This window comes from Amborella trichopoda, chromosome 4 (genome assembly GCF_054954075.1).
Source record: "Amborella trichopoda isolate Santa Cruz 75 chromosome 4, AtrichopodaSantaCruz75HAP2 v2.0, whole genome shotgun sequence".
In the NCBI taxonomy this organism is placed as follows: Eukaryota; Viridiplantae; Streptophyta; class Magnoliopsida; order Amborellales; family Amborellaceae; genus Amborella; species Amborella trichopoda.
Genome location: NC_142339.1, coordinates 44,505,848 through 44,577,936, shown reverse-complemented (window position 1 = coordinate 44,577,936; position 72,089 = coordinate 44,505,848). Strand labels below are relative to the sequence as shown.

General features: G+C 36.1%; 3 protein-coding genes across 9 annotated transcripts; 2 read left to right on the top strand and 1 right to left on the bottom strand.

Moving 5' to 3' along the window:
• The first annotated feature begins 7,105 nt into the window (after positions 1–7,105).
• LOC18435841 (alpha carbonic anhydrase 7) lies at positions 7,106–12,605 on the top strand. The gene is made up of 7 exons (XM_088865330.1): positions 7,106–7,438; positions 7,600–7,817; positions 7,904–8,013; positions 8,377–8,479; positions 11,031–11,198; positions 11,528–11,581; positions 12,391–12,605. Exons 1-7 carry the CDS (start codon positions 7,309–7,311, stop codon positions 12,484–12,486), a joined length of 879 nt encoding a protein of 292 aa, XP_088721456.1. The 5' UTR covers positions 7,106–7,308; the 3' UTR covers positions 12,487–12,605.
• A 25,787-nt stretch (positions 12,606–38,392) lies between these two features.
• LOC18435838 (polyadenylate-binding protein RBP47) lies at positions 38,393–63,157 on the top strand. The gene is made up of 6 exons (XM_011625692.3): positions 38,393–38,985; positions 52,789–53,263; positions 61,772–61,830; positions 61,904–62,034; positions 62,134–62,230; positions 62,727–63,157. Exons 1-6 carry the CDS (start codon positions 38,674–38,676, stop codon positions 62,880–62,882), a joined length of 1,230 nt encoding a protein of 409 aa, XP_011623994.1. The 5' UTR covers positions 38,393–38,673; the 3' UTR covers positions 62,883–63,157.
• Positions 63,158–63,605: 448 nt separating this feature from the next.
• Positions 63,606–66,275, bottom strand: LOC105420765 (calcium-binding protein CBP-like). Of its 7 annotated transcripts, XR_016054551.1 has the most exons (6): positions 65,895–66,275; positions 65,773–65,819; positions 65,004–65,167; positions 64,786–64,872; positions 64,504–64,672; positions 63,606–63,808 (listed from the first exon to the last, which is right to left on the bottom strand). XR_016054551.1 is itself a non-coding variant. In XM_088865328.1 (5 exons), the coding sequence occupies exons 1-5, from the start codon at positions 66,217–66,219 to the stop codon at positions 63,704–63,706; spliced, it is 660 nt and encodes a 219-aa protein (XP_088721454.1). In that variant the 5' UTR covers positions 66,220–66,275; the 3' UTR covers positions 63,606–63,703. The 7 variants fall into 7 exon arrangements, 2 of the variants coding, with proteins under 2 accessions (XP_088721454.1, XP_088721455.1); XR_016054554.1 differs by lacking the exon at positions 65,773–65,819; XM_088865328.1 differs by lacking the exon at positions 64,504–64,672 and having other exon boundaries at positions 64,854–64,872.
• Between the last annotated feature and the right edge of the window lie 5,814 nt (positions 66,276–72,089).

Below are 72,089 nucleotides of genomic sequence, written 5' to 3'. Positions count from 1 at the left end.
GTTCACCCCACCTATTCTCAATGAATCACTCTATCTCATTTTTGCATAATCATTTTTTTTTATAAGTTTAAACAATGTGAATACTTTTACCACAAGGAGAGAAAAAAAAGGCTCTCCAAAATTTTGATTTTGGAAAACAAAATAATGGATGAAACCAACAACCATCTCCACTATGAAAAACAAGACTCGTGTTTTCATATTCAATTACCACATCGTATCAAACAAATTTATTTTATCATATATAATAGTAGCGTACTGCCCACTTTGGGTGCAAATAAATTCAAAAGTCCAATAATATACTGCTTGAAATAAAATAATTAGTTGAGTAGGACGCCCACCTCTCTCTACGTCAAATATCTGGAAAAAGGCATTCTAAATTGTATCTTGCTTTACTGTCAAAACGAAAAAAACAGGTACTTAAATATAGGGAGTCAAATTGTTTTAATAAACATTTGGTTCCTAATCTGAGCCGCCAGCTTGATATTTTAAGGGTGAGATTACCCGTCAGATTAGCTTTCCTTATTATTTTTAATTGACAACTCAAATACCTAAGTCATTAACAAAATGTTCATATAATGATTGTTAAATAAAATTAAATATAAGAATGTCCAAACAGTCCTTGTCATTTCGAGATTATTCATAATAACATTTTTTTAAAAAAACAAAAAACAAAAAAAGAAGAGCAAAGCATCGTCCACTCTTACGAAAGACGGGTTCCATAGACTCAAATTTTCAGACATCCATGTTCTAGGCTAGGGTGATCTTGAAAATGAAAATGAAAATAAGAAAATAAAATTTTAAACTTCCAAAATATATTATTAATTTTTTTTGCATTGTCTATTTGGGTTGCCGTTTTTTTAACGTCCATCTTAAAGATGGACGTTCGATAGTCCGGGGATGTATGATCTCCAACTCACAAAAGAATTTTCCTATCAAAACCACCAAAGCAGGCTTGAATAAGGGAGTGCGATCACCCTAGTCTTTTTTTTTTTTGAACGGTAGTGTGATCACCCTAGTCTTGCCCGGTTCCCACATATTCTCACTCGTTCCTTTTTGGGCTTTTTAGTATTTGTAATACAAAATAAGTCTTGGATACCGTACTTAGAACAGACGGGTGATCGGATGTATCCCACTAATCCAATTTCTAAAAAGTGCAGGTGGCATACGAATACATCTGTAGCTGTAGAGTTAATGTGCACCTTCAAATTTTATCATGGTATATAATTTGGATGTAAAATGTTTTTAAGATTGTCTCAAAATCTATTTTTATATCTAATTATAAAATTTTAAATTTCAAAAATAGTTAACATCAAGTAGATCTATAAACATATGAAATTCTTGAAAATAGACGGTGCAGATAATATGTTGTAAAATGCACTATTTCTGAGACTAAAAATATTTTTATTTTTCATGGTCATACATCTCGATATTGAGATGATCAATCAAAGGGTTTTTCAAACCTTTTTCGATGGATTTTTAAGGTGCATCTGTAGTTCTACATTATAAGTTTGCATCCTTATATAAAATTTTTCTAAGACACTTAATTATTGTCAAGGGCCCTTGAGTTAGAATTCGTAGGAGCATAGAATGGAGAGATAAGAAGAGAGAACACAACATTTACATGGTTCAGGTCGAAGCCTTACATCCATGGATCCAAAAGCACAACCGACTACATCTTCATTATTTTGGATGAATCTTTACATCAAATAGTACTTCTATATATGGAGGACAATCACATAATTACATGAGATAAATATGGTATGATAACTTGTTGACCAAGTAACTAGGTCTCTATCTTCTAGAGACCTAACTTTATAAAGACATATATACTTGATGTATATTGTTCAATATGAACCCGAAATATCCATATCCTAACACTCTTCTTCAAACTCAAGATGCTTTGACACAAAGCTGCTGGAGTTTGAACAATACTAAGTTGCCAAAGAAAATAGTAGTGATCAATTTCATGATAAATTTCACAGGTTACCATTGTCATCTAATAAAGAACATTTATTGGGCTCTCTACTTTCTTCTCAAGACTTTCTCTCTCTAGGGTTTTCTTCACTGAAGATCTTCTCTCTCAAAGGCTTCTTTTCTTTCTAGTTACTTTTTTTCTCTAAAAGAAAATCATATTTATTTCTCTCTTCTTCGGAACATCCGGGATCGAGTAACGAAAAACTCGATAATCATCAAACATGATGGAGCAATGGAGAACTCCATCATCCATCTGGATCAAGTAACGAAAAACTTGATCATCAACCAGAATCGAAAAATTTGATCATCTTCATCTCCTCATCTGGAGACGAAACTCTTGAGGATCGAGAAATTCGATCATCTTCATCTCCTCATCTGGAGACGGAACTCTTTATCATCAACCATAACTTCGGAACTCTTGATCATCAAACTGGAATTGGAGTCTTGAAACCAAAAATTTGCCAAAGAAACTTGCAATGCTTTCACTGTCGTGCTTGAATAGTATGTAAAAGCGAAAAGATGTAATCCAGGACACGTGATCACCAAACTTACTCTAAAGACCTCTAAAATTGCTACAAAGGAACAACAAAGACGGCTATGCGACAAATAAAGTGCCAACGAACACTGAAGATTTATGAAAAATTCTCCTTAAAAAATCAGCTAATCATGAATGTATGTGCTCCCCTTGACGATCTCATTACAACAATGGTATGACGAAATCCTCTGCTGCATGGCGAGGCGCTAGGAGTAAATAGGGAGCAAGACAACTGAAAAATGCGCGAATACCGGAACTGATGTTCTTGTCCACATAGTGTGTACATTATAGATGTTGATTCATTTCTACTCATCTCATCTCCATATCTCCTATTCTCCATATCTCGTACACTCTTCCCCTTAAGTTGCGTGTGGATGCGAAGAAACACCCAACTTGCAAAATACAATTTTTTTTTTCTTTTGAGTACAGTCATATCAAAAAAAATGCCAATGAAATTGGGTTTCTAGACAAAAGCTCACATCTTAAAAAATACCACCCATTTTTTTTTTTTTTTTTCTACCTTTTCAATTTTTTTTGTTTTTTTTTTTTTTTTTTTTCTTTTGAGTACAATCATATCAATAGCCCTCATCTTAAAAAAAAAACCACTCTTTTTTTTTTCTAATTTTTCAATTTTTTTTTTTTATTTTTTTTTTTCTTTTGAGTACAATCATATCAATAGCCCACATCTTAAAAAAAATACCACTCTTTTTTTTTTTTTTCCTTCTCTACTTCTTCAACTTGCAATTCTTGGGGAAGAAACTCTTTCTTCTTCAGAAACACTTGGAGAAGGGTAAAAGGATTAGGGAGTTGACTTCTGTGGTGCAAAAAAAAAGTTTAATTTTCGTGAGACCAGTGTGGAATTGTACGCTGAGAAGGTGAACAATAGAGGCCTTTGTGCTATTGCATAAGCCAAGTCTTTGTGCTATAAGCTCCTCGGAGGTCTAGCAGTTAAGTGAGCACTTGCTATATTCAATTACGAGGAGAAGGCGAAGAGAGACAAAGACAACATCAGAGAGGGTGTGGCTAAGATTGAGGATTTCACCCATCAAGAGAACTTGAACAACAAGCTCCAGACGAAATTTCAAATCGTGAACCTTGCTCTGATACCAAGTTATAATTTGTGGGAGCATAGAATGGAAAGAGAAAAACAGAGAACACGACATTTACGTGGTTCAGGCTGAAGCCTTACGTCCACGGATCCAAAGCTCAACCGGCTACATCTTCATTATTTTGGATGAACCTTTACATCAAATAGTACCTCTATATATAGAGGACAATTACACAATTACATGAGATAAATATGATATGATAACTTGATGACCAAGTAATTGGGTCTCAATCTTCTATAGACCTAACACTATCAAGAGATATATACATATACATACATAATGATGTATATCAATATGAACCTGAGATATCCATATCCTAACATCTTATACCTCGAAACAACACATTGTGAACTTTTTGATAACATATCATTTGAAAAATGTAAGACCATCACCCACCCCAACCCGTCGCGCCCCTCCTCCCCCCCCCACCCTTTCTTTTTTTTTTTCTAGCTTTGGGCCCTTGTCCAACACTTCCAAAGGACAATGTCGAAATCTTAAAACCATGGTGTGTTCGATGTTAGTGATGTTTGACATCTCCAAATCTTTTCCTTTAGGTTGCCCAATGTTGCGAACACTAGACACCTTGTTCCTCAGCAAGTGGCTTGCCCAGTGTTGAAAATATTGGACAGTCAAGGGGAATAAATTGGATATTTTAGGTTATCTGATGTTGCTAACAGCGAACACCTTGTTCCTTGGCAAGAGACCCTAACCAGTATTGAAAATATTGAACCACTTAAAGGCAAGGATTTAAAAATGTCCAACTGACTGATGTTACTAGCATTGGACACCTCATTCCTTAGTAAGAGAAATCTTCGAGCTGTTGAAAATATCAAACAACCCAAAAGCAAACATTTGGAGATGTCCGGTATCACTGATGTCTGATATCATTAAAGTCAAACACGTTGTGGGTTTTAGGGCTATCCAACATCATTTATATAAAAAAAGACAAAGAAATAAGAGTGTTTTGCTTTTTTGATTTCCAATGGACCTTGAAAATTAAAAGTAAAATAATAAAATAATTAAAATGAATTTCTCACCTGCCTAATTTTGGAAATACCATAGAGGAGACAAAACTAAAGAAAAGAGATGGGGTTGGGGGGATGGTGTCCATGTAAATTTCAAAAAATATGGAGCATACAATGATAAATTGGGAAAAACGATACATACATAAATTTTCCTTTTTGTTATAAGAGGCTTTGGGTCGGGTTTTATACTTCTGTACTTTACATTAAATGACTAAACAATGACTCCAATATGGATTAATTGTCAAATTACTGGCGATCGCCAAAATATAACGGCGTAATTGATCGAAATAATCGAACAATAAAAAGCGCATGGTAATAGGGCAGAGAATTTAGTGGGTCCGGATCCACCCAAATCCGGATTTGGATCCGAAAAGTAACATGGGATCTGGATATGATTGGATCAAAATGGTTGGATCCGATCAGATCCAAAAAGTATACATGGGATCTAGGATCGGATCCAAATATTATATATGGGATCCGGATTAGAAACAGAGAGAGTATATGCGTTCGGTGTTAGCAGTATCATACCACTCAAGTTTTTCTTCTTTCATAAGTGAAAACGGTCAATGTTTCGGATAATAGACGCCCCCATTCAAACTCATCATAAGGAATGATAGGGTAGTCTAATGTTTTCAATATCGGACCGTCCTAAAAATGGCTTGATCTGATATTTGGAGCATCGGCACTAACCCAAGAATCAAAAAATAATAATAATAATATAGTTCAATTGCAAAACTAGGAAAAATAAAAATACACAAAAAAGAATGATCTTAATGTAAAATTTAGAAAATTATAGACCAAAGTGTTTCCATAAAATTTGGGTAAATTCTATAAATTTAACCCGTTGCATATGTAAACTTCCCTATTTTTTATCTTATTATTTTCACAGCATTAAATTCGGGTAAAATCGGTGCAAGTAATACTTGCACAGTGACCGATTGTCATATTGGAAAGCAGTGGTTTAAAAACGGATCGGTACCTCAGGTCGGGCATCTCAGAAATCCATCCGAATCGATGAATCGGTGTTTCGAATAGGGAATCGGCCAAATCGGTCAAATTCAGTCTTAAAAAAATTCAAAAAATTATTAAAAACCATTATAAATGTTATTTTTTAAGAATCCAAAAAGAAATGAGGGTACTAACTACATTAATAACTTTTATTTTTTTGTATCAATACGTGAATACTGAGATGTTCTTTCTATGTACGAAGATTCTCATCAAATATTTATTAAAATCTAATTATATACAATATTAGATATTGAAATTAGAATTATTGGTTTGTATTTTATTATTTTATTATTTTATTATTTTATAATCATTTTACTATACAAATAAGAATAAATTTGAAATTTGTCTTATAATATCATCTTATTTAAAAATCTAATTTACAACTATAATAAAAAATAATTCATTGCATAACCTATAATGTAAAGAAATTAATAAATATAATATAATATTTGGTTTAATAAATTAATAAACAAAAATAATACATTACAACCTAACTAACTATAATATTATATATTGAAATTGAAATTGTTGGTTTATATTTAATAAAATATTTATAAATAAAAAAATCTAAAATTTCTCATAATATCATCTAATTTAAATATTTTTATTTACAACTATAAGAAAAATAATATATTATATAATTTATAACATAAAGAAATAAATAAATAAAATATAAGATTTGGTTATCAATATATAGTTATTAATTATAATATCATAATAAACATGGTAAAAAAATTATTAGAAAACACTTCCATATCATATGATTAAAATCAAAAATAAAACCTCCTATAAATTTTAATATTATGATATTAAAAAAAAAAATCAAAATACATTTTTACCCTAAAAAATGTTCCATTTAATATTAAATTATTCATGAACAAAAAGTGGCGGGTGTAAAAAAAGTTGGAAGGTTCGACAATTTCGCCTCTTCTCCTCTCTCTTCATTCACATCCAACGATTCATCATCTTCATCTTCCTATTTTATCCACACCAACCAAAACTACATTGTCATCTTCTCATTTTACCCAGAGCAAGCAATATTACAGTAGAAGAAAAAATATAAGGATTTGTCCCACAACGACATCGGAGGAAAGGCACAACTTGTATAAATTCCACCCTTTTCAGTCGAGTGTAAGAGGTTGTGCTTGAAGCAAGCTTTGATAGTTTCAATATGACCTTGGCAGCGCAGTTCCTCTCAATTTTAGTAATACACCACTTTTGTACCGTTAAAATGCCTAATCCCGATTTTTGGCCAGATTCGAGATAGGCTGGGTGATTTCGGATCTGGATCGCCCGATTTCGCGTTGGGTTCCGATTTTTGGCCAGATACGGGCGATTTGTTGGAAAGTTGATACCTTTTTTCCCCTAATTACCTTTCCAAATTACCATCCCTCAAAAGAAGAAATGACAAAAATAATAATAATAACAACGAACGACAACTAATTACCAAAAATATTACGCGATTTAGTGTAGCCATCACGATCGCACGGACTTTGAAAACCCTTTATCAATTCCTCCTCCCTGGTTTTTTTAATGTTTTGTGGATTTCAATTCATCTTCCTCGAAAGAAGAAACCCACAACCAAATCTTCGAGCCTACATATATTTGAAGCCCAAGGGGGACGCTACATCCATATTCGTTCGAGTTAGAGCGAGAGATGATGAGTATCACATTTTGTAGAGAGAGGATCGCCATGGATCTATGCAGGACTAGCCTTTGGTTCACGTCCTCTTTCATTATTTTTTTCATCATAACACAATCCGTTCCTTCGGCTTCTCAGGAAGTTGGTAATCTCTGCCACCGTCGTTGTATACTGCAATTTTTGTGTTTCCCCTCTCTCTCCTCTGTCCCCATAATATTTTCTGATCTCCTCTTCGCAACTTTATTTCTGGTTTTCGCTTTTTTGTCCTCTCTCTCTCATATGATGTTTTGGTTCGATGGGTGGTAGAGGATGAGAGAGAGTTTGATTATTTGGAAGGCAGTGAAAAGGGGCCGAAGCACTGGGGCGAGCTCCATCCCGAATGGGCGGCTTGTAGCAATGGGGATATGCAGTCTCCAATTGACCTGCTTCAAGAAAGGGTGGAGGTTCTGCCAAATCTGGGGCGCTTAAAGAGGGAATATAAGCCCGCTAAAGCAATCCTAGAGAACAGAGGCCATGATATAATGGTATCTGTCTCTGTCTCTCTCCCCGTTTAGATGAACCCAACTGAACATTCTTTCTGTCTTTACTCGTTCATAAATTGTTGTGGCAGCTTAAGTGGGAGGAAAGTGGAGCTGGAACACTTGAAATAAACCAAACGGAGTATGTTCTGAAACAATGTCATTGGCATTCACCCTCCGAGCACACTTTCAATGGTTCAAGGTATATTAATTCATCAATTATGCTGTGTATGTGTCTCTGTCTTTTTACACTTCTGATAAATGATAAACAATTGTTGCATTCGCGCTAGACTGAGTGAGGTATAAAACATCAATCCATTTTAAAGATGGATACAAATACATGGTTCATCTAGAAACAATTCAGACAAACAAACGGTTCAAATGTTTTTTAATAAAATTATTATTTTTATTTTTTTATATTCATTCTCAATATGTTGAAGATTATATATTCTCTAGAATTTTATTTTGAAAATAAATTTATTAAGGGACCCGTATTTTTACATGCGCGAACTTGGCCACCGCATCCTTTACTGACCAAATTGACGGTGGGATTTGTTTGATTCAGATACTCATTAGAAGTGCACTTGGTTCACGAGAGCAAAGTAGGGAAGGTAGCGGTTGTTGGGATTACCTACAAAATTGGCAGACCTGATTCTTTTCTTGTGGAGGTAACGGCCTCTCTCTCTAAAACCCTCTCTCTCTAGAGCGTAATAATCTTTCTCACTCTCTCTCTCTACTGGCCTTCCTCTCTAAAACCCTCTCTCTCTAGAGCAATGATGTATGTGCCGACCTCGTGCTGAGAGCCTCCACCGCTTTCTCAATCATGATTTCTTGGTTGATGTAACGTATAACACACTTCTCTCCCGCTTTTTTCTTCTTTCAAAATAGGGTCTTTCCATTTCTCTCCGCTTATACTTCTACAACAATGGACAAAATTCAATGGTCTCCTTTTACCCATTTTTTATTCTTCGGGAAGATAAAGCACATGGGGATACCCCTACTCTTTCTATCTTAAATTTTGGGGATTCATCTTTAATTTGAGAAAAAAAGATCTCCATATTAACTCATCCTTTATTAAATGAGTAATAATCCTATACGATGCCTTTCTACATTTATATTTATATGTATACCATCTTAAAAGATCGTCATTATATTTAGCATAAATTTTTTTAAAAATTGTCGTATAGGTATGGGACTTGTCTTTTTGTAGATATTATTATCAAATTTAATAATGATCTTTTGAAATCTTACACATATAGATACGGGAAGGTCTTACAATGCCATTTCTTTTATTAAATTTATAGGTGCCGTTTGTATAGAGCCTGAGCTTTAAACAATCAAATTAGAGCCTCCCTTCAAATAGTGACCAGAAATGTAGTTTTAATATTGAAAATCTTTGTGATAGCCTTAAAATATTTATTTATAAAGTTTAAAGCTTCAAAAATAGTGTAGATTTACAGATCTACGAAAACTTGAAAATCTTAAAAATTGACGGTCTAAAATTGTGTTACAAAATATATTATTTTCAAAACTTGAAATCCTTCAAAAATAGTGTAGATTGACAGATCTACGAAAACTTGAAAATCTTAAAAATTGACGGTCTAAAATTGTGTTACAAAATACATTATTTTCAAAACTTGAAATCCATTTTTTTCTCATCTCCATTTATATTTTGATGTTGAGATGGTCAATTTGAAGATATTTGGGCATCAAAACGAATTTTTTTAATGAAACTTTTGGGGTAGGCTCTGATTGTTTAGAGCCTCAGTTCTATTTAAATTTTTTTCTTTATTAAAACACTTAATAGCGATTGAATTTTTAAAGAGTTAAATCTTAAGTGTTATAAACGTTAAAAGCAAATTAAGTACGGAGGTCAATAATTATCATTTGGGGTCATTGGTTTAATATTAGGAGCACCATCCCCACCACCGCATCTTTTTATTTTTTTTCTTAAGTTGCTTTTGTCAGACAATGACAACACAGGTCATGATTTTTTTTGTCCTAAGTCACCGTTGTATCCGGGGCGTTTGCATTGCCCTCCAGGTCATGAGAATAGGATTTTAAAAGAGTGAGGATAGGATTTTAAAAGAGCGAGGAGAGAGAGAACTGTGACCAAAAACGAGTTAAGACAGATGAAAACTGAAGAAAGTATTGTCCGGAAATGGGACAACGTAAATACCGGACATCATTGATAATTTAGAAAAAAAAAATATATCCGATATTTTAATTTTCAAAAACTTTAAAAAAAAAAAAAAAAAAAAAACCAATATGTGGGGGTAGTGCTGGTAATATTGAGCAAATGACCCAAATAATAATTACCCCCCTAAATAAGATCGAAATGTAATTTGCTCCAAAACTTAAAATTCTTTTTTTTTTTTTTTTAAATAATTTTTGGCGAAAAAAAATCATCCTGTGCTCCCGTGGGAACATAGTATATGCCCTCTCTTCTTATCGTGGAGGCCTCTCTCTCTCTCTCCCTATAGCTTTTTTTTATGGAAAAGTAATTGATACGCACTTTAACAACAGCGTCCCCTCCATGGTAACAGCCCCTTACGCACAAAACATCCTCATTGCGTTAAGAGGTTAAAGAGCGATGACGGCCCCACCGAAACTTAAAACTAACGTTATTGAAATTATATTAAAAATCTTCATATTTTTGGAATTTATTTTCTTTGGATTCTTGGTCATCATATTTTTAGATTTTCACTCTTTAATATTTTATATCCAAAATTTATTGAAAGGACTCATTTAAATAGATGAGGCGGGGACTCATTAAAATCTTACGTTGTGATTTCTTACTTATGTTTAAAAATATTAATCCTCTTCGTTGAGCCCAAATGACTTGGACACAACCTGGGTACAGTCCAGCATGGACCCCTATTGGAATGGATCTGGTCGATGTCGACCCAACCAGACCGATGATAAAATATGTAAGAAATATAAAATATATCATAAATAATATACATAATAACTTTTTATATTTTTAAAATTTTTTGACCTGTGTCTGGCTCCAAGTGACTTGGACTGGTCAGGATGAGACCTAAGTCCGGTCGATACCTAAAGTTGAAGCAGGCCCGACCCGACCCGTTTACACGTGTACTTATAGAACGTTTTAGCTTTATAGCATCATCTATTTGTCGTTCTGTTTGTTGGGTTGGGGTTTTTCTGTTCAATGCTTTGCTGACGATTCCACTGAAGAAATAAAAAATGTGATTTCAGCTCATGGATAAGATATCATATATTGCGGATTCCAAAGACGCTGAAATAGAAGTAGGGGAGGTGGATCCAAGGCACATAAAGATGGGTAGTACAAAGTATTACAGATATACTGGATCTCTCACCACTCCACCATGCACACAAGGCGTTGCATGGACTATGGTCAAGAAGGTTTGCAACTATCTCTCTCTCTCTAAATCTACATACTAAACATGCTTTATTGCAACTTTCTCTCTCTAAATCTTCGTCCAACACTAACATTTCACCTACTCTTTGCTCTTTCACCAACCTTTGTTCAAAGTTCGCATACGTTTTCTCTCTCTTCCTCTCTCTCTCTCTCCTCTTTTGGTATTCCATATGGGAGCCAAGCACAAGCGCACTAGTACACCCTTTCAGAATAGATGAACTACTTTTTTGGGTAGGTAGTGTAGATCTCCTCCTAAACTCTCTTTTCTATCGCCCTCATTGTCTTTTTTCAATTTTGATAATGTTAATTGCAGGTGAGGACGGTCTCCAGAGAGCAGCTGAGCCTCTTGAGGGCTGCAGTTCATGATGTAAGCCTTTCAACTTTCATAATTATAAATAGAGCTGAGGCTCTAAACTATCAAAAACTTCAAAACTTTCACTTTGATGCCCAAATATCTTCAAATTGATCATCTCGATATCAAGATGCATATGAGAAGAAAATGGATTTCAAGTTGTGGAAATAGCTAATGCATTTTTCGACCATCAATTTTCAAGATTTTCATAGATATATCGATCTACACTATTTTTTGAAGCTTTAAACTTTATAAATAAATATGAAAATATATTTTAAGGCTATTACAAAGATTTTTCAGTATTGAAACTACATTTCTCGATACTATTTGAAGGTAGGCTCTAATTTGATTGTTTAGAGCCTAGGCTCTATACAAACCGCACCATATATATATATATATATATATATATCATTGCATCATTTATTTAGTTTAGTGCTCCATTTATTTTTCTATTAGTATCTAATAGTACATGTTTTGGTATGATGCCTTTTAAACAAAGAAAATTATTTCAGGCGGCTTGGACCGTATTTCTACATATGCCGTCAAAAAAGTGTAAAGCATCTATTTTAAAGATGGTTGTAAATAGGTCTAATGGTCCAAATGTTTTTTTACAAGAATTATTATTTTTAGTTTTAAATTTTTTTTTTTTTTTTTTTTTATATTCATGAGCTCCATGTCAAGATTACAGGTCCTTAAATTAAGCCTTACGATCCATATCAAAACTAGATTTATTAAGAAGCCCACATTTTTACATGCACCGGCTTGGCCACATACAAACCGGGTCCATTAAATAAATGGTAATAATTGTGTGGCATGTGACACAGGAAGCTGAGGCGAACGCGAGGCCAACGCAGCCCATCAACGAACGAGCTGTTCACCTCTACACTCCAAGGCGCCTTTCACCTGCTCTCCATTTTTGACTTCAACCAACATTGAAGAACTATCCTTCAATTTCTTTTGTTTATTCTTTTTTATTTGGTGTAACAATAGATAAGAAATCTTTTAATCTATTAATGGTGTTTAGTGATTCGCCTTGTTCCATGCGGAGTCGTCACAACCTCGTGGATTCGTGATCTTCTACCAAAAACAACTTATTATATGTAAGTTTTTTTTTGTTTTTTTGTCCTTATAGACACCTTTTATATGTTTTATTAAAAATGTTATTTTTTTCAAAAATTATGAGGAGCTTCCCTCTCCCAGATCATTTTTTTTGGTCGCCCTTCGATCGAACAATAACATTGGGCATGTAGTTAAATTAAAGTAGGGTTGATAGTCCCCAGGGAATATCATATAAATTTACTCCCTCAACAAAAAGACCTACTTGGAAGGATTTTTTAGATTATTTTTTTAAATGTGTAGAGGGTGCAATTAAGATTTTTTTTTTTTCATAAACGTTAATTTAATGGTTGAAGAGGTTATTTACCCAGGATGTTTTACATGAGGAGAAAATGAATAATATATTCCCGAAGGAGTATAAATTCATTTGGTCATTAAAACAACAAGCACCTTGAACAGCTTTGTGTCCCCCTTCTGGACGATTCCCCAAGGCTTCTTTTTTTTTAAACCCCAAGTGCAAAACAAAACCCATTTGCAGCCTTATCATAATATATTATACTCCGTTATGACTATACTATTTATTTACTCCCTGAAGTAAAACTGCACCTAAGATTAATTTAAACAACCCAAATTTTTGGCATGTAAAGGGAAAAGTTATATAGAGGCGGTAAACAATCAAATTTGAGCCTACCTCAAAAATTTCACTAGAAGGGATTTTTTTTATGCCCAAATATCTTCAAGTTGATCATCTTGACATCAAGATGCATGGAAATGAGAAAAAAAAATGAATATCAATCTTGGAAATAGTATATTTTGTAACACATATTTGTACCGTCAATTTTCAAGATTTTCAAGTTTTCATTGATCTGTCGATCTGACACTATTTTTGAAACTCTAAACTTTATAAATAAATATGAAAATATATTTAAACGCTATCACAAATATTTCCAATATTAAAACCACATTTCTCAAGACCCTATTTGAAGGTAGGATCTAATTTGATTATTTAGAGCCCAGGCTCTATACTAACCGCACCCATAAAAAAATATTTATAATTGTGTCCTCTACCCACTTGAAAAAAAAAAAACTATTATCTTAAGATTTAATTGAGACTCTACAAATTTTAGAAAGTGAGATCTAAGTATTACAAAACTCAAATTTCAAATTTGAACCGTTCTTATTACCGGACGCGGGAAAAGGGTGTTTCTCATATTTTTGTAAAAAAATAACATCAAGTGGAAATAAAATGACACAAAAGGTATCCTTATGTAAACTTATTGGTGCGTAATGGAAGAGTAGGGACGCATTTCCAAACCTTAGGCGAGTGTTTCAAAATGGGGATCACTGGCCATATTACCCACCTAAAAAATCTATGTTGGATCACTGGATTGGTATTTCGGATCGATTCAAATCGGTCAAAATTGGCAATCCACAAAAATAGAAAATAAATAAAAATTGAAAAACGGGTTTATGTAATGGTATATATATATATATATATATATATGGAAAAGATCCTATCAGCCTACAGGTTGATAGCTACAGTGTTAGCCAATGGCCCAGATTCAATCAAAGCCGATCTAACGGTCACATCCTCTTTTTGTGTTTGAATTTTCATTTGTTTTTCTACAAATCCAAATCAATTCAAATTTCAAATGTCTATTTTTCAAAAATAGAAAATTCTAATAAAAATATAAAAAAAATAATTCAAAAAATATAAATTGATCAAAATACGCCCAAAATATTTTGGGGGTATTTTGATCAATTTATATTTTACGGATTATTTACATTTTTATTAAGTTTGCCTTTATGAGAAGAATGAATGCCTAAAATTTCAAGTGATTTGGATTTGTAAAAAAACATTGAAAAATTCAAATACAAAATGAGATTGTAACCGTCAGATCAGCCCAGACTGAATCTGGGCCCATTAGCTGATATTGTGACAGTTAGCCTGTGGGCTGATAGAATCCACTCCCATATATATATATATATATATATATATATATATATATATATATATATATATATATAAAAGATACTACAAAGCACCTATAAGCGAAAATGAACAATAATTTCACCTGCCTTCATCACCGTCCAAAGTTCATCGCACGGTCACGATTGTTTGGTAGTGTCTTATTTTTCATTTTTTTTCTACAAATTGGAATTATCTGAAATTTGGAGCGTGTGTTCATAAAAAATAGATGAATCTAATCAATGTTTTTTTAGCAAATTATTTTTTTATATTTTATTAGGTGCACCTCACTAAGATGTACACACGGTCCAAATTTCATATCACTCCGATTTGTAGAAAAAAAATAAAAATAAAACACTACCGGAATATCGTGACTGTGCGATGAACTTTAGACAATGATAAGGGTATCTAAAGTTCATCGCACAGTCACAAGTGTCTGGTAGTATTTTATTTTTTATTTTTTTAAAAAAAATCGGAATGATTTAAAATTTGGAGCGTGTGTACATCTTAGTTAGGCGCGCCTAATAAAAATATAAAAAAAAGTAATTTTCACAACAAAAATTGATCAAAATACCCCCAAAATTTTTAGGGGTATCTTGGACAATTGTTTTCACTTAAAATAGTCTTTTAATATTTTTCATAGATTCGTCTATTTTTTATTAACACATGCTCCAAAATTTAGGTCATTCTAACTTTTAGAAATAAAATGAAAAATAAAATATTACCAAACAATTGTGATCGTGTGATGAACTTTAGACGGTGAAGAGGGTAGGCAAAATCACTGTTCATTTTCTCCTATAGGTGTTTTGTAATATCGTCCACATATATATATATATATATATATATATATATATATATATATATATATATATATATATATATATATATATATATATGAAAAAGCTGGGATTAGCCCACTAGCTCATATGAACATATGAGCCAGATTGAATCTGGGCCGATCTGGCGATCACAGATGTCTGGTAGTACTTGAATTTTTTTTTTTTTTTCTACAAATCCAAATTACTTAAAATTTTAGGTGTGTGTTATTCTCATAAAGGCGGACCTAATAAAAATATAAAAAAATTATTCGTAAAAAAAAAGACCAAAAGACCCCCTGAAGCTTTTCGAGGGTATTTTGGTCAATTTATTTCATGTAAAATATTTTTTTGATATTTTTCAAATATTCATCTATTTTTTATAAACACTTGCCTAAAATTTTAAGTGATTTGAATTTGTAAAAAAATAAATAAAATTCAAATATTACCAGACATCAGTGATCATCAGATCGGCCTAGATTCAATCTGAGCCGTTGGGCTCATATGTTCATATGAGCTAGTTGGCTAATCCCAGATTGTTACATATATATATATATATATATATACCAGAAATATTGGCGTACGTCCACTAGCTCATAATTACATATAAGCCCAATGGCCTAGTCAATCTGGGCCGATCTGATGGTCACGATCTCATTTCATATTTTAATTTTAATTTTTTTCTACAAATCTAAATACAAATCCAAGATGCACCTAATATATTCCAAAGGTATTTTAATCAATTTATTTTTTCAATTTATTTTTTTGATATTTTTATTAGATTCTCCTATTTTTAAAAAGGTGCAGTTGGCATACGGATGCATTCGTAGCTGTAGAGATAAGGTGCATCTTCAAATTTTATCATGGTATATAATTTTGATGTAAAATGTTATTAAGATTATCTTAAAATCTATTTTTATGTCTAATTATAAAATTTTAAATTTCAAAAATGGTTAAAATCAAGTAGATCTATAAACATATGAAAATCTTGAAAATGGACGGTGTAGATAATAGGTTGTAAAGTGCACTATTTCTGATACTTAAAATCTTTTTATTTTTCATGGTCATACATCTCAATATCAATATGATCAATCAAATGGTTTTTCAACATTAAAACTACCTTTCCGATGGATTTTTTAGTTGCATCTGTGGTTCTACATTACAAGGTTGCATCCTTATATAAACTTTTTCTTTTATAAAAAACGCATACCCGAAATTTCAAGTGACTTGGATATATGAAAAAAAACTAAAATTCAAATATGAAATGAAATTGTGATCATTGGATCAGCTTTAATTGAATATGGGCCGTTGAGCTCATATATAACTATGAGCCAGTGAGTCTATGCCAGCATTTCCATATATTAAAATTCATATGGTGATATGCATTATGAACCACATGATGAAGATCTAATAGCTAAGATTCCACCTATATTACTATTCATTATATCTGTCTAGCTATTCTAAGGTTTACTCATATATAGGAAAAAGTTAACAATAACTGGACAGCTATAATGAATAGTAATATAGATGGAATGGGGGCCATCATATTTTCATCATGTGGTTCATAATGCATATCACGAAATGAATTTTAATATTTTTTTGTAGAAATCGGATCATAATGTAATTTTAGACATGTGTACTAAAAAATAGGGGGCAAAATTAAAACATAAATAAAAAATATTTCTCAAAATATAAAATGACTGAAATACCTTTGAAAAATGATTAGGGTAATTTGGTCATTTTAAATTATTGAAAATACTTTTTTTATATATTTTTATATTGTGCACAATAGTGTTAGACATATACAACCAAATTTTCATTTTAATTAGATTTATACAAAAAATTCAAAATCATATGGTGATATGCATTATGAACCACATGATGAAGATCTGAAGGCTGGGATTCCACCTATATTACTATCCATTATAGCTGGCTACAGTTGGCCAGCTATTGTTAGCTCTATATATATATATATATATATATATATATATATATATACCATAGCAAACAAAGGCAAAAGGCCTATGGATATAGTTCCCGAAGTCCCCATTCCTATTATAAACCTTCCATCATCTCTAGAGCACCTTCCATATATCGAATATCCAACCCAAACCTCTCCATATAATACTCCTACTTTTAATACTCCTGTTTTTATGTCATCACCATCAGTACCACGAAAACCCTCTGCTTACAAGGCCCTGTATGAAGATACCAATTTTGTTGTGGACCATATAATAAAGAATAATGAATCAATGGAAGACCCACTCAAAATTGCAAAAATATACCTGTACAATAATCTTAATCCATCATGTGGATTAAAAACAAGAGAATGCTGTGAAAGCATCTTGTTGGAAACAAGATCAATATCTTTAATACATTATAATATAAAAAATTCAGCTGGAATTGCTTATTCAAAATTACAGATCAAGAAAATCCTGAAATATAGTGATTGGGGATCAGAACCCTTGAGGACTAAGAAATTGAAGGCCCCAAGCATCCCAAATAAAAGCTTTACGTATTCTGATTATATTGATGCTTGGCATCGTGTCTTATTAGTCTAAAATGAGTATTATTCACACACTTGGTTTCTCCAGTCTAAATTACCAATACGTGACCCATTCCCTAATTGGTTTATTAATTGGTTTGCTACATGGGGATTTATCCCCAAAATCCTGCCAAAACCACTGAGTAAATCCCAAGAGAAATTTATTATATGTAATGAAAATAAGCCAGAAATCGATTATCATCTATACTTCATAGCTTGTTATCAAATTCCTTGGATAGTTAAATGGAGATTTGCAATATCTGAACCTGTATTTCAAAATTATGAAGATATCCCTACCATAGGAAAACAGATTGCTGTCAAATGGTGGGATATATATGTTTATGATAATCTGAAGCCGAAAAAAATAAAGCTATATAAAATTTCGGAAGAAAGGATACCAGCCTCAATGGATGATCCTTCCCAATTAAGAGAATACATTAAACATATGAAAAAGAAAAACTTAACCGCTACCAGAAAGGAACTGGAAAAAGAATTATATAAGTTATTTGAAGAAGAAGCTGTTGAAGCCAATCAAAATGAAGAAATGGCAATGGTAAACAGAGAAGAAGATGAAGATGAAGACATGCCAGCACATGGGTTTTCTAAGAAACAAAGCCTATACTAAGACCCGAAACCCGAAATTCTGGCCCAAAGAATCTTGGCCAACACCAGTTGTCAACCCTAAATTATGGCTGACAAAACCTATCAGACATCTGTCCCACTTTTAGCTACTTTTCTACACCTATCAGACACCTGTTCTACTTTTAGCTACTTTTCTACACCTGACCTTTACTGTAGCAACCACTTATCTTACCTTTCCACTGTAGCAGACACATGTCTTTACTTTTATCCCCTAAAGTAGATAACTATCCTACTTTCCCTATGCCACCGACAATACGCTATCACCTCAACCACACACTCGTCCTCCTTTTAGAAAAGAAAGATGCTACCTATCCACGACCACCCACATGTCCCGGAATCCAAATAAAATTATAAAGCACTTCAACCTAATGCCTATAAGAAGGGAAGCCCTCTGCTTGAAGAAGCAAATGAAAACCGAGCTGATTTCTCTACTCTCTCACTCTCTGCTCTCTCTATCTCTCTCAATCTCCTTGTAAAATACCTTTTAAGATAATAGTGAGAGTGTTTGGTTGTAAAATGTTTATGAGTGGTTTGTAAGTACTATTCGACAGCTACATGTGTGACTGTAATTGGGGAAACCTCCCTGATTATTATCCAGCTGAGTGGAAACTCTTTTGTAGTTATTGCCAGTGTCGCTTGTACGTATCTTTTGGCTTTTATGTATTTAGTTTGCAATATATGTGGTTTTGCTTCATGAAATGCAAATGCGTATTGTTTTAAGTACAAAAGTGTATCAGGCTACATATTCTACATGGCTATTAATTGATGTTTCTCCTGTATCCATAGTACTGTTAGTAATATTGTTTATCTATCTCAGTTATGTACGATTAGTTTAATTAGTTTAAAGTTTAAAGTAAAGAAAGTTTAGATCTTGGTGAAATTGGTATCAGAGCCATATTAAGTCTAGAACTAGTCTTCTTAATTATTTAATCATTAGACCTCTCGCAAGATCAAGATAATCTTTTATTAGTTTAGAACCTATTTAAATTCTCCATTAAAGAAAGTTGGTCCGAGTGTTGAAGCTGTTGGTACCCAGTCATAGTGACCATTCAGGCCAAGAAGAGCCGTCCAGGTCCATAAGATGTAAGAGGTTGACCTAAAAGCATTCATCCGCAACCTAATAATGGAAAATTTAGTTAGGAACTTTTCTAATAAAACATTAGCTTCATCTAGTAAGAGTATTCTAAGGATTAAAAATAAAGAAGAGATAATAATGGATGATATCGAGAAACAAATACAAAACTGGAACATACCTAAAGTTCCAATTACAGATGTTTATAAAAAAAGAACTTTTGATTTAAAAATAGGATACGCAATAAAAACTGTCGAAGAAAGTTTATTAGTAACAAGTAATCAAGAAGATTTCCAATTATTCTCTAATAAAACTATTCAAAATCATAGAACTAAAGGATATAAATATCTGCATATCGGATTATCTAATAAACCAAGTGGGTAATTTTCTTTTGCTTAATTTACCTTTAGATTTATTTTTCGGCAAAAAGTTTTTGATAAACTTATCTTTCTTTTTAGACTTCCTTTCTCTAAAGGGTTTTGGGTTTTCATGTTTCTGATATTTCTTCTTTTTATGTGATTTTTCAGTTAGATTAACATGATAACCAAATTGTTCGCAAAAATCTCCTAATTCTTTTTTGCCTGTCATATTTTGTTTGTCTAATTGTTTCTTTAATTTCATATCTGTACATAGGGATAGGCCTTCTACACATATTTCAACAGATAATTCTCCTAAGGTATATGCAGAGTATGGAATAGTTCCTCCATGTTTATTTTTTAGTCTAGTTTTTATTTTTTCAGCAAATAAATGTGGTAATCCTGCTATAAATTTTTCTTTCTAAAAGTCTGATGCACTATCCTCTCTGGTTAATAATCTTGAAAGGAATACGTCTTTATACCATTTATAATGTGATAGGGTCAGACATCTAAGATTAGATAACAGATCTTTTGTTCTTGCTTCTAAGACAACAGTACTACCCACAAAATGTAGGGTAATAGTATATATTAAAGTATTATCAGTATCACTTTCACTATATACCACATCTTGATTTTGTTCATTTTTTACTACCCATTGTTTTGTTGTACTTAGGATTTGGTTTTTTGTTATATCACTTAGGTGGAAATCCCACCATCCTTTTAACCATCTAGAGAATCCATTAATAATGGCTTTTGCTATTTCTTGGTCATGGCTTCCAGCCATTTTGCATGCTGAAGTATACATAGTCATATGTCTCATAGTGTCTATTACTTGGTATTCTAACATTCCGTCAATATTTCAATTAACAATTGTCCGTCCTGAATATAAAGTAGTAGGTGATATAAGATCCTCTTCAAATTGTATATCTACAGGAGTTGGCCTAAAATGGTACATTCGTGCTTGGGCAACTGGTCTCCATTTTGAACCATAAGATATTTTATTTATTTTATCTTTATGATTTATAGGTAGGGCTTCTGAAAAGGCTAATTCCCTATTTTCTAAACTATCTATTATTTCTGGTAATTCCTGGCGAGTTTGGATGTTTGCTTCCTGTATTACAATTTTTCCTGAATTTTTAGGAGAGGGTACTTTTGGACTTTCAAATGTTTGGAATTCAGCTATCTTCTTTTTTCCCTTGTCTGTTGATGCTATTTGAACCCCTTGAGTTGTGATATCTAAAGCAGCTAATTTTGAAATCAATTGGTCAATTAGACTTTTATTATAATTATACTTTGTTCGGGAGGATGAATACTAGTAATATTATTACCATCGGGTAAATCATATTTTTGATATAAATCATTTTTAACCATATTGATTTCTAGGTGTAGTATTGTCAGTTTTTTATGATTTAACAATTCTTTTAACCAAATAAAGAAACTGATATTTTGTTTTTCTTGTTTGATAAATCCAATATATTTTACATGGATTAATTGTATTACTCTTTTGCTAAATCTTTGTAAATACCAATTTCTTATCTGTTCGTTTTCTTTGGCTCAATAGTCTCTTCTTATTGCTTTAATATCTATTTGTGGATTTTCTCTTATGGTTAATACCTGGAACTCAACTTCACTATCTGAAAATTACTAGATGCTGGTTTATATTGAGGTATTTGAATATTATCTTCAGTTCTTGTTACTCCACTTATTTCAGATTCTGATTTCTTAGAAGGTTCTCTGGAATATTTTTTTAGAGGTTTTATATATGTATCGTCTCTTATTGTCGTTTTAAATTTTATCTCGACTTCTCCATCTATATATTCGGTAATATGAGTTGGAGTTTGATTAGTAACTGGGGTTTCATCACTATTTTCAGTATTTTGTATAGTCCATGTTGTAGGTAATTTGATATGGGACCATTGTATCATCCTGGGTATTATAATATTTATTTTTTCCATATTTGTTTGGAATAAGGTTGTATGTCCTTTTGTATCTGTTTGGATAGCATTTGGACATAGTGTGGTCATAACTTTATAATATAACCTATATACTATTGCTATGTTTTGTGAACCTAAATCCATGTTGAATCCTTGTGTTTTTAGATTTAAAGTTAAAACTTTAAGTATATGAGGATCTGTTAGGGATATCGAATAATTTGGGAAACAATTGAAATAGATAGGTCCATTGCATAAACTAGATTCTATAATTCCTAATAGTGAATCATTAAATATGTTATGTCTAGCATCTCTGAGACATACCATGAGTGAATTATTTAATCCAAGCCTTGTTAAAGGTTTTATTGCTATCTGGATTAATCCTATATGCAGATATTTATATCTTTTAGTTCTATGATTTTGAATAGTTTTATTAGAAAATAATTGGAAATCTTCTTGATTACTTGTTACTAATAAACTTTCTTCGACAGTTTTTATTGCGTCTCCTATTTTTAAATCAAAAGTTCCTTTTTTATATACATCTGTAATTGGAACTTTAGGTATGTTTCAGTTTTGTATTTGTTTCTCGATATCATCTATTACTATCTCTTCTTTATTTTTAATCCTTAGAATACTCTTACTAGATGAAGCTAATGTTTTATTAGAAAAGTTCCTAACTAAATTTTCCATTATTAGGTTACTGATGAATGCTTTTAGGTTAACCTCTTACGTCTTACGGACCTGGACGGTTCTTCTTGGCCTGAATGGTCACTATAACTGAGTACCAACAGCTTCAACACTCGGACCAACTTTCTTTTATGGAGAATTTCAATAGGTTCTAAACTAATAAAAGATTATCTTGAACATGCTAGAGGTCTAATGATTAAATAATTAAGAAGACTAGTTCTAGACTTAATATGGCTCTGATACCAATTTCACCAAGATCTAAACTTTCTTTACTTTAAACTTTAAACTAATTAAACTAATCGTACATAACTGAGATAGATAAACAATATTACTAACAGTACTATGGATACAGGAGAAACATCAATTAATAGCCATGTAGAATATGTAGCCTGATACACTTTTGTACTTAAAACAATACGCATTTGCATTTCATGAAGCAAAACCACATATATTGCAAACTAAATACATAAAAGCCAAAAGATACTTACAAGCGACACTGGCAATAACTACAAAAGAGTTTCCACTCAGCTGGATAATAATCAGGGAGGTTTTCCCAATTACAGTCACACATGTAGCTGTCGAATAGTACTTACAAACCACTCATAAACATTTTACAACCAAACACTCTCACTATTATCTTAAAAGGTATTTTACAAGGAGATTGAGAGAGATAGAGAGAGCAGAGAATTCAGCTCGGTTTTCGCTTGCTTCTTCAGGCAGAGGGCTTCCTTTCTTATAGGCATTAGGTTGAAGTGCTTTATAATTTTATTTGGATTCCGGGACAGGTGGGTGGTGGTGGATAGATAGCATATTTCTTTTCTAAAAGGAGGACAGATGTGTGGTTGAGGTGATAGCGTACTGTTGGTGGCATAGGGAAAGTAGGATAGTTATCTGCTTTAGGGGATAAAAGTAAAGACATATGTCTGCTACAGTGGAAAGGTAAGATAAGTGTTGCTATAGTAAAGGACATGTGTAAAAAAGTAGCTAAAAGTGGGACAGGTGTCTGATAGGTGTAGAAAAGTAGCTAAAAGTGGGACAGGTGTCTGATAGGTTTTGTCGGCCATAATTTAGGGTTGACAACTGGTGTTGGCCAAGATTCTTTGAGCTAGGATTTCGGGTTTCGGGTCTTAGTATAGGCTTTGTTTATGAGAAAACCCATGTGCTGACATGTCTTCATTTTCATCTTCTTCTCTGTTTACCATTGCCATTTCTTCATTTTCTTCATTTTGAATGGCTTCAACAACTTCTTCTTCAAATAACTTATATAATTTTTTTTCTAGTTCCTTTCTGGTAGCTGTTGAGTTTTTCTTTTTCATCTGTTTAATGTATTTTATTAATTGGGAAGGATCATCCATTGAGGCTGATATCCTTTCTTCCGGAATTTTGTATAGCTTTGTTTTTTCCGGCTTCAGATTCTCTTAAACATATATATCCCACCATTTGACACCAATTTGTTTTCCTATGGTAGGGATATCTTCATAATTTTGAAATACAGGTTCAGATATTGCAAATCTCCATTTAACTATCCAAGGAATTTGATAACAAGCCATGAAGTATAGATGATAAACGATTTTTGGTTTATTTTCATTATATATAATAAATTTCTCTTGGGATTTACTCAGTGGTTCTGGCAGGATTTTGGGGATAAATCCCCATGTAGCAAACCAATTAATAAACCAATTAGGGAATGGGTCACGTATTGGTAATTTAGACTGGAGAAACCAAGTGTGTGAATAATACTCATTTTGGACTAATAAGACACGATGCCAAGCATCAATATAATCAGAATACGTAAAGCTTTTATTTGGGATGCTTGGGGCCTTCAATTTCTTAGTCTTTAAGGGTTCTGATCCCCAATCACTATATTTCAAAGTCCACATCTATTTCAAAAATAAATTTTTGAGATGCCGAGAAACCTTATCACTAAAAAAATATTACAAATCCCCTATTACTGCGAGGAGTAATTTGCACCTACTTTTATAAGTTATTTCCTCGTGAAAATCAGCCGCCGGCATTTCCACCCATATATTTGGGTGTAAATAGCGAAAACACTGCACCGTTTCTATGCGGCCAAGCTTGCATGTGTAGAAATGTGAACCTCTTAGTAAATCTATTTTTGAGATAGATTTGTTGACTTAATTTTTAAGGACATGTAATCTCTAACATGGAGATCATGAATATGAAAATATAAATAAAATTTAGAAACTAGAAATAATAATTCTAGTAAGAAAACATTTAGACTGTTAGTTTCCATTATTTTTAGATGGAACACCTAGTTACATCCATCATTAAAATGGGTGCTTTACACTTTTTGGACTGCATATGTGGTCATGTGGTCCAACCTGCATGAGACAATTTTCCCTCCAAAAATGATATTAATTATTTGGATGCAGTATTTCAAAACATAGTATCAGACCCAAAATCAAACAGGGGGCATTCCCGTACTTGTCCAACTAGGTTGTTTCAAATTGGTAAAAATAAATTAAAAATAAATAAAAACCAAAAAATCGGGATGATTCAATGTTTCCCTAGAACAGGATTGCCCTGGTTTGAACCATAGTTATCAGGAGTAGGAGCGGGAGCAGCTCCGGTTCCGGGAGCGAAAGGGTCAGATCAACGGCTAACCAAAGCTCCGAAGCTGGAGGAGCGAGTTCTGGTGAGGGTAGAAGTTACAGTTCGATATTCCGTTTGAACAGGGAGCGAGATCCTAATACATTAGGATCGAGATCCCGATATATTGGGATCGTGATCCTTATTTAACGAGAACATGTTCCATGTAGTTACGGACCAATATCTCGTTTGAATAGGGAGCGAGATCCCGATGCATTGGGATTGAAATCTCTATTTAAAAGGAACGTGTTCCATGTAAAATGGGATCGTGTTTCCATGTCTATTAGGATCGCACTCCCATTGACAACAACGAGATCCCATTTAATATTGAGTCTCCCCTATCTAAAAAATACCGCGATCCTATTTCGCTAGGATCAAGCTCCATTTCATTGTAGGATCGCGTTTCGAGCAATAGTGGTCCGTGCCCCCATCGCAGAACTCCACTTGTATGAGGAACCAATTCCATTAAGTACACATAGATCCGTGCACCCACCCATATAAATGAGATCTCGATTTGGTTAAATTTAAAAATATTGTTCTATCTAGAAATGGCCCAAGGCCCTAGTTCCTTGCACAATTAATCCTAGATGCCCATAGATTAATTAAATCCCATTAATCTAGGATGAAATAAAGTCTTCCAATGTTATCAATGATTAATGTTCGTATTGTTCAAAATCTCATATATGATACGAAAATGAGCTTTACGTTGGAATTTGTATACATGGAAATATATTGTCTAGGAATTAAATTATTAGAGTAATATGTTAATATGGAATGTTGTTGTGTGGGTACCATTTGGAAGCAACCTAAGCATATATGGCTACTATTAAGCTTAAATTCAGGAAATGCATTACAATTATTTTGGATTGTAATAACTATATAAAAATTTTACTTAAAATATAAATTTTTAAATTTAAATGTTATTTTTATTTAAGAAATTTATTTTAGAAAGTGATAAAATGGTAAAATAAATTTATTCAAATTTTAAAAAAAATTATTATCTTAGAAATAAAAGTTACTTTATTTCCAAGAATAGGTTGGGGCCTTGGTTGTAGTACCAACAAGCCCTATAATGAAGTCTCTGACTTCATGCTCATTAAAGGGTAGACGCCCAAACCCCCACTGACTTACCTTTTTATTTACCCAAAAAAATAGGTAATTTTCAATTTTATATATATATATATATATATATATATATATATATATATATATATATATATATATATATATATATATATATATATATATATATATATATATATATATATATATATATATATATATATATATATATATATATATATATATATATATATATAAGGAAAATATGGGATTAGCCCACTAGCTCATATGAACATATGAGCCCAACGGCTCAGATTGAATCTGGGCCGATCTGACGATCACCGATGTTCGGTAGTGCTTGAATTTTTTTTTTTTTTTAACATATTTTTGAAATTTTAGGTGTGTGTTCTTCTCATCAAGGCACACCTAATAAAAATATAAAAAAATTTATTCATGAAAAAGCCAATGAACAAAATACCCCTCAAAGCTTTTTAGGGGTATTTTGGTCAATTTATTTCATGCAAAATATTTTTTTGATATTTTTCGAAGGTTCACCTATTTTTTATAAACACACGCCTAAAATTTCAAGTTATTTGGATTTGTAGAAAAAAAACTAAACTTCAAATACTATCGAACATTTGTGATCGTCAGATCGGCCCAGAATCAATCTGAGACGTTGGGCTCATATGTTCATGAGCTAGTAGGCCAATCCCATATTTTTCACACACACACACACACACACACACACATATATATATATATATATATATATATATATATATATATATATATATATATATATATATATATATATATATATATATATATATATAAGTAGTAACTTAGAGCAACTACTATAAAGTTACGTTGTTAAAGGCAAGTCATGCCGAGAAAAGTCGTGAGGATATCGTGTGCATTACTATATTGTATATTTACTCTCTTAAAAAAATCTTATATTGAAGAAATTTAAATCCAAATTTGGGAACTCATTTGAGAATGTAAATAGTATTTTATAAAATCAAAGATATATGAAAAAGTTTTTATAAGGTTGCAACCATAAAAAATAGAATTAAGGATGCACTCCAAAAATCCATCGGAAAAGGTTCTTTTAATTTTGAGAAAGTCTCTAATTGATCATCTCGACATCAAGATGTATGAGTGTATGAAAAAATAAAAAATCTTGAGTGAAAGAAATTGTGCATCTTGCAACATATTATTGACACCGTCCATTTTAAGAATTTTCATATGTTTATATATCTACTTGATTTTAACCATTTTTGGAGTTTTAAAGATTTTAATTAGATATGAAAATAGATTTTCAGATAATCCTAAAAAAAATTTGTACCAAAATTGCATGTCATCATAAAATTTTGTGGTGCATCTTAATTGGATTGTTTAAGGTTGCAACCTTATAGAAACCACACCCAAGGATATATGAAACTGGAAATAACAAAATTCAAGATTGGTATGTTAGAATAGACCCTGATGGAACATAGGCGCACTCAACTATTCAACGTGCAATCTATTTTCCACTGCCAGGTAAGGGAATAGTTCAATGCTTGTTACATTTGCTATTACTTAATGACCATTTTGCTCCTATATGAGGTAAGTTTACTTGTCATATGGTGTAATTCATTTACCCACCCTCTCACCTCTCATCGCGAATTGAAATACAAGCATGTGGAGGAAATCCTGGATAATTTTTAGTGCTCTTATTTCATTCCTACTTACTCTGACGTACACACATGTTGTAAATAATAAATGTCATTGTAATATACAATGACGTTACAATAAAGAAATAACAATCATTAAAAAAACCATAGAGAGTGTGTGAGACAGAAAAGTGCTAATCTTATTCAGGCACGAATTCATTCAAATGTTATATAGACCGAAGATGAGGGGAGGGGGAAGAGAGAGATAGGTAGAGAAACACAACTAGACATTCATCTTATTGGGAGCCCTCTGAATGGTTTGCAGTCTATGTGTGACAATCGTCGAAGGCTTCACCTCGAGTGATTGGGGTCGCAATCGAATATTATACTAGAGTATGGGGTTGCAAAATATGGTCATGATGGAGATTTAAGGGGCTATCATGCTCCTCTAAAGTAGGTGGGGGAAGGGCATATCTAGTACATGGTGGAGGAGAAGCTAAATCATCATCCGATTCGAAATGCTCATCCATCACAGCTAAGGCATTTATGTCATCAACAAGATGGTCATATTCAGGATGAACATCCCAATTCTTGTAGTTGGTCATGTAATCAGTCCTTAATCTTCTCAGTAGCCTATCATTGTAATGAACGTATACCAACAACTCAGATCAATCAGCATTTAGTCAATTACACTTAACACTGTAGATGTAACTGTACGTGCTACAACATCTCTCAGTGCATGAAGAGTTAACACTTTGGGAGAACACCTTAACTGCAACTGAATATAGTTCTGGGGCCCCACCACCATACAAGTCCTACCATGACACTGATGACATTGTAGCTCTATCAGTTATGGACGTCAGCAGTGAGAGACTTCCCTTGCTACCAACAAAATCACTTACTTGTTATCATACTTTGCTCCGTTCAGCCTCATCCCTTACTTTCACATCAAGAGCGTCATGGTAGCACACAGACACCTCAATATCCTGATGAGGCTTCACCCTCATCTCCCCACCAGGTGTAGGTACTGATAACCATTCATGAGAATAATATTTAGGGCTAAGAAGAAAAGCAAGACAATGAAGCGAAATGTTATCCCTGTTTCATCCGGCTACCACTAAGTTCCTGACCTTTTGAAGCAACACTAGATCATCATGTAGAGCAATCGATATTTCTCCTAATATGGTATCCATACGCTCGTATGCATCTTCAATTATTGCCTTATCACTATCTGGAAACTTTATCATCTTCCATATTGACCTTGTGAACACTAATATTTTTTTGTTTATTGCCCAAAAATTATCATCCATCACTATTTTGTGAACTTCACCATGCTCCACATCTCTCGGGCCATGTCTGAATCCTTACCAATGGTCGCCCAAGACGAGGGACGTCAAGGTGAGCCTCGCTTCCTTAAGGCGCCTTAACATGATGTAGTGATAATCGAATATGGTCTTTTTGTCTTTTAGAAGGTCGAGTTTCGAAATGGTTTGAAATACACCTCGTATCGTTGAGTATATATCACTACCCTTTTACCCTCGTTGCAAGGATCACTAGCAAAAGTAAATGTTAGGTGCCTTTTCTTTTTGTCCACAATATCCTTCATGAGGAGGCTCAACGTGTGAGCTAAACAGCCTGACTAAAAAAATGTGGATGATCATGTTGAATTATTGAACCAGCTCCCTTGTAATTCGATGCATTGTCAGTCACGACTTGAACGATATTATAAGGTCTAATATTGTCAATGGCCTTCAAGAGTAAATCTGCAATATTCTTACTAGTATGCTCAATTTTGGAGCAATCATAGCCATTCACAAACATAGCCTTACCCTCTGATACAACCATTATGTTTATCAAGGATTGATTCTTCACATTAGTCTGTCCATCAGAAATACTAGAAACCCCGTAAGTTGGTCATTCACTTCTCAATGTACCTAGCTCACGGTCAATACGGCTTCTCTTTTTATCTAGCAAACTTGTCCTCAATCTTTCATATTTATGGGCACATAACCCTTGGGAGGATTGTTTATTGGATATATTATTTCTTGAAACTGATGACCCTTCAAGACATTAAAAAGGATTCCATGAACATAAAAACATCGAGCAATAGCAGCATCAACATCCTCCCTCACATGAGCATCAAACATATGAGCTATATAGCCCCTAACCCTTTTATTTGAACTTATAACATTTTGTGCCACCCCTGAACGCTGGGATAATGACGTGAATACAGTTTGATCAAGTGACCTCATGCTGTCTTTTCGACTCGAATCAAACAATCGTTGAGTCTCATACTCTTCTAGCCTCAACTCATCCCGTTCGTCTTTTGATATTTTTGAGCAAATAATTATCCCCTTAGACTTCTCCCCCAGTGAAAGGCTTAATAAATGAGTACGCACACATATGTAAGAACCTGTGAAAGAGACATCTCAACAGTTGAAATTATATTTCCATTTCCTCCCCCCCGCCTCCCAGTTTTGTATCATCACCAACTAAAGTGACATAATGCCACAAAGGCATTCGTGAAGATTCATTAATCTCTTCATCTTTTATAGTCATATTATCCCCTCCAAAATATTGAATGACAATTCTGGTACCATAGTATCACAAGAAGGGATACGTTGCACCTAAAAAAGAGAATATTACTATTTATCGACACAAGAATATAAACAATTCTCGTTATTTATTAATCACATCTCTCAATACCTCTTCTTAGCTCTCATCTTTACCTTGTCTCAATAGACCTCTCTCTCTCTCTCTCTCTCTCTCTCTCTCTCTCTCTCTCTCTCCCTCCCCCCCCCACACCATTCCACTCTCTTTGTAGGCCTTTCCTTCTCTCCCTAAACTTAGTTGAAGATGTACTTATATAATAAGGTCAAGAATGTTCATAACTCCATATTATAAAGGAATGCTTTCCATATCCATAACATCACCATCCTTAAAAACATAAAACCTAAACACTAAAGAGGTTTGGAATACAAAAAAAACAAATAAAAGAGATATAAGTGAAGATGAGATATCAAATGCTCAACAATTCAATATCAATGTAGTAGCCAATATAAAAAAAAACCCACATAAAAAGAGACAAGATAAGGAGAGAGATGAGATATCAAATGCACATCACAAAAGTGCAGTCAATAACTAATTTATGGACCGTGACGCTTTGAGGCTCTTAATTTGTGGTCATTGGTGGAGGGTGCCACCTTCATGCTGGATTCTTATGGCCCCCTTAGGCGAACCCTTCTACTTTATCTTTATGTTCTGACTTTAATTATTTACACTTTGTTGTGCATTTAATTTATCCTATCTCTTTCTCTCTATCTATTTTTGTCATTTAAGATCTTTATGGGTTAATGTACTTTGATAAGCACATTCATTTGTATCTATTCTATCTCTCTCACTATCAAAGTACATTAACCCATAAAGATACAAATGAATAGATACAAATGAATGTGCTTATCAAAGTACATTAACCCATAAAGATTTTAAATGACAAAAATAGATAGAGGGAAAGAGATAGGATAAATTAAATGCACAACAAAGTGTAAATAATTAAAGTCAGAACATAAAGATAAAGTAGAAGGGTTCGCCCAAGGGGCCCATAAGAATCCAGCATGAAGGTGGCACCCTCCACCAATGACCACAAATTAGGAGCCTCAAAGCGTCACGGTCCACGGCTCCACACAACACCCCCCCACCCTCTGTCAAGGGACTCCAAAAAAACCCTCCACCAAGGAACTCCATAAAATAGATGAACTAGAATACGTTGCCGCCATGATACCTAACAAAATCAAATATGGTAGACCCTATGGCGACCATAAGCCACTCAAAAAATAAGGTGGCACAAAAAGAAATAGGGACATAGCTATTGGCATCTAAAAGGATGGGAGATCATCTATATACAGATCAAGAGGTGGGAAAGGACCATGAGGTTTATTACGGTATGCCTCAAGTTCGGTACCAAGTTGGGCATTTGCATCCACAATCCGATCATACTCTCGAGATAAAGCCAGCATCGCATTACGAACCTCAAGTAGCTCTCTCTCAGCTCTTCCGGAAGTAGCATGTGCGGCATCAAGGGCCGTTAACAATTCAGTGTTCTGCAATTGGAGGGCCTCATTCTCCCTAATGGTATTAGATAAAGTATCAACCAAAGATGGGAGGACGTTAATGAAAATAAGGGTCTCTCGGGTTGTAGATTTCTCTGCATCCTTTTTGGTGCACGAGGCCTCACCTTGAAACGTATGGCCACGCGCAATTACGATGGCTTGGAATATCATCCCTCGAAGAGGACTGTAACTATGAACTACATACTAGGGGAGGGGTTCCTTATCCTAAAGCCTATTTTTAATAGAAAATAGGTGGGAAGTCCAAATTATGAGCGTCATAAAATATTTTCGATTCAGGAAGGGGGGGGGGGGGGGGGGGGGGGGGGAGGGGGGATGAGGTGGAGGTGGAGGAAGGGGTGTCATATATTCAAGCATGTTGCATAAGCATCGTGATTATAGTGCAATGAATTTGATAGTTAAAAAGAAGCATCATGTTTCAATTTTCCAATTTTTGAAATACCAAGGTACAATATATAATCGGGCAAATAAATTTTTAAAAATGTAATGAAACATACCACATTTGCAATTTAATATACCACAATTCCAAGCAAAAAATGTTGAAATTACGCAAAACTATTATACATCTAAGGAAAAGAAATTAAGCATAACATTAATAAAGCTTAACACCAAAGGTAGCAAAGAGTGGAAGAGAGAGGATAATATACGGTTCTGGCCTTAAATTGCAGAGAGTATGAGAGGGTTGTGAATACCCTGTTTATTGTTTTACGTAATTCTGAGTGGAGAATTACATGTCTATATACTCAGGAGCCCACCAAAAAAGAAACACTAAAAAAATGAAACCCAACAACAATAATTAATGCAAGACTATGGCTAATGACCATAGACCCAACTAGTACCTATAGACCGAGGAACGAAGCTCCTCATGGCCATCTTCAACCACTTCAAAGTCGTGAGCAATCTGCTAGATATTATCTTCAATTTTCGTAAGCCTAGTGCTTATAACTTCAAGAGTGGAGCAGACTAGGTCAAGACGAACCTTTAAGCACTCATAATCAACCCAAACCCACAATATATCTTTCATATGACGATCAAACCTCACACAGAAAAGCTCAGTCTTTGACAAAACTTCCTTGGCCTTGTAAACAAAAGGCATCTCCCCATGAGATGGGGGGACAATAGGGATAGAGGTTGAGCCATTAGGGTTTGAAGCCATCCTCTTATCATATCAGAGAAGTGTTAACAGTCAAGCCATATGTCAGAACTTGGAATATATATGGTAGTTTCTATTTTTTGTTTTTAACGTGGCACTTTAATCTACATTACAAAGAATAGATACTACAAACTAAAATACTCAATATTTCTCGCATTAACCTACATAACAAACGTTGCCATACTGGTCCCCAAAAGATATGTTGTGCATGGGGATTCGTAGTGGGGCCTCTAAATTTTGAAGTTGTCCTCTATGGTGATTATGCCATGTTTAGATTAATTGTTTCATGAATAGAACTCAAATAGAAAACCACCGTCTTCAACAAAACTTCCCCAGCTTTAGAAACGACAGGCATTATTCTTGTGGTTGCTCATTTGTCTATTGTTCATGAGGTAGCTATTATTGGAAATATTTTTATTTAGACATTTAGGTTTAATATGCCCTATCTCTCCACAGTTGTAATATTTGGGCGGGTTATTGTAGGTCTTTTCTCTTTGTGGTTTGAAAACCTTACTATTTCTTTTAAATCGATTTTTGTTAATTTGATTATTGTAGGGTCTAGGGTGATCACTTTTGGAGGAATTTTGGGCACAATGCAATTCTGCATTTCCCTTTTTATTTCTTCTTCTTCCTCTATACTCAGGTGCATGGGTAATTTCAACATGGCACTTCCTTGGGATGAGTGATTAAGAGCAGTGACTAGAGGTTCCCATGAATGTGAGAGACTGCTCAATACAGTTGATACTTGCATACGCACAGGAATGAGGTTTCCCATCGCAGCAAGGTCTTTAGCAAGAACAATCATTTTATTAACATGCTCTACCACAAATTCATTTTTTGAATTATATTTTTCAAACAAAAGTTGAATATGGGATTAAGATGTAGATCCACATTTTTCAATCAAACCTTCGATCATAAATTTGGATGTTTCATAATATTCAAAAACTCTAATCAAATCATCCTTCATAAAAGTAAACAATGTAGTTTTTGTTAATTTGTCATTCCTATTCCATTTCGCAAGTTCTCTTCTACTATGGGCAGAGGGGTTTAAACCCAATTTAGGTTTAGTTGAAGTCAAAATATAGTCCATATTATTTTGAATCAATAAGTAGTTCATTTTTCTTTTCCACATATTGAAGTTTGACCCATTAAGTTTTCGATTTTATATTGTTCACTCATCACCAATCTAGCATCCATGCTATCAAAAAACTATAGGAATATCAACAAAATTCAAGGCTTAGATCAATTGATCACTTTCTCGATGAATGATTTACCAACTTTTCGAACGATGATGACAATGCCCCTTTAATCAATGGAGAGTCACAGATCTACTTAAACTGAGTAGCAAGTAATAACCTCAACATATCACTAAGATGAAGGATAAATTTTAATTGAAGGCAACAAGCCTCATTGCAAATAATCGAAACCCAATAGAACTTTTAATCTAAGGGAGGCCTTTCGAGCATTTATAGAGGGTCGCAGTGGGTTAGTAAGAAACATGAATGTGTTGCCCGGTGCACAATGGAAGCAGAATACATTTCTTGTAGTATAGCTTTTACTTTGCCATATGGATAAGTCGCTTCATTAAGGATTTGAAACTGGAAATAGCCGACGAGCTAGTTCAGATATTTTGTGATAACCAGACTGCAATTTCGTTAATTAAAAATGGAGCAATAAGCTTTAAGGGTAGACACATAGAAGTTGATTATTACTATATCCTAGACAGAGTAGAAAAGAAAGAAATTATAATAAGTTATTTGTCTTCCAATGATATGATAGCAAACTCTTTAACAAATGGATTCACTGACCATGATGGGACTTAAGGAAATATAGTTTTTTCTTCCCAAGAGACATGTTTTGAATGCTACAAAAGATTAAATCCTGTAGGTGGACAAAATCTTGTAGTGAAGTATGTGACATTGGGTAAAACATTAAACATGCAAAATCTTGTGACTTACCAACATTGGTACATTCGGCCTTTTGGCCAAATGGGAATGTTGAAATATGGCCACTAAGGCCTCATGACCACCATAATGTTAATGGTCCATCTTTTACTTTCTATTTTTAAATGCATTAAATTCAATTTAATTATATTATATACTTATTATAATGGTCTTATTGCATTCAAATCCTTTGACTATTTCTATGGTATATTTCATTCTCTTTCTTTCTTTTTCTTAACCAACCATCAATGATATCCTAATGGTCACATTAAACCAAATGTTTTTCTTTGAGGTAAGAGAGAGAATGATTAAAAAAAGAAGGCTTAACTATTGATATGGGCATAGAGAAATCTGGAACGTTGGATGAAAAACCTGCCATATGTGGCAAGGGAATAAGCTTCAATGCTTATAAAAGGGGCACACTCACCCATTACAGGACGCAGAGAAAAATCTCAGAGTCGTTGGCCATCTCTCTAGTTATCCAGAAGCTTTACAACAAAAAATATTTTTTTCATATCTTTCTCTCTCTATCGTTTTTAACCAAATTGGTCTTTTTATTTATTATTTTTTCAACATTCTAAACTATAACATTTCTCTCTCTTTACGTGATATTCCTCACCTCGAACTTCTCTCTCCTCTCTGTATTTCCCCCCTCTCTCTCCTCATCTCTCATACAAAATCTGTAGGGTGCATTGGGGATATAATTTCCCAACTCCTTCTCGACATTACTTGATTTTGATGGACTGCGAGGAAGCTTTCCAAGTATCTGCTTAATCATAGATACTGAATTTTCTAGACCTCAGATGGTTAAAATTCAAAGATAATAAATCAATACCCATGATATTGTGAGGAACCCAAATGCCAATTTCACATTCAATGATGTCAAGTAGGACTGAGATGCCAAACACAAAATCAACACAATCCTTATCAAATTACATATGCCAATTATGCATAAGATTTAGAGAGAGAGATAAATAGAATGGGATTTGGTAGCCATTGTCAATAAGAGCTCTAAAAATGCATAACCCAAATTGGCTATCCACATCCCATCTAAAAAAAATACATGGTTATCAAATCCACCTTTTATACCCTCCATCTCTCATGTTTCAAACTAATGAAGGTATCATCTTTCCATGACCCAATTCTAACAATTGGGAGGCAAAAACATATTTTATCCCCATTGAACACTCTGGATTTTGCATGAGATATGGAGAGAGAGAGGGGGAAATATAGAGAGAGAAGGGGTTGTTGGAGAGCCATAGGGGAGAGAGAAGTTTGAGAAATATCATGTGAAGAGAGAAAGGATATGATTTAAAAAAGATATGTGTTTCTCATATTTGTTTGGGCTAAAAAAATTATGTTTAAAGTTGATAAAGTTAGTTTAGGGATTATAACTAAGGATTTTTTTTTCCCAAGATATATTGATATATGAAATCTAAAACTAGAGGGTACATAGATATTTTCCCCATAAATTTTTGGAAAAATTTCATAAATATTCATGTTAGTTTCCGTTATTACCAAAATATCAATTGCTTTTCGTTATTACCGATATGTCTATTTTTTAGACTTCATAACAATTTTTTTAAAAAAGACGAAGCTACCCATTCTCAGTATTTCAAAATCAAAATCAGGTCAATTTCGGTTTTTGAAAAACTGAAAAAAAATTTCTCTATCTTGTGGGTCCTCTGCGTATTCTCTCTCTCAACATTATAGGGGTAAAAATAGTTTTTTTTGGAACTCTGGGTAAGTTTCTCTCTATTTCCTTGGGGGGTTGGCCCAATGATGTGATACTCGACGATGTTCTAAACCCATTGTTGTCAATGGTTTCCTTGTCGACGCGAAGGGACGAGCAGCCCGCAAAGTTTGACGCTCTAAGGGCTCAAACAATTTCTTTGTTTGTAGTTCGAGTTTCGTCCTCAATAACAAATCATTAGGAGGGATTGGTGAAGACGGATTGAAGGGAGGTAGTTCCCGACATTGCTCTTTGTTAGGTGCCCGAGCATTGCTCTTTGTTATGTTATTCGCTCAGCCTTGCTTGGATTCTAGTTGTTCAGGCAGACAGTAAGGAAGATTGATTTGGAACTCCTGCTAGTTGTTGAACTTGGGAGACCCACAAGGAAAAAGGGGGTTAGGCTAGGGTTAAGTTTCTATGTAAGTTTTCTAGGTTTTCTTAGAAAGAGAAAGAGAGGTTGGGAGAGGGAGTATTGGAGTATTGCAAGTTTTCTAGAGAGAGAGGGAGAGGGAGGAAGAGAGAGTTTAGATTTTTTTTTAGAGAGAGAGAGGGGTTTTATTTTTTTTCTGAGAGAGAAGTTTTGTGGCTGCTATTTATGCAAATGTACAGATAGAAAAGATATGGAAGAGTTTAAAGAGAAAAGACAGGGTAAAACATGGGTGAAAGGAAGGGTATAGAGAGAGAGTATTTTAAAAACAAAAAAAAATTTGGTTGTTCAAAAACAGAATTTAAAAAAATTCAGTTGTTCAAAAATCGAATTTAAAAAAATTTGGTTTTTGAAATTGATTAGTCGATAAAGAGAGAGAGGTAGAGAGAGAATATGCAAAGGACCCACAAGAGAGAGAAATTTTTCTTAAAGTTTCTGAAGTGCTGAAAATTTAAAATTTTTTGTTTTTTAAAAACCAAAATTGGCATAATTTCGGTTTTTGAAAAACCAAAAATAAGTAGTTTCATTTTTTTTTTTACAAATTGTTATAAAGTTGAGAAAACATACATATCATTAATAACATAAAATATTCAGTATTTTGGTATTAACGTAAATTAAATAGATATTTATGTATTTTTTCCTAAAGTTTTCGTTAAAAATGATATTACTAATTTATATTATTCTTTGGTCTACCTCAGTTTAACGAGCTTAAAGAGTTCATAGTCCAAAATAAGCTATCGAGATCTTTAACTAGCTTAAAGAGTTCATAGTACAAAAAAAGCTCACGCGTGTTAATCCGTACGACGAGGATGATAGACACGCTTCGTCGCAGTGGCCTCATCTATATCCGAAGGAAAAGAAATTTAGGGTGACCTCTGGTCGCGGATCTAAACGCTTAACGACAGCCGTCGATCTGTTGTCCTCATGATCCGCACCCCAGACGAGAGGATCCATGTGCATCGGACGGCCACAGCTGGTCCTCAAATATCACAAGCCCCCATACGTATTATCGTTTTATATAAGCTCTACCGCTCTTTCGTGGCGACCCTTTTGAAACCTGGTTCTTCGAGGCCAGGCCCTGTAATGACCTCCACCCTGCCTTCGTTGCCCTAAAATCTCCATTTCAAATTCCCATCTTAGGTTTTTACAAGAGATTCAAAGTTTCTTTTAAGGTTTTCACGAGAGATCTTTAGGCCTTTTGCTCACTATTTTAGGGCTCTCTTACGGAGGATTTGTAAGGTTTCATCGACGATTTAGGGTCTTTTTTTCTAGGGTTTGGTCTCCTCTTTCGAGAGATTTGTAGGATTTTTTTGGGAATCAATCAAATAATGATGCAGTCCACACCAGGAGCTGGCCCTGTCGTTATGGATCCTCAGCAGCAACAACAACAACAATGGATGGCTATGCAAATGCAGCAGCCTTACCCTGCAGCAATGGTGGTTCCACACCAGATGATGCATCAACAACCTTACCAGCACTATCCTCAACACTTCCTGCCATATCCTCAACCTCAGCCACAGCCTCAACAACAACAGCAGCAAGCTCAGTCCTCGGAAGAAAATAAGAGTCTCTGGGTTGGGGATCTTCAGTATTGGATGGATGAGAATTACCTGAACTCCTGCTTTGGCCACACTGGAGAGGTACAAATCATGGCTTTGTTTGTTTTCTTTGATCTGTGTTTTTGTTGTGGATTTCTGATTTCCTTGGTCCTGATATTGAAGCTTCGATTTATGTCGTATTTTCTTGCTCTGTATTTGTTGATTTATATATATTTTTTAATACCACGGTTTCTTTTCTCCATAACTCCATTAATATTATTTGTATAATAGCTGTTATCTCAATTACTTGTCCAATAAAGCATCATGCATCAAAGTACTCTCTGCTTTGATGTCTATTATTAGGAATAAATGTACTCTATATCGTGATTGCCTAAGCTAAGTTGGATTGCTTTTTTGTTAGCTTCAGTGTCGTTTGCTAGGATTAGTATCCTTTTATTTTCTGTTGGCATATACAGTTATAGCCATATGGCCTGGTCATAATGTATTTTTCCAAAGCCAAAATATAAGTTAGCATATGCGGTTATGTGATACAGTTATATGCATATGGCCTGGTCATAAGGTATTTTTCCAAAGCAAAAATATAACAGCATGGTCATATGCTTTTATTATGGTGAATCTGAACACTTTATGCCATTGAAATCGTTTTTTGATTGTAATTGCGGTGTTCTTCTTGAGGGTACTTTCCTCTGATTTCCATTCGTATGTGATGCCTATTTCTTTAATTCAATAGCTACGTTAATTTATGGTTTTCTCTAAGATAGTATACATGTTCAGTTTGCTTTGAACAACAAGGCATGCATTCAGGATACCTAATTCACGCTAGGGAGTGGAATTTTTATTAATATGTTAGCAAACTGCCACACTGCTTTTATTCAACATCAGAGATATGAATGAGGTTTAGATTTTGAATCGATTCTGTCAACGTTTCAAAAAATACTAGGCGGCCCCTAGGAGGCTGGTCTGCTGCCTAGTGCCCAACACCTAGGAGGATGCCCAGAAATTCAGGTTCCTTGTAGTGAAAATTCTTCATATATATGCATACATGTGCTGTCCAAACGCACATATATGCAAATATTTGTGCTAATTTTGTAATGTTTTGTATTTATATGTACTGTAAATAACGTTTTTCATACAAACATTGCATGCTAAGAATAAACATGTTTAAAACTTCAAGTCATAGTAAATTTAGTGAACACACTTACAAAAATCCGTAGTGTATTACTGTGTTAGTCTCCAACTCACCATATTCGTATAGTGGTTTTATTTATTATTTATTATTATTATTTTAGGGGTTTTAAATACCCCTCCAATACTCTTTTAAAACAAATTCGAGGGCCCACACTACGCAAAATGCACTTAGGGGCTACTTGAAAGATGGAAAAGGGCCCACAGCCCTGTTTGCCTGCCTAAAATTAAGCGTCCACCTGGTAAGCACCAGGTGATGAGCACCAAATTATCTAGATTGTCCATTTTTCTTTAAATATAAGTGTTAACAATCCGCAAGATCTATACCCTTTTTTGAGTTTCAAATTTTATTGTCGGTGTTGAAAATTGATTTTAGAGCCATCATAGAGATTTCTATCGCTGAAAGTACTTTTCAGACAAGGATTTGAGGTGAGGCTTTATTTTGTTTTCATAAACCTAAGCCTTGTGGAAACCTCATCCTTTAAAATGCGGTTTCAATGCGGTTAGGGGGGCGATGCAATCAGGGGGCAATGCGGTGATGTGGCTCGATGCGGTCCAGATGCGGGTGCATAACCTGGATGCGGTGAATAAATCTAAAAAATTTCTAAAAAATCTCAAAGAATAGGTTATTGCACAGAAAAAAATAGGTTAATACTCGCCATATAAGTATTTCCACAATGGTACAAACAATACAATTTTGGTCTTTTGGATTTTTGAGGTTTGTATATTTCCTAGCTGGATCCTTGTTACTAGAAGATTGTGAAGAAGATATTGGCCCAAAAAATTATTAATATACTACGAAATAGAAACTTATTGATTAATTGAAGAAAATATTGATACCTTCTCGGCCCTTGAAACTCTCAAAATGTTGTCGAATCTTCGCTCAAAGTTCCTGGAATCCACCCAAACTAATCCCAATCAACAAGCAAAAATCCACCAAGACCAAATCAAAATATTTTTTCAAAAACACAAATCCTTCTTTTTTATTTTATTTTTCATTATCAAATGGATGCAAAAAGCCACGTTCGTAGCTGTTATTGATGTTTTCGGTGGGTTTAATACTCCCCAAACACTTCCCCTCCTCTTTTTGGGGGGGGAATTACTTAAAATACCCCTTTTCATGGGTGTATTTTCGCATCACCATGTGCCGCATATGCGCTATGCAGGCGCATCCCACCAAAGCTTATATGTGTTGTTTTGCGATGTGCCTCTTGGCACATACTGCATGATAACAATGCTTGGGAATCTCGAGTTGGCCATTGAAAGCAACATGGAATACTTGGTAATTTTTGTTGGAGGTAATTATGATAAATAACCTCCCACCCTCCCCCCCTCCTTTGTAAGGGCATTTCAGGATGACTGCACAAGTGTGTGTAATGATATTGCTATTTCTCACCCCTTGAGCAAGAAACCACAACATGATTGATTGTCTACAATATTTAGTAGTTTTCATCGAGATGTCTAAAATATCTAATGAGAGAACAACATATTACCTTTTGTCAGTCTGAAGGCTGATATTTGTATACTGCTAACAAGTAGGTACATTAGCATGGGTCCATTTTGCATGAACCTTACTTGTTCTCTTCTTATGGCATTCTACGTGACTAGTTACATGCTCATTAAATTCGGCTGAACAGCCTCGTTTATTTGTGTCCTGAAAAATGGGCATGTTCTTTCTTTTATTTATATTTATTTTTTATGTATTTGGTCTTGAGTCTAAACCAATTCTCCTCATGCTTGGATTTGATCCTAACAAGAAGATGCATAAGGTGGTCCAAGGCTTAGAGATGAGGATCACATTCAGGACATCGTGTAAAGGGGAATCTTGACAAAAACCCTTTGATGATCAGCATGTAAATGCATATGCATTCCACAAATCATGAAAATAATTATTGTGTTTTTGTAGCAAGAAGATTGAAAGGGTGCAACTAAACATGTGGAGTTTGGAATATGAGCTTGTTTTCTTTTGAGTAACCATAAATAAGTTAAGAAAAACCATAGATCCAGTTGTACCTTATAGACAAACTAGGTTGTAGGTAGTTGTTGAAGGGCAGAAGAGATAAAATGCATGAGAGACTTATAGTGGAGAGTTTTATTTTGAGAATGGTTAACTTTTGTATTGCTATATACAGTTGAAGTATAGTTGTGGGGTAATCCGAGAGTACCCACTTGACGGGTCTCCCGGTAAAACATAGGTCATCAGACCCCCTGTACAAAAATGGGCTTAGAGATCTACCCGATTACAATAGATTTACAGTGTGGTTACAAAAAATGGGCTTATCGGTATACCTGATTACAAAGAGATGTTCTACTAAGTGTACCCTTTGTGGTCCAGAGCAAAAAAAGAGATGGATTGGGTTTGGTTTTGTCCCTGGGTCCTAGTCTTGTCCTTAGCCAGGAGATCGGCGAACTCGTTTGACATCTTCGAGATATGCTTCCAAAAGACAACCATATCCCTGCAAATGTAAGCAATGTCATCAAAGATCGAAGCGAGGTACCCTGGAGGTGTTGACCTCCTACTTGCCCATGAAATGATATTACTTGCGTCTCCCTCTACTAGAAGGTGCCGTCCCCAAGACTGATTGAAGCCTTTGAGGCCCAACAGCAAGGCCATGGCTTCAACATACTGAGAGTCTTCGTGGCCTAGCTGCTCGGAGTAGGTGAACAAAATATTGCGATGATGTTCTCCGAAGGCACTTTCAGCTCCTGCAGGGCCGGGGTTCCCTAGAGAACTCCCATCAAAGTTAAGCTTGATGGTACCTTATGGAGGTGGCAGCCAGTTGTTTGTTCTTTACACCTTTCGTGGCTGGTGGTACAGGATATTTTCCCATTGGTTGAGGAAAGTGTTCACAGAGATACCCGAAAAGATCTTGTGGTTGGAGGCCGAAAAAGTTACTAAGGCTGTAACCTTGTGAAAAAGTGCTGAGCCTTGGGTATAATGGCCTTGGAATATCTTGGCGTTTCTTAAGTTAACCTTTTTAAAAAAAAAAAAATATCCTGGCGTTTCTTTCTACCCAGATACCCATACAGTGGCTGCCACGACAACCTTCCATAAGGTTCGACCAGCCTTCCGCCAATGTGATGCGTGGTCCGAGGATATAAGTTCCTTCACCATTGGGGGTGTAACCCATTGGAAGCCAAACAACTCCAATATTTGACCCCAAAGGTTGTGGGCTAGGTTACAGTGAACGAAGAGGTGAGGATTCGATTCCTCCTCAGTCAAACACATGGCACATTTGTTGGGGATTGGAACCCCTTTCTTTTGAAGCTGGTCTACTGTGAGTGCCCTTTGGGTGCACGCTATTCGATTGAAAGTCTGCACTTTAGGAGGGGCTATAGTGGACCAGACCTTGGATATGATACAGGATGGGTTAAGAGGGAAGGTGGGGGGTTGGGTGAGTTTTTTGTAAAAAGAGGTCACCGAGAAGGTACCAGAGGGGGCAGGAGACCATACCATCAAGTCCCTCCCTTGTGTTGAGGTGAAAATGCGATGCAAAGCTGCCAAGTGGTTGCTTTTCTCTTCTGAGAGGTATCTTCTTAACGAGGAGTTCCACACTCTTCGGCCTCTTGCCAGCACCATTTCCTCAGCGATGGTGGAGTCTTTGTTTGCGGCGATAGAGTAAAGGGATGGAAATAGGTCCCTTAGAGGCATATGTCCTAGCCAAAGATCTGACCAGAAGCGCACTCTTGTTCCTTCTCTTGGATGAAACCTGATGAATTTTTTGAGCAGTGAGAGGGAGGAGGTTATTGACTTCCACGTTTCTGAAGCCCTGCTCAAAGGTCTCTTCTCAGGCACCCAAGTTCCTTCAGAAATCCTATATTTGCTGCGTAGGACCTGAGCCCAGAGGGAATCAGTCTGAGTGGCTAGGCGCCACCACCATTTCCTGAACAGGGCCAGGTTATGTTTTCTATGGTCTTGGTCCCTAGCCCTCCTTGATGTTTGGGTAAGCAAACTTTATCCCAAGGAATTAAATGGTTCTCTCTGCCTGTCTCGACCAGAGAAAATTCCTCATTAGTTGTTCTAAGCGGTTGGCCACTGAGGTTGGCATGTGGTAGAGAGACATGAGATATATAGGAGCATTAGCCAAAGTTGCTTTGATCAAAGTGGTACGACCTGCCTAAGAAAGGTATCTCCCTTTCCATCTTGCCAGACGCTTATTAACCTTGTCTAATACGTGAGACCATTGTCTCTTTTTAGGTTTTTCCAATCCCAGAGGCAGACCAAGGTATGTTGTGGGTAGGTCCTCTACTTTGCATTCCCAATTTGGGATAAGCTCTCTCTGATATCAGCGTTGGTGACTGCCACCCCCATCATTTTTATTTTTCCATGTTGACTTTGAATCCTGTAGCCACTTGGAAACATTTGAGATAAAGCCTCAGATTATCAATTTCTTATGAAGAAGTGTCTAGGAACACCAAAGTGTCATTTGCGTATTGCAGATGAGACACTGTTGGACCTCGTTGATAGGTTTTGAAGCTCTTGAGGAGGCCTGCCTGGTGCAGACGGGAGATATATCGGCTGAAGACTTCTGCTGTAATAGGGAAAAGAAAAGGGGAGAGTGGGTCCCCTTGGCGTAGCCCCCTCAAGGAAGGGAAGAAGCCTTTTGGGGTTCCATTGATGAGGATTGAGAAATGAGAATGAGAGTAGCAACTTCGCATCCATTTTCGTCAGCGATCTCGGAACCCCATTCTTGCCATTGACTCATCCAGAATGGACCAGTCAACATGGTCATACACTTTCTCAGAGTCAATCTTAAAGATTAGACCAGGCTTCTTGGACAAATGCCTAGAGTGAATGCACTCATGTGCTACTAAAGCTCCGTCTAGGATTTGCATATCTTTGATGAATGCAGTCTGTGATGGAGAGATGATAGAAGGAAGGACTTGTTGCATTCTAGAAGCTAGAACCTTAGCTAGGATTTTGTATGAGGAGTTGAGCAGACTGAATGGGCGGAAGTCCTTTAGCTCCTCAACCCCTTCTACCTTGGGAATTAAGGCAATGAATGTAGCATTGATGGCTTTGTGAAGAATTCCTCGATAGACAAATTCCTCAAAGAAACTCATGAAGTCTGCACGGACGGTTTTCTAGAAGATTTTGAAAGGTGCTATGGGGAACCCATCTGGATCGGGGGCTTTGTCTTTGGCTAAGTCATCTAAAGCTTTTAGGATTTCCTCTTCCTAGAAAGGTCCCTCGAGCCAAAGGGCCTAGTGGAGAGTTATCAGGGAAGATTGGGCATATGTGACTATGATTTGGAAGGAGCTAAGTCACACTCCACCTGGCCATCTTATGAGCTTCCTCATGACCTCTTTGTGGGCATGGCAAAGGAACACTCCTTGGGGCTAGTGAGGTGGATTGGCCAAATGCATGGTGAAGGCCCATCTGATGCTATGACGTGAGTATCACCCACCAAGAGGGAGCTTAAGGATAACTTACTAAGTACCGTCATCCCAACAAGAACAGGCACCTCTACAACTGTGGAATCTTTCACTAGTATTGGCTCGTAGGGTGCCCATATGGCTCTAGGCTGTCTTTAAGGCCTCTCTTATCGTGGCTAGGTCCAGGTTTCCAAAGGAAGCTCCTATCAAAATCAGGGTGGTTTTCTAATGGAGTATTAGTCTAGACATTGCTTTAGAATAACTTAGTTCTAATCTAGTTAAATTCTAGGCAAGTGATATTCCATTGATAAGTTGGAAGTTTGCGATATTGATCAATTAGGTGTAATGGGAGAGTCATGGAGCAAATGTTAAACAACAATCACAATACTTTTACTTGTTTTCATTCACCTCATCTTAATATGCATTGTATATGCTAGAACAATTGGAAAAGGTTGAGTGTGTATACATATCCATGACAAATAACTTCTTATTTTGAGTTTCTTTGTTGCAATTTTGTTCCATATATGAAAATTCCACTTTATCAAAATTTATTTTTTGAATTAAAAATTTTTCGCCCTCCCATTGAGGTACTTAGCCCATATTGATGCCACACACACATTACTTATAGCCTCGAAAGTAGCTAATACCATCCAGCAACAAAACCTAGAAGTCCTTAGGTTCAATGTTATTGTGCTCATATAGATTTGGTTGGACCCCAACGTTCTATGGATTATTTGGGTGGGGGGTTTGCATCCCACTGTCTGTCCTTCAAAGCAAGTTGTGTCCTAGTACCCAATTTGGATAGCCTTTATTTCCAATTGCACTGCCATTCCCATATTACTCTCTTTTCATTCTCGTAGGGTCGTTCCTTATTCGGTGAAACCTGCTTATCATGCACTAGTTATGGATGAATGTTTTGAAATGTGGGATGCGGTTGGGGGTCTGATGTGGCGATGAGGCTCGGTTTGGTCTTGGTGCAGGTGCATCACCTCTAATGTGGTCAATAAATCTAAAATAGAAAAATAAAAACTTGTGTAGGAAAACATAATGTTTTAGAAAAAAAAACTTAAATGTGATTTATGTGATAATAGGTATTTGAATTTATTCAATATACTTATAACATATTAGCCGTCCAAGACTCTGAGTCCCCTGATAGCTTGATAAAGAGTAATGGAGCTTGTTATTCTAACTGCTAATCTTCAATAGTTTAAATGTCTAACTCTAACACAATTAATAGGTACAACAAAGTAATCCATTCCATTTCATATAAAATATCCAAACTTTAAACACCAAAGAGTTTAAGGCCAAAAGTTTATATTTATAACATGTAAGAGAAAAAGATAATGAACTCTCAAATCTCAATCATACAAGTCATCAAATACTTGAAATTTTTCTATCAATTCTTTCTTTCTGATTGTCTTCTTTTCTTTTTCTTTTCTGAGCTATCTTTGTGTGCCCTAATCTCTCTTCACTCTCTGCAGTTGCTTGCAGGCGTGTTTTAACAATCCATGTAATACCATTTCAATCACCTTAGAATTGTGTAATATGGTTCTAGTGTGTTTTTTTTTCTTTTTTTTTTTTGGGGTACAGAAGGGGCGTAAAGGGGGGGGGGGGGGGTTGGATATACACCCAACCTCCCCTCCTTTTTGCGGAGGAAAAAACAAGTTTTCCATTGTCGTGGGCTTATTTCCGTTCATGACATAAAGCGCATATGCTGGCGCATCGCCCATGATGCATTGTAGGTGATGCGGCCACACACGTGGGTGATGCGTCTCGTATGCAGACCGATTACATTTTTTTGGATGTGCAATCTAGAGCGATGCAGTCTATGTTGCATAATGCATTATTTTGCTGCATAATGCGTTATGTGGCGACATTTTAAAACTGTGGATGTCCTTGTTTTTTCTTGAGAATTCTTTGCCCCAAGGTTATCAAACCTAGGGGAGTCCGATGTGTTATATGCATTGATGTTGTTATGATGTGGGTGCATTGCTGCTGGTGCTATTAATAAATTAAAAAAGAAATTAGAAAAATGAATATGTGATTTATGTGACAGTGGGCAATTTATTTTTGGCTTTTTCTCTAATCGATCCATTATCGGAGTCTCTGAGAGAATCGAAGTTAGAATTTGTCGAATGATGTATTGCGCCTTCTTTAAACCCCCATGTAGACCGAAAACATGTCATGCACTCTTTCTCTACCCATTTCCCCAACTCAAATGACACAACACACTCTCTCTCCTCATCTGCACATCTCCAAAGTTCTCTTATTTAAAACTCTAATTTCTCACAATCAATGAAAATGGCTTTCATTCCAACCCCCCAATGACTCCTTGACAAAAAGGCCAATCCCTTGCAATTTAGCTTAGATGGTTAAAACTTTCTATATTTAGATATCTCCATTACTAGGGAATCCCTTGATTAAGCCATTCCTCACATTTCTCTTCAACCACCCTTTGGTTTCCAAAGCAATTCCTTAGATGATTTCTTTGCAACTTTCATGCGAAAAACTTCAAAATAGCAACACCATCTTTAAATCGCATCATTTGAAGTAACGTTCTTCACAACTTTCCCTTTTACGAGATTCTTCAATATAAAACCCAACCTCATAAATCTTCACCCAATAGCAAATAATGCAAAGAAACCATCCTATACTTGCACACTGATTCAGTCGTAGGCTTGGTGGCCATGACATGAAATTTTTTGATGGAGAGTGAAGATAAATGACATTGATAGAATCAGAGAGCCCACAACCAAAGCCATGGGACAGATTAAGAAAAGCCCCAAGTGGAGAAATGGTGTTCTTGAACCATAGATGGGTAGATTGATTTTAAGTTTCTTTTTATGAATTTGGGCTTTAAAGAAGGGTTTCAGATTTTTATTTTGCGCCGGGGCCGGGGGGGGGGGGGGAGAGAGAGAGAGATAAGAGATGATTTCGATGGGGTACGGAGGGATATCAAAGAAATACTTTTAGAACACTAAAACAACTTTGTAAGAATAGAAAAAGATTTCAATTTTTTATTATTATGCTTTTGAAAAGCTTCCATTATTAGAATAATGATATTTTCTAATTTGACATTCAAACTAGCCTTTAGGTTGTTGTGTTTCGAACATTTCAATGTTAGATATTTGTTACTCGGAGTAGATGAAGACATTGTTCCAATAAAAATGTAGTGAGAATCAAACTTACCCAAAAATTGATGTTGGTTCCTCTATCAAATCCAAAATAGAAAGAAATTTCCCATTTCTAGGTTTTAATCTCGTCCCCGTAGAAATCCTCAATTACATAGTAAACCTTCACCCCAATTGCTTCAAAACATAGCACAGAATGAACTCGAACTTTTGCCCAAATAATCCACAAAATCTTTGAAATCTAAGAAATATTTGCTTCTTGGTTTAGGGGCCGAACAGAGCCTGATCCCATACCATCTCGGAACTAGTTTGGTCCCGACCGAGTCCCATTTGGATTGGAAATTGCCGGGTTTTAAAACACTATCCGCCTATGTGGGTACATTATGCCAGCCTGCAAGGGGGGCATATGCAGTGTGCCAAGGGCACATATACTTTGATGGGGTCATGCAAACGTTATGTGGTCACATTTGATAGCTTTGCTTTGCCCACACAGGCAAATATAGTTGCTCCCTCTAGGTTCAAACTTGCATCTCAAATCCCCATGTTTCCTCATCTGATAGACTTGTGTCTTTGCACTAGCTTGTCTTCCACATCTTCATAGATTTCTCATTCTTCTTGTATAAATGATCCCTTGCCTACACCCAATGGTCGAGATGTTTTATTTTTTAAGAGCTGATATCTTCTAATTGCATGGCATTTATCTGCTTAGCGTGAGTGACAGTTGTAACAAAATTGTTAGGATTTGCAAAGGGGGATAGTGAAGGACACATAAATGATGTTAATTGTCTGATCAGGCAAGCTATAAAGTGTTCTGAACAGTGATGTTGTATCTCCTTTCTTAAGGCAATTGGGGGATCAGAGAAGGGGCGAGGGGGGTGAGGGATCTGAACATGACTTGGGAAGAATATTTATGAATCAGTGAATCCATTATGTGCTTCTGTTTTTAGATTACCATTACTTGAGTGTCCACTGGAAAATGAAGGTCTGTAGGAAGCTTTTCATGGCCAATTTGGTCATATCAACCGTGGTCAATTTGGTACACCTCTTCTGGAGTGTGAAATCTGAAGGTTTGCAGGGACTTCAACAAATGTTGTTCCATGATGGCTTTGCTAAACTCAACAGGTTATAGTAGAAAATGAAATTTAAGGAAGAAGTAATATTTAAACTGGTACATGCGCATGATCCTAGTAACAAACTCAACTACATTTTTAAAAAGTATCAATTATGCATCATGTTGGATCTATTAACATTTTGTGCTACTGCTTAATGCCTAGGATGTCTCTTCCTTGTTTTTGTACCATAAATTTCTGTTAGCTTGCTGAAATCTCTAGAACACAAGGAAGCAATGTACTTATAGCCAAACAAGGAAACAACAACTACTTGCCCACAAATGTCATGATGAATTAAAGCATGTCTCCTTCCCTTGATTCCGTACCATAAATTTCTGTTAGCTTACTGAAATAACCAGTATATAGCGATGTACTTATAGCCAAACATGGAAACAACAGCTACTTGCGCTCAAATGTTATACTGAATTAAAGCAAACATTAACAGAGGAGATATTACTTGACTCTCAAAACAGCAGAGATATTACTCGGATACTAATTTTCAAGAATGGTATTATCAAGTCTCGCAAGAAGTGAAAAATGGAAATAAGGAGCTTTTCTGATGGATGGCCTAATTGCAAGAACATATTTTTGTTTTTCTTTTTGGTTAAAAGTTTTTTTCGACAATAGCTTTTTGGGTCATGAGCTTGAGATGATCTTCAAGGATGTACACCTCTTGTGATTCTTGCCACATTTGTCTTGCATAAAAGTGATTTGGGAAAATTTTCAACCCACTTGTTCTGTTTCTAGTTGTATGAGAGGAGACTGGTATTTGGGAGGAACACCTAGAGTATGTGAGATTTCAGATAAAGGTAAGGTAATGTGACAGATCCTCATGCCCAATACTGCAAACTAGAGTTGTGAATTCTTCCACGAGGGACAGGATTTTCAAGTGAACAGGGCTTGGATAAGTATTTGAGGCCCCTGATTCAACTATTCAACTGCTTGGAGAGGAGAATTGTGAAGAATAAAGTTTTTATTTTCATCCTGAATTTGAGACACTATCTCACTTGCTAAGCATTGATGGAAATTCTTAAACTTGTTCAAGGAAATTTGATGAGTTCCTAACGTAATATTGCTATGGGCATGATGCTTGTGGTTGTTGAAGTAATGGCTGACCAGAGCATCCCGTGGTGGTGCTTAGTGTGTCCTAGTCTGTTGAATTGCCAATACTTGGGGTTGTCGACGGTAACACATCCTCTTCCTCATCCTTTTGCATGCACACAAACTGCTTCTTGAAGTGCTAGGCGGGAAGGGTGTTCAGGTTAAGGCTGAAGGCCTTGTATTGGATAGACTTCCCGCTTTTCTCCCCTTTGAAGGAGAATGTAAGCAATGTCTTTGAAGGATGTACTTATAGGTGCTAAAAATTTCATTTATTTTATAGTTATTTCTCTGAAATGCAACTTTAGAGGATCTAGGTATATAGTGTCTCATGTTCCTTGTGCAATGCCATCAACATCTCATTTTTTTGCTTAATGGCTTATCCCTGGCCCATAATTGGCAATATCTTGATGGGGTCAATAGGCCCTTCAGCCTTTGTGACATTGCCCTTCCACATGTGCAACTCATATGTGGTGTTTCTTCTGTCCTCATAGGTTCACCATAGATTTTGATAACCATGACTCCTGTTCGAGTTGTTTGATTTTCTTTTTGCATAGGTGGCCAACTTTGTGTCTTGTGTGGATTTGGTATCAATGTATTTTATATCAATTATCTTACAAGATAATTGAGATTTAGTACTAGGTTTAACTATTTGTCAACTTGTATTTGTAGCCTTGGGTCTCATCATTAAGTAGAAATTGTGTTAATGATCGCATCTTTATCCATGGAATGAGACTGGAAAGTTCTTCTGTCGGCCATATGGTGTGTTCTTCAAAATCAATATTGCTATCGTACTGGTTTTAGTCATGAAAAACTTCAGTATGCTCAACTACCATAACAGTGGGGAGATTTTAAAAATTTTTAGTAATATTTTCAAAATACTTATTTTAGTATTTTACAGAAAATAAAGTGGTGACTCAGAAATTTTCATGGAAAGAACCATACCCAATTTCACTTCAAATTAAGTGTTTGGTATGAACAAATTATGCACTAATCCATTAGTCTTTTTGAAATCCTTCCATGGAAAGAGAATGATTAAATGTAGAGATTTGTCGGGTGCTGGTTTTACTTAAGTACAGATGTAGAAATTGTAATTTCTATCAAATTGAATGCCAATTCTTTCAGAAAACCATGCTTCTGAAATGGTAGATTGTGCTTCACCTAATCAATATGAATGCAAATTAATCACAATAAAGATGTTTGCTAATTTGTTGCATTGCAAGTGATCATGAGATTGCCTGTTAGCTACAATATCTTATGGGCCTAAACATTGTTGGACCTGAACTATGGAAAAAAAAGAAAAAAAAAACTTGTTAGCTGATTTGATTTGATCAATTCTCTGTTTCTGAATTCCTTACATGAATGTTCTGGATGCCCTAGTCTTCCTTGATAGGTTGTTCTATGCTGATGCCTTGTTGAGTCTGCAGACAACTAAGATATGGGTCTCTGATTCTGACGATATGTTGTCCAATTGATATCAAGGTATTCCCATATTGTAAATGTTCAGATTATCCCTCCACATCCACATGAATGCATGATAAATTTTCAAAATTCTGACATCTGAGGATGCAAGACATACTCTTATGCATAAAATATGAAATGCTTTCATAATGAACTGGACGCATACATCATGCGCGTAACTGCAAGGGCTCTATTCTTACTGTGTATGTTCCTTTGTTCAAGGGCTCTATATTTCCATGGTGCAAATGTTCTGATCATCCATCCACATCCGCATTAATGCATGAGAAATTTTCAAAATTCTAACATTTGAGGATGATAGACAAATACTCTTATGCCTTGAGAGGCTTTCACAATGAATTGCACACATACGCCATGCACTTAACTACAAGGGCTCTATTCTTAACTGTGTATATTCCATTTTTTCACATATATTTACTGTTTAATTGAATAATTTTTACAGGTGGTATCTCTAAAAGTTATTCGGATTCTCACATATATTTATTGTTTAATCGAATAATTTTCAGGTGGTATCTCTAAAAGTTATTCGGAATAAGCAAACGGGCCAGTCAGAAGGTTATGGATTCGTGGAGTTTGTTTCTCGTGCAGCTGCTGAGAAAATTCTTCAAAATTACAACGGTGGTATGATGCCTAGTACAGATCAGGCCTTTCGACTGAATTGGGCAACATTTAGCATGGGTGATCGACGTTCTGATATGGGTTCAGATCACTCTATATTTGTTGGTGATCTGGCTTCTGATGTTACTGATGCTTTACTGCAAGAGACTTTTGCAAGCAGATATTCATCCGTAAAAGGCGCAAAGGTTGTCTTTGATGCCAACACTGGCCGTTCAAAAGGCTATGGTTTTGTACGATTTGGTGATGATAGTGAGAGGCTGCGAGCTATGACTGAAATGAATGGACTTTACTGTTCCAGTAGGCCCATGCGTATTGGGGTCGCTACCCCTAGGAAATCCACTCAACAACAATATGTATCTCAAGGTACTTATTTTTACTGTTTGATGTTCCTGAACTTTTTTTTGCTATTTCCATCTTGCTTTTTGTTGTCCTTGTCCGCTGTAACTTGTAATTAGTTTTTCCATGTAAGAGTGTTAAGCATGTGGAAGTATGCTGTTTGCTACTTTCTTTGGTCATATTATCTCACACTTTGGCGAGTCAGTGATTTGAATGAGAAAGTTTGGACAGAATTGTTTGGTAGTTTATATTGTTACCTGGAGTGTGGGTGATATATATTTTTTAATCTTAATATTTATTTGTTAATATATACATGTATTTATAAGGGAAACCCCCCCCTACAGATTTTTGTTTTTAAAATTTTTAATTTCCCTAAATTTGGGAATGTTATAAGTTTTAACAATTAACAATTGGGACAATATAGCATCCATGTCATGTGGACGCTTGAAGGGTGCACAAGCACCCTTAAATGATTTAGATTGAACCTAGTATCATCCAATGGCACAAAAAGAGTTTCATATTTTATTTTTTATTTTTATTTTAAAATAATATTTATTTGCAATTTGGGGTGTAGATGTATTTTTAAATGGCACATAAAATATAGATAGTAAAAGAATTAGTTTGAACAAAAAAGTTCACCAAAATACCCTTGAAACAATTTAAGGGTATTTTGGTCAACATTTTTGTTCAAAATATTTTTTTATTGTTTTTATTTGGTTCACCATATAGAAATTTATTTAGAACCCAAATTCTAGATAAAAACTATCTTGTGCATGTCGGATGTGGCCATGAGACTTTAACTTAACAAATTCCATTTATACATTTTGAAATTAAAAGCAATCTTCCTAAGCATCTTCTTGGGCAATTCTTTTCTTTTTGTAGGGGGAAATATACTTGGTTATGTTTTCGTGTCCATGCAAGGTTTTAAAGGGGGGATATGTGACTCGAATCGCGCATTTGGATTTTTGATCCAGTTTAGGATTCAGCGATCTGGATTGGTGATGCAGTTTATCAAAACCTATCATTAAAAAATAAAAAAAATAAAAAACGATAAAGTAGAGCTAGTTTTGATGGCATGTTCTTTCAGAGAATAGATCAGAACTAGTTGTCTCATGGGGGGAATTAGTGGATTCCTGATACTTAGTGGGAAACTGTTCGCCCCCAAGGATTCCCGATTCAGATCGGGCAGTTCCAAACCGGATCAGCGGTATTTCAAACCTTTTGTTCATGTATTATGCATGTTTGGGCACCGGTTAGTTGATGGATGTTCTACTAAGGTTGCATCTCACTTCTGTCTGCTTTGTTTATGTTGCATGCCAACTTTCAACCTTTTGTTCTCATGCATTCCATACATGAAGCTTGTCACATATGTCATTGTTGACAAGCTGGATAGATGCTTAGGTCGGTCTTCATTGAATATGGTGATGGTTTTATTTGATGAATTCAAATAAATTAACCCATTACTTCTACATTATTAAACATGGAATTGTTACTTTAGGAGTTGTGGGAGGTGCATGTCATATCAATTGGCAAGTGCGATATGTTACAATACGTTGTGTGAATAGAAATTTATCCTTGTGATGAGTTGAGTTTGCAAGGAACGGTTTCCTAGCACAGACATCAGTTGTAAGATCTAATAAGATTAGTTGAAGGCAAATCATAAAATATCCAAAATGGTTATGAAACAATATGACTCCGGCCACCTCCCCACGCCTCTACCATTTCTTATGTGGCCTTCAGCCTCTAACCCTCCTCCCCTACCCCGTCTCCCCACTTACCTCCCTCCACCTCGTCCTTGCTCGAACCCCTCTCAGTTTGGTGCTGACCAGCCTCCTTCATTGTCTCCCATCTCACTCAGTAGCTGATGTTCCCAACTTCGTGCTCATCTTTGGCAAGTTCGTCTCCTCCCAATCACTCCAGTCCTCTTTGGTTGGTAAATTCCATCCTCCCAGATGTGATGTGAAAGGCATTGAACGTTGGGGACACAACCTGTGGGGCATGGCCGAACTTTGTTAACTTTCAGGCGGGCAAATCCTGTTTTCCTTCCCATCAGAGGTCGCAGCGGCTAGAGCTCTTCACGAAACATCGGCTTAGTTCAAAGGAGCTTCCCTCTCTATAGTTAAGTGGATCAAAGACCTTGCTGCCGTTACTATACAGAAGATTTGGTTGAGGGCTTTCAATATCCCCCTACATGCTTGACACTTGGACATTTTTAAAATTATTGGGGACACTTGTAGAGGCTTCATATCAGTTCACTGGAAGTCTTCCTACAACCGCCCCCTTGGGTCAATCCAGACCCTCATTGAAGTTTTCGATCCGTGGCTCATCCTACCTTTTCTTTGACTCAAAATAGATGGTCTCTGCTACATCATCCACTTGGCATGGGTGCCGGCATATCTTCCTTCACCACCCTACCACTTCCCAGCCCAGTTGGTTCCTGGAGTTGGGGCAGTCAAACCTCAATCGAATGACTAGACCTTGGTCTCTCGACCCAGTCGTGGAACCCGAAGCTGGGGCATCAGGTTTCCCATTGTGTGCAGTAGCCTTCAGGACCACGACAACCTCATTTGGAGCCCTGTCTACCCTCCCATGTGGTCTAAGCCTCGCTTCCTGTGATCTACAGTCCATCCAGTGTTTCAAAAAGTGCTAGGCGGCACCTAGGTGGTCGGGGGGGTCCAGGCTGCCAGCGCCTATGCGGCCCGCCCAGGCGGGTGCCTAGTAAAACAAAATTTTGTTTTGGGGTTTTTTCTCTCTAAAATAGCCTCTAATGGGTTTTAGGTTTCAAATGAACCTAAAACCCATAATTTTACCCTTTAGTATTAAAAAAATGACCCAAAAATACCCTTAAGGAGCTGCATTTTTACCCTTGGGCCGGGCACAAGCTCTGGGCGTCTGCCCGAGCGGGTGTCTAGGTGGGTTCAAGGGGGCGCCTAGGTGGGCGCTCAAGTATGTCCGCCTAGTTTGGCCACCTAGGCCTGGGCGATGCTCCCAGGCCTTCTGGACCGCCTAGGTGGCCGTCCAGGCGCTGGGCGGCCTTCTTTTTAAAATAGTGAGTCCATCTGCCCCCTCTTCCTCTCGACACACATCCTCTACTCTTGAGCCCTCACAACTGGCTTCCCCTAGATCCAAGCCGGATTCAAATTTCCTGCCTGAGAAGCCGCCTTACCTTGTGCCACATGTACCTTCAGACAACCACACGACTTTCCTCCTCCTCCTCATTACTCCCCTGACACTCTATTGTCTTTCTTTGCCCTACACTCGGTTATCAAGCCGGACAGAAACGAGGCTTGCTTTTTCGTCAATGATTGTATGGGCCTCTTATCCGATTGTTGTACACGTGCCCCTTTAGGACAACCTTCTACCCCTACCGCCCCCTACCCCACGGTCATTTGTCTTCCCTACCTCTCGAAACTTCCCAGCAGACTCCAACTCACATCTTGGCCTGTCTCTCTCTATCCTCCCTCTTCTCCCCACTGATGCCCCACATCTCTCCCCCATCTCTGGTGTCCCAAGAACTTTCCTTTCTCAACCTCTTGTCCTCTCCAACCCCATGTCAGCCGGCTTCCACAGCTTCAGCAGTACCTTCTCCACCCGAGAAAGTTGGCCTTTCTCTCATTCCCCTCCTCAACTCCTTCCCTCTGAGTCAGCTCTCGGAGCCTCCCATGTCGGCAACCCTCCTCGCGGCCCCGACGTTGTCCCTCGGCATCCCACCTCAAGCAGCGATGTTTCCACAACAGAAGATCGTCAATCTGACCCAAGGGTTACGATAGACCAACTTGCTTCGTGCTCGCTCCCCCGCCCTGCCTTCTCGTTGGCCATCTCGTCTATGGCTTCTCCTCGCTTTCTCCTCGGTTCTCTTCCCTCGCCACCCTATCAGTCTTTTCCTCCCTTAGTCTACTGCATCCCCAAACCCTCATTCTCCCTCTCTCTACTTTCCCTTGCCTTACATCTTCTATCCCCATCCTTACCCTCTACCTTACCCTCTCTCTCCTCTTAATCCGCCGCCCTCTCCTTTCACTGTCACTCCACCTTCTCCCCTCCCCCTCTCCCTCCTTGTCCTCCAGCCAGCTTCCTTTTCCCCACGGCCTCTCCTCCTTTCTTTTTGACCCTCTCACTAGTTCCTCCCTCCCTTTCTTCTCAGCTTGCTCTTCTTCCCCATTCTCTCCCATCCCTCGTCCTCTCACCTCCCCTCTGTCCTCCTCTTCCCTCTCCATTCTTGCTATTGTTCCCCCCTGGTACAACCTTGCAGCAACTCTCGTCACATGTCACTCCTTGCTTCAAATCCTTCTTCTGCCTCTAGGAATCACCCACCATCCCCCCTCTTCTTGGCTTTGACTCTACAACCCCAGCGGCGTGCTCTTTCTCGGTTTCTGGCACCTCGTTCAACTCCTCCTTTGTGGACAACCTGGATAGGGCACAAGGCAATCTGCACATGGTGTTGCCATGACTATGATGGATTGGAGCAGGCCCGTCGTGCATTTGGCACAACAGACGCGGAAACAAGAGTTAAAGTAAGTAAGAAGGGAAGTAGAGAACTCTCGAATCCCAGATGCAGTGTCAACTATGATAAGGCGACTCCCACTTCATCCCCTACCTCTGCATCTCCCTCTCTCCGGTGCTCCTCAAGAAGCATGCCTCCCCGCAACCCTCGTACCTATGCAAATTTTAACTTGGAATATCAGAGGTCTCGGAGACGCTGTCAAACGAGGGACAGAGAAGGACTTCTACACTAAACACCACACATCTCTCTTAGTCTTGATAGAAACTACCTTCCTCCCTCCTCACGCTGGTGTGGCAAATTTGGGGCTCCCGCCCATAGACAATGGCTTGCTCGTGAGGCCATAGGGACCTCGGGTGGGATCTGGGTCATTTGGGACCCCTGCACCCACTCCATAAGCTTCTCCCACATTGGTACCTTCTCCATCATTTTGGTCCTCTCCAAACAAACTGATGGCTTTCAGTGGAAGTTCATGTCTGTCTGTGGGCCCAACTATAATGGCCTCTGAGACAGTTTTTGGGAGGAACTCGAGCTGTTAGCTCTGGTACCACCCTCCACCTGATGTATAAGGGGGGACTTTAATGTCACAAGGTGGTCCTTGGAGTGTAGTTCTAAGTCTAGGATCTCACAAGGTATGGTGGCTTTCTCTGATGTCATCTCTAGGAACCACTTGATAGACATCCCTCTCCTCAATACCCAATTTACTTTGTTGTATCACTTGGTGGCTCCCAATCTCTCCAAACTAGACAGATATCGCCTATCTCCCCAATGGGATTATGCTTTCCCAGACTCATACTCTACCCTCCCAAAGCCCACTTCAGACCACTGCCCTATTTTGATGGATACCCACTGCCCTATTTTGAGAGAGAGAGAAAGTGGGGCCCATATGAGGAGATTGGCATATGAGGAGATTGGGTGATGATGAGAGAGAAAGAAAAGGGGAGTGGAGCATGGAGTAGGGTGCACTAGGGTGTATTACAATTGTGTGGTTCCTAGTATGGGTTAGGCTTGAAAAAATGGTTTTTGGTAGCAAAAATAAATTAGGGTTTTGGCTAAATTTAAGTTTACGAGGGTCTAAGCTAGATCCTAGGAAGATTAGGATTTTTGGTTCCTTAGGATTTCCTCAGCTGAAACATGGGGTGTCTACAATTGCCCCTCTTTATCGCTCGTGTCGCATGCTTTAGGGAGATGAGTGGCAAAGACGTAGACATCTGAGCCACAAAGTCAGAGAAGTACATAGTTAACAAAAGGCTGCATGCGAGGGTGCGAAATAGCATCGTTGCTCGAAAGTTTGGCATCAGTTGGCCTTTGGTGCCTGTGCTCTCTGGGACTTGAAGGTTAACTTAGCCCATCGGTTGAGGCGATCACTGCGGGCCCCATTTGCAGGCTAAGGTTGTGGTGTTAGATTTTCAAGGAAGATTGTGTTTTGAAATGAATAGAATAGAGTTGAAAGTGGTTTAGGTTAAAAGGCGGAGCAAGTTTCCGCCCGAGTAAATGCCAAGTCGTCTTATATCCCTTGATGTTCCTAGGGTCTAGGCTTAGTGGTCGGTGTCGTTGGAAGGTCAGAGTTTTGAAGGTCGAGGCTGAAAGTGTTGCATGTTTGGGCGAGAGGTTTAGGTGTGGTTGGACCTCTTTCTCACATATGCTTAACTTCTTCGAGCATTCTCTAGCTCAGTCCTCTTTTGGACTTAGGGTTGATCCTTTTTATTTTGCAGGATCCGATGTGTTATCATTGTGGGCGGCTTATTATCCAACTCCTTGTTTTCGGAAACATTTTTAGGAAAATTTTGGAAACAGGGAGAAATTTTTAAAATAGATGCTGATGGCGGGTTACGATTTGAACCAAAGAAATTAAAGTTTTGAAAAATGACAAACACAAGATTTTGTCAAGCATCCATTACGATTTGAAGCAAGCACCCATGCCTAAAATCTCATATTGATCTGATTTGTAGATAAAAGATTGAAATTCAAATGGTAACATGCACTTTCAACCATCTGATCATGATTTGATGTTTGGGAGCATAACCTCAAATCTCATATCGATCCAATTTGTAGATAAAAGATTGAAATTCACAAAGTAACATGCATTTTCTACCATCTGATCATGATTTGATGTTTGGGAGCATGACCTGAACAATTGTTGACAACATATTTTTAGCTTTTTCCTATTCACACACACACATTTATATGGGATTCTGTATTATCAAAATATTTTCCTATTGTACAAGGTCATAATTATTCCTAGCCATCAGATTTGGAATGAGGTGGTTGGGGTTGTCACAAAGTTCAAGAAGAATGTTGTTTAACCTTGAGCTTTGTTGGTAGTGCATCACCAGCTTCTCGATTCTACATCTAACAACTAAGTACGATTGTGATCTTGTACTAAAACCCTTAGGTACTTGATTTCACATCTTTGGCTTAAGTGCGAATCTGACCTTTTACTAAATCTAAATGATCTGATTGTGTACTTATATTACAAATACACGTACACCTAGGCACGCACACACACTCACGCACGCACGCTCATGATCGAGTTTTTATAGAACTTTGCTCATGACTCATGTTGTCCAAATCCCATTAGACGGATACAGTCGTCTGATATTGTTTGAACTTTAATAAATTTTCTACAAGTCAAACTGCTATAAAATTTGATGTGTGGGCCTCCTTGAGGCTCACCTGAAAAACTATAAAAAGCAATTGAATTAATAAGAATGACTAAAACACCATATAAGTATATATGAGGTATTTTGGTTATTTTATTTTTGATAATTATTTTTGTTATCATTTTATTTAATGTGTGATGGTTAGATATACACCTGCCCCAAATTTAAGTAAATCTGTTCTGTATAAAAATATTAAAATTTAAGCACTATCGGGTGATAGTTGCTGTTTGATGGAATTTGGATGGTGACGAACCTTGAGCAAGGTACTATAGAAACTCGCTCTTGGGCATTTTTAAGTATTTATTAATATATTATTTCATATTATATATTATATATTATTATATAATTTTTATTGTTATTTAGGGACATTAATGTAATATTTATAAATTTGTTTTTTTAGAATGTGCATTTTCATATTGAGGGAAATTGAAGCTCATGTTCCTTTTCTGTGTTTTTTGGTTTTTCCAAAAAATAACCCTAATTCAGAACTCTAAGTTTCGAACCACAGCGTTTCTTTATTTTATTGAGAGATTGATCAGAACTTGAAGTTGTGAATCGACTTGTTTTCTAAACAAACTTGTCCGAAACTTCAATTTTTGAACCTATTGCTGCTAAAAAGCAAAAATATGAGCTGGCTTGAACTTGGAGTTTCAAACAGTCTCGCTTGTATTTTTTTTTTGAACTAGCGGAACTTAGAGAGTGAGAGACCGATTTGGAACTCAGTTCTGAACCTTTTTTTTTATCAAAAAATTAATTGTCCCCAGTTCGGAACCAATAATTCGGTCAAAAATCCCCATTTCGGAACTCGAAACTCCAAACTGGTTGGTTTATGACAAGATTTGGAACTCGACTTCTGGAACCAATCTCTCGATAAAATAAATAGACTGCTATTTTGAACTTGGATTTCCGAACTTGGGCTATTTTGGACATTTTTGAAACACCACAAAAATTGATGGATATTCACATTAATTTAGCTATAAATATATATGATTTTTACTATAGATTATAAAATATATATAATATATTTTATATATAATTTATATACAACTTTTATTTTATATTTTTACATGGATCCTCGTTGTTGGGTCCAGGACTGATTGACCTAGACTTGATGTGGTCCGGGTTAGCCCTTGAACCTGCTGATCAGGTCTGGGTTGTGGTTGGTGAAATCCAGGTCTGATCGGTTTATAGGCTTACTGATGCTATATGTGATGCTTTTGTTCTGATAATGGAACTCTTTTGTTTGACAATATGTTGTATCTATATAATTCTTTAGTGTCTGCTTGATTTATTGTTCCTTTTCTTGTGTATTGCTCTATTAAGTTATCATGGAAAAGGAAATCAGATTACTCAATTATACTCTTGTATAAATAGGTGGCTTTCCATCCAATGGTCAAAACTTCCAGTCCGAGGGTGATTCAAACAACACGACAGTGAGTCTAAATCTTGATCCTCTGTTGTTCAATGCACAGCACTATTTTCTCATTAATTTGTTTACAATTGTAGATATTTGTTGGAGGACTTGACTCAAGTGTTACTGAGGACGATCTTAGAGAAGCTTTTTCTAAATATGGTGATATTGCCTCAGTAAAGATACCAGTTAATAAGGGGTGTGGCTTTGTGCAATTCGCCAATAGGTGCGTATCTAGTCCATGTGTTAATCCCCTCCCACTCCCCCACTCTCTTCTTTCTCCTTTTGTGCCCATATTGCTATTTTACTTTGTAAAACTTCACAGGAGTAATGCTGAGGAGGCATTGCAAGGGTTGAATGGCACCGTCATTGGGAAGGTGACAATTCGCCTTTCTTGGGGTCGCAATCCCGGGAATAAGCAGGTAATAAGTTAGTTTCTTGAACTTACATAAAGTAGGGAGAGATGGTAAAGTATATTATAATCCAATGGACTAGGGAATAAACTTACTCTGTTTAGGTCGTGACTGCCCAATGAAATGATGGTGGATGGTGACAGAGAGATTGTGATCCACCAGAAACAAAATGTGGGTCCTGTCTCCTTTGTCACTGCACACCATTTCATCAGACAGCGATGGTCACATGGACTATGGGTTCTGAAGCTTATTGGTTTATAATGTACTTGCTATGTGCTTGTGGGACACTCTTGTTTGGGTACTTGGTTATTGCCATATGTTGTTGTTTTGCCTCCTTTGATTTTCCTGTTCTCTATTGAACTGGTAATTAGCATCCTAGGGTCGATGCCATTAATGCTTACCTTGTAGAACTCTCTTGTTTGGGTGCTTGGTTATTTCAATATGCGGTCTTTTTGCCTTCACTGATTTTTCTTGTTCCTTTTTTTTACCAATTGGTGAATAACAGCCTAGGGCAGATGCTGCAAATCAATGGAATGGGTCTTACTATGGAGGGCAGGTTTATGATGGCTATGGTTATGCTGCCCAGCCTCAAGATCCGGCCGTGTATGCAGCTTATGGAACCTACCCTGTTTATGGGAACCACCAGCAACAGGTAAGCTAGTAGTTCTGAACAAGCACTTCTATTGAGCTGTAGAAGATAGGAAGATTGTCATGCTACATGGACATGGTAGCCATATTTAAGTAGTGGTGGCAGTGTATTATCGTCTAGAGCTATGGTAAAAAAAACTGATTAGCGTCCTGAGAGAGTTTAGAATGGTTTGGACATTTTTCTTATGAACTGGCCTTGTACTTTCTTGCTACTGAGGCTCGCAAAGGCTTTGCCAGTTGTGAGTAGAGAGAATTTTTGTGTGCAATTCGTCTTTAGCTTTTGTTGCATATGGTCCATCCACACACTGGTCTGTGTTTGCTTGTTTTCCTTGGATTATGCATATTATGGGCATGGTTTGTAAATTTGAAGGAGACAAGTGGGTTGGGTTAATGGTTCAGGTAGCTCCTATTGTTGGTCGGAATGTGTGCTGTCCATCCAAGTGAAAATTAACCGCGAAAGTAGTTTGGTGGCGTGCGTTATCTTTTATATGGTCTTTTCATCCATTCCATCCATCCATTTTTCATTTGTAGGGCTTCGACCCTTTGTGAGGAAATGCTAACAGTATCAAAACCCTTTGTATATGAAAATGGGCGTTGATACTCCCTCTCGTAAGGACCTTCAAGACATTTATTTTTGTTGTTTGCATGGGATAGCATGACCGCCAATTATGGGTCTTGTACATTTTATAACTATGATTTTAACTATATTAATTGAACTTGTATAGGGCCCCTCAAATATGTAATGCATCTTTATTTACTACTGAGGCTTAGGAGTAATATGCCCCGGGCTTTCATTACATGTTCATTACTGGCAACGCTAGGGTCGCATAGAGATTATGCGACAACAAAGGGTAAGACACTGAGCATGAAATCTTCGTAAGCGAAGCGAGCGTTGCCCGTGAAAGTGGTGTCCTTGTCCTTGAACTTCTCTGTCAGTCCCTGCACGAATCAAAAGTAACCATTCCATTCCAAATTTATTTTTAGAATTAACTTTTTCACTGTAAAACTGGAGATATTTCGTAAATCTTCGAAATAATCCAGTCTACATGTATCTGGTTCTCCTTTAACCTAGATATAGCCTGTACTCTGACAAATAGGAAGTAAATTTTTATGGCACTGGTGGATGAAAGTCTACGTGGCAAAGATTTTTGTCGTCACTGATAGCTTTTTTTTTTTTTAATTTCATTAATGTCTTTTGCAATTTTAATTACTTCTTAGGGACATTTATCAAAATACTCAAGCTACACAAAGACGAGAACATGAAAAGGCGTATTGAGATATGAACTATAAACATTTTACTGTTATTTTTATTCCAAAACACCCATGAAAGATGATGATTATGAACTCAAAAAGTTAAAAAAATATTATTAGTGCATTTCTTATGGGAATTTTGATATATTCTCTAATTTTTATAGTTTTAAGATAGCCTTTTTTTCCAAACACAGCTGGATTTGCCAAGTCAACTCGGCCTGGGCCTGCTTCGTGTCCGGTTTAAGAATGTGGTGAAGTAAAATTTGTAAACATGAAAGGTTGACGATAAAGTAGCTGATGAATTGGGTAAAGAATCGATGGTAAAAGTTGGTGTTATTAAAAGGAAAAGGTCGTTGCAAGAGATTGGTCAGAAGAGAGTTGACCTCATTCCAATATTTCTCTCCTTGCCCCCAGTTCCTATGCGGTTCTCTTTACCTCTTCCCGTGGTTTCCCCACAAATCCCTTTATCGCACTAACTCGCTACAAATGGGGTATTTGCTCGCTTTCTCTATCAAACGCATACATGCAAGTATGTGTAAAATGATCTTCCAGCTGCAAGAACACCATACGCAAAAAGTGCTCATCGTTTGGGTGAACACCATACGCAAAAACCTCATTTGTATGTAAACTCCATGCGCAAAAACCCTACCTACCTACCTACCTACCTAAGGATCCAAATTGTCAATAATGTATGTGGTGCGAAAAAGGGGGAAAAGATTTTGTGGCGGTTTACCTTCACGACGAGGCAATACCTACAACAAGGAGATGGATGCCATTGTCAGCAACCAAGCAAAACAACATCTACAGACTTCAAAGAGTGATATTAACATAGACGCACGCCCTGGTAGAGAGAGAGAGAGAGAGAGAGAGAGAGAGAGCTCACTCTATGAACTTGTCACATAGAATTGCTGGCTGGCTGTCTTTTGAGAGGAGGAGATTGAGGATGTTGGGCGACACCGGAAGACCTACGACTGCATTGAGTGCTTCTTTCATTTCTGTTGCATCGATCGTACCATCCATGTTTTGATCATGTCTGTGGAAGATGTTCTGAAATACCATCATGAAAAGAACAATCAGTATTGGAAACATCTCAATAACTGATATTCTTTTTTGCTTTTGCTTTTAATTTGCCTAGTGTTGGAAAGATCTGCCTCAGGCTGGTAAGAGTTCGAGTAACTCAGCGGCCAAGTTCTACTCAAGCCAAAAAGTATTTAAAATAAATAAATACAAAATAATTCCTAAAAAAAAGAAAAAATATGTTTAAATTATAATTAAATAAAACACATCTAAATGAGTTAAAAAATATAAATTTGTGAGATAATAGATTTTGAAAAAACTTAATTTGTAACGGGAGCATTTTAGAAATAATCTAAAAAGAAGGTAAAAGGTAAAATTAAGTATTCACGGCAAAAATACTTTGCCATCTTTGCCATAATGGTATAAAACATAAAAAAAATTACCAATGAATTTCTTATTTTTTAATTTATATATATATATATATATATATATATATATATATAGGTTTTTTAAAATCCAAGAGTTAGGAATACTCAAGTTGGCTTAGGGATGGCAGTCTGAGTTACTCGGGCAAGTCCCAGTTAGCAGTCAAATACTGCATTTGCCTCTCTTCATGGATGGGAGGGATGGCTTACAAGCCAGGTTTTGAGGCCCTCAAACACGCTCATGAATTCCTTTGGCCCTGCATTTCGCATTTTCATCTTCGTAAGCTAATTAGGAGAGAGAGAGAGAGAGAGAGAGAGAGAGAGAGACTTGCCTACTCGGTTGGTGTTGGATCTTGTGAAAGTAGATATCATGAGGCGAATAGTTCGTTGGCTGAAATTGGTCTGGGTAATGGAGGAGAGGACCCTCTTCAGCTCCATCACATCAATGAACCCATTCCCATCCACGTCTGCAGCTTGAAACGCCTTCACCACCTTCGGATCAGTCCCTGGTGGAAAGTTAGAGCCAGAAATAGAGTTCCACGGGCTCTCTGACGGCGCCTGCTTCCCAGCCATGCTTGAGTTGTAGGATCCACCATACCTCTCCATCTGTTGCTGGGGCTCATTGTATTCGTAGGAAGAGTAACCATAGTAAGCCATGGTAACCTTCTTTTGGTTCTCTCTCTCGCACTCTGTGTTTTCTGTATTTAGGTGATGGGTGAGAACAAGGGGTTGTGATAGCTATAAATAAGGGAGCTGATTTCGCCTTAAGCTCATCGCGTGGGAAACAAGCAGCTTGATTCCTCCATGATTTGTTTCCTTTGCTTTCGGTGCTTCTCATGCGACTCTGATCACCCCGTTCTTTCTCATCTTATTCACAGCCCACAAAGGCTTTCTGGGCATCTCTATCTCATCTTATTCATAGCTCACAAAAACTCAAGAGCACGTGTATTATGCTCCTTCGGGAGCATAATTTACTTCCACTCCCACGGTTACAAGGCTTGGAGAACATTTTTAATTGAAAATTTGAAAACTACTAGATGATTATTTCAAAAAAATAAAAAGAACTTTGAAATTTGAGTGTTTTAACAATTACATCTTACCCTCTGAAAATTGACGGTCTCTATTTAAACTCAAGACATTATAAGATACAATTAGGAATTTTTTTATTAGAGTTAATCTATGACCTGAAAAAGTACATCCCAAAATTTTTAGCTCCTAAAATTAATCTCAGGTGGCATGTTACCCGACAGAGTCAATGGACAGTTTACTCCCTCGGGATCATAATATCTTTCGGCAATAGGGATTAGCCAGCCCAGTTTTGATTGATGGCAACACAAAATGGGAAGCAGGTCACAGTCAATATTCCGGGATTCAGGTGAGTTCGAATCTATCCTTAGAAGCACTAAAAAAAGTTTTGATTGATGGCAACACAAAATGGTAAGCAGGTCACAGTCAATATTCCGGGATTCAGGTGAGTTTGAATCTATCCTTAGAAGCACTAAAAAAAGGAAAGGAAAGGTTGCGTCGAGTTGACGGCGAGGGTTTTGTCCGGGTCCATTTCTCCCGTGGATTATGTCGGGCACAGCTGATTGTATCAGTTAACGGCCTATATTCAATATGGGCTGATCTGACAGTTATAATCTCACTTCGTATTCAAGTTTTTATTTTTTATTTACAAATTCAAATCATTTGAAATTTTAGGCATTCCTTATTCTCATCAAGACATACATAATAAAAATATAAAACAAATAAGTCGCAAAATATAAATTGATCAAAATACCCCTAAAATGTTTAGGGGGTGCTTTAGTCGATTTATGTTTTGTGAATTATTTGTTTTATACTTTTATTAGATTTTTCTATTTTTAAAGAGACGTTTCAAATTTCAAATGATTAAGATTTGTAGAAAAAAAAAATGAAAAATTCAAATACAAAATGAGGTCGTGACCGTTATACCGGATTCAATCTGCGTTGATCTGATGATCACGTCCTCATTACATGTTTGAATTTAAAATTTTTTTTTTTATACAAATCCAAATAACTTGAAATTTTAGATGTTCATTCTTCTCATCAAGGCGTACCTAATAAAAATATTTAAAAAATATTTCTCAAAAATAAATTGATCAAAATACCCCATGAGTTTTTAAGGGGTATTTTGATCAATTTATTTGTTCGAATTATTTTTTGATATTTTTATTAGATTGTTATGTTTTTGAAGAACACACGTCTAAAATTTCAAGTTATTTGGATTTAAAAAAAATAAAATAAAATTTAATTACGAAATGATATTGTGAACGTCAGATCGGCTTAGATTCAATCTGAGCCGTTGGGCTTATATATATATATATATATATATATATATATATATATATATATATATATATATATATATATATATATATATATATATATATATATATATGAAAAAATGAAAATGAACAGTGATTTCGCCAACCTTCATCACCATCCAAACTTTATCGCACGGTCACAGTTGTCTGGTAGTGTTTTAATTTTTATTTCTTTATACAAATCTAAATTGCATGAAATTTGGAACATGTCTACATCTTAGTGATTCACACCTAATAAAAATATGAAAAAAATAATTCACAAAATATAAATTGACCAAAATAGCTCCGAAATTTCATGGGGGTATTTTACGAATTATTATTTTTTCATATTTTTATTAGGTACGTCTCGCTAAGATGTACACACGCTCTAGATTTCATATCATTCCTATTAGTAAAAAAAAAAAATGAAAATTGAAACACTACTGGACAACTGTGATCGTGCAATGAAGTTTGGATGGTGATGAGGGTAGGCGAAATCACTGTTCATAGTATATTGCAACGACACTTCTACAAAACCATGTTTGTGGTATTTGTAGGACCTCAAATTTTGCACACACACTCTCTTCATCTCAATAATCAATCTCCCAAAAAACAAAGTTCAATTTGAACCCTAGATATGGTCAAAATGAGTCCCCTCCAAAAACGAATCTCAACCATTCATTTTTTGAATTTCAAGATCTTAGCCTTTATAAACTCAAAATCATTTTTTGTTCTTCTTTAGCATTGCTCATCTAATGATAATAAAGTCATCCAAAAAAATTGGAAATGAAAAAATCCTTCTAAGGCCTAGATCTAAGTATCTCACCAAAATGAACGGACAATGTTAATTAAGCTAAAAAAAATACTTTCTAAATTGTGTTTTCAGTTTTTTTTTTTTTGTAATTGTTTATTTGAATGAAAGAGTGTATATTTCAAAATTTGGATCAAACAAATGGCCATAAGATGGTTTTTTAATGTTGTTGCATCATATTACTATACAAGAGTTGCATGAAATCATTGCCCATATATATATATATATATATATATATATATATAGGAAAAAGTTTATATAAGAATGCTACCTTATAATGTAGAACTACGGATGCCCTAAAAAATCCATCGGAAAAGGTAGTTTTAATGATGAAAAACCCTTTGATTGATCATCTCGACATCGAGATATATAACTATGAAAAATGCAAAGATTTTAAGTCTCAGAAATAATGCATTTTACAACATATTAGCTAAACCATACATTTTCAAGATTTTCATATATTTATAGATCTACTTGATTTTAACTATTTTTGAAATTTAAAATTTTTTGTAATTAGACATAAAAATAGATTTTGAGATAGCCCTAAGAATATTTTACATCAAAATTATGTACCATGATAAAATTTGAAGGTGCACCTTACCTCTACACTTACGGATGCATCCGTATGCAAAGTGCACATATATATATATATATATATATATATATATATATATATATATATATATATATATATATATATATATATATAATCTTTAGGAAAACAAGCAGAACGTATAGAACGAATAGTTACTCCTCAAACTAAAGGAATAACTCCTAAAGCAGTTTTGTTTAAACCACCTCCAGAACTCAATAAAAATAAATTTCATATTGGCGAAAATAATAAAACTTTAATGGATCAGCTAATATCCAAATTAGCCCAATTAGATATTAAAGGAATCCCTTCTTCTAAACTCAGTATTCCTATACCAATACCCAATATACCTGTTCCTTTACCAGAATCTTCAGATAAGGGAAAAACAAAAATACAAGAGCATGAAACAATGATGCTCCAAGAGGAAGAACCAGTTATAGAAGATACCATACAAAACCAAGAATCTGCTTTTATGGATACTACACCTATTAATATAAACAGAATTGCCTATGGTAAAACATGGAAACCAGGTGGGATTTCTATGTGGATGATGAAACCAAAAATAGAATCCTTACCAATACAAGGCAATGGACCTCCAGAAATGAACAAAATCAAGAAATAAATTTATACTAAAAGTGATGCAGTAAACACCTTAATATAAACTATTACACTACGTTTTGTAGGAAGTACGACCCTATTGGCAGCAAGATCAGAAGATCTGCTATCCAATCTTCGTTGTCCTACATTATATCTAAATTTTTACAAAATTCTACAAGAGACACTAAAATATAACAGTTTAATATTCACATATTTACTCTAAACAATATATAATGTTTTTACTGTAGATCCCGACGCGTTTTGGTATCTACAGTAAAAACATTATATATTGTTTAGAGTAAGTATTTGAATATTAAACTGTTATATTTTAGTATCTCTTGTAAAAATTTAGACAAAATAGAATTATGCAGATGAAAGGTAGGATTGATATATCTATTACTAACCACTGTGTGTGGTTGAAATCCCCTATTTTAAAACTGAACACTCATTTAAATTGCATAACACCAATATTTCATTCTTATAGAAATTTGTACAGGTACATCGAAAAGAGATGCAAACTATAATATTACAATTAACGGACTGTATACAAACTGATAAACAACTAAAAGAAACTATTTGTAAACAAACTATAAAATAACACACTTACTGTTTACATATGCAATAACTGGAAAATAGTTTCCAGTGTTGAAGGCAATAGGAATGAAGAAAGTGAAGATTACAATCACACATGCTAGGTATAAAAGAAAGGAGAAAAGATAAAAGCTGGAAATCAAAGTGAACTATTGTGACCTGGTATTCATGAGCTACGAGGTCAGGATAGCTGTTGTATAGCAGAGTGTCTTCAGAGAGAGAGAGAAAGAGAGAGAGAGAGAGAAGCAGAGAAGCAGAGAAGGGAAAAGATGAGAGAGGAAAAGAGCTTCCGAGACCTGAGAAGAGAAGGGAGTTTTTTTTGCGACCCGCTATTGTGAAGGCCGAAGGTGGCTTATATAGGCGAAGTGAAGAAGCTTAAGGACGAAGCAAAGAAAAAGGGAGATGACCTTGATGGGACAGAAAGAGGAGAGACAGGATATAAAGTAAAAGGACAAAACAAAAAGCAAAACCAAATAGTATTTTTTGTTTGGAATATGACAAAATGGGATCTTGCAATAGTATCTTTTTTGTCTTCTTGTGTCGGTAGGCTTTGTCGTTTTTCTTGAGTGGCTATAGTCTTCTTTGTCTCATATGTCGATGTGCACAGTGATGGTATCCTGGAATAGTAATTGTTTGTCGTTTGTGTCGGTGAAGAGCATCTAGGCATAGTCTTATTTTGTCGTATGTTGGTGGAGAGTTTAGTGACAGTGTTGAATCATGGTCTTTGACTGAATTCGTCTGGATCATCTTCTTCGTCAGGGTCTGTTTCTTCCAGAGGAAAATATCTATTGTTGTGTGCTGGTGAGGATTGTACGGTTTCATCTGATGAGACTGGTTTTCTTCCTGCTTCGGCCAAGATTTCTTTCATTTGTTGTTCCAAGGTTCTTTGGAAGCATTTGGGTTTGATTGAAGCATATTTCGTAAATATGTGGGGAAGTCAAAGGAAGTATTGGCTGTGTTATGTTCACTTGGACTTGGGTTATATATGGGTTTTTGTAGAGGTATTCTTTTGGGAACTATGGTTGTGGGATCCATATTAAAGATGTCCCACCATTTAACTGAGACGGTTTTGCCCAGTCTTGGAATATAGGTATGGTCGGCTGTATTATTGACAGAGATTGAGTATTCCCATTTCATAATCCATGACAGTTGGTATAGTGCAACAAAGTATAAGTGATTGTCTGTCTTATTATCACTATTATTGAATATTACGAATTGTTCATGCACTTTTTGGAAAGTAAGAGGTAAAATTGCAGTAGTTGATCCCCAAACTAAAAACCAATTTTTAAACCAGTTGGGGAATCTTTCGAAAATGGGTAAACGAAACTGAATATACCAACTATGGGTATTATATGGATTTTGGTAATAAAACATTTTATGCCATGCTTCTATGTATTCGGCATACTTGTAGTATTTGTACGAAAAATCAGGATTGTGTAGTTTTTTGCCTTGAGCAGGATTGCAACCCCACTCATCATGAGAAAGTAATTTTTTGATCTGGATTTTTGAATATGCAATTACTCTAGTATTTTGTTGGTAACAATGGACAACAGAGATGGATCCTGTTTCTATGGGAATTGTTTCATAGTACTCTCGAGTTTTGACTCCATTA

Excerpts from the sequence above, each read along its gene's own strand:
- LOC18435838 (XM_011625692.3), top strand. The coding sequence starts at position 38,674 with ATGATGCAGTCCACACCAGGAGCTGGCCCTGTCGTTATGGATCCTCAG. Across the intron at positions 61,831-61,903 it reads GTGATTCAAACAACACGACA|ATATTTGTTGGAGGACTTGA; the intron begins GTGAGTCTAAAT and ends TTACAATTGTAG. Across the intron at positions 62,231-62,726 it reads GCAATCCCGGGAATAAGCAG|CCTAGGGCAGATGCTGCAAA; the intron begins GTAATAAGTTAG and ends GGTGAATAACAG.
- LOC105420765 (XM_088865328.1), bottom strand. The coding sequence starts at position 66,219 with ATGGCTTACTATGGTTACTCTTCCTACGAATACAATGAGCCCCAGCAA. Across the intron at positions 65,820-65,894 it reads ATCCAACACCAACCGAGTAG|GGCCAAAGGAATTCATGAGC; the intron begins GCAAGTCTCTCT and ends TGCGAAATGCAG. Across the intron at positions 65,168-65,772 it reads AGGGCCTCAAAACCTGGCTT|AACATCTTCCACAGACATGA; the intron begins GTAAGCCATCCC and ends ATGGTATTTCAG.
- LOC18435841 (XM_088865330.1), top strand. The coding sequence starts at position 7,309 with ATGATGAGTATCACATTTTGTAGAGAGAGGATCGCCATGGATCTATGC. Across the intron at positions 7,439-7,599 it reads TTCGGCTTCTCAGGAAGTTG|AGGATGAGAGAGAGTTTGAT; the intron begins GTAATCTCTGCC and ends GATGGGTGGTAG. Across the intron at positions 8,480-11,030 it reads CTGATTCTTTTCTTGTGGAG|CTCATGGATAAGATATCATA; the intron begins GTAACGGCCTCT and ends ATGTGATTTCAG.